Raw genomic sequence first — 72089 nt, 5'->3', positions numbered from 1 at the left:
GAACATTATATATGATAAGCTGATATTTTGAAAAGTCAAGCACACTTGCTGTTTTGATTAGCAACATTGTGTGCTAAACTTGTGACCTGTGTGCTTAGTTCAGTGTTCCATGACCTGTTTCTATGGTAACAGGCAGAAGGCAGATTGGGGGTAGGGTTCAAATGTATGTCATTTGGAAATGGTTGAAATGCTTAACCAATAGAAATGTGTTAGATTTTGAATTACTGTGGGAAGGAATGTGATTTGATGTTTACATGTATATGTGTGGAAAATGAGAGGGAAACTTTGCCATTCTTTGGTTTTGCTGACAGGTGCACAGTGCAGAGATTCTGTATAAGAAAATCTGGTGTGTGACTGATATACTTATTGATCTACAAAACAACTTCAAAGGTGAGTTATTTAATTGTGAGGGGATGTATGTGGTCTATTTTGATTTTACTCTTTTAATTATCCATCTGGCACTCCTGTGAACTATGTTTATCCAAAGGAGGAGGAGCCCTAGTAGTGATGAACACAGAATTTTATATGGAAAGCGTATGCACACATTTACAGGATGCCAATACGTATCGCAAATTGGAGCAAGACCCCACTGATGTTTTCGCAGAAACATTGAAAACAATCTTGGGAAAAGCACTTGAGATGAAATGGATAACGGAAAAGACATATCAATTTCTAAATACCAAGTACCCAAGAAGACCTCAATTTTACATGCTCCCGAAAATACATAAACATGCCACTAAACCACCGTTTAGACCTATAGTGTCTGCCTGTGGATCAATTTCAGAACCTTTAGGACAATACTTAGATTGGTTCATGCAACCCTTGGTTCAAAATTGGAGCACCTACATCAAGGACACTACTTCTTTTTTAAACTTATTGAATAACGTTATAATTCCAATGAATGAGGAAATATGGTTGTGTTCTATTGATGTAACAGCTTTGTACACTTCTATCCCTCACAATGAGGGACTAGAAGCCATGGAATGGAGTTTACTAAAAAACGAGGTCACAGGAACAGACAAGACATTTTTGCTGGAAATACTACACTTTGCACTATTCCATAGTTATTTGTAATGGAATAATGATTTTTATGAACAATGCAGTGGAACTTCTATGGGTTTTGCGGGGGCACCATCCTACGCTAATACCTTTATGGCGAAGTTTGAAAACGATCATATACTGAACAATCCACAATGGATAAGTGGCATCATGATATTTAAAAGATATATGGATGACATTTTTATACTTTGGAAAGGAGCAAAAGAACAATTAATTGAGAATATCCATGTCTTGAATCAGGTGCATGAAAGGATTAAGTTCACTCATCAAATGGACAAAAATGAATTGGCATTTCTGGATGTTAAAATAACTATAAAGGATGGTCAAATAACTACTAATGTTTACATTAAAGACACAGATAGGAATAGCGGTTTGCACTATGAAAGCTTTCATCATTATTCATTGAAGACACATTTACCTTTGTCTCAATTCATTCGTTACAAAAGAATTACATCAGACCCAAATGATTTGTCCTCCACCATCGATATGCAGATCCAAAAATATATGAAACACGGATATCTAAAAAATTTACTCCAGGAGACAAAAAATAAAGTTTTATCTATGAACAGAGAATCTTTACTCAACAAAAAAGAAAAAACAGATAAAAAACTTACTGTGTGTGTTTTGAAATACTCAGTGCAATCGGTTCAGATTACAACAATCATGAAAAAACATTGGTCTCTTATCACAGAGGAACCGGATTTGCAATCACTGGTCGCCAATCAAATCACTTTTGCATATAAAAGATCAAAAAATCTGAAAGAATTAATTAAGAAACAAATAATTCAGAGTGAGAAGATCACATACAAAGGAATGAAAAGATGTGAAAACTGCACACACTGCAATAATGTGATAATTGGTCAATATTTCACGCATCCCATGACCGGGAAAAGAATTCCTCTATTACACTCAAGCACTTGCGACACAAGAGGAGTAATCTATGGAATAAGATGTCCTTGTGGAAAATTGTACATAGGACAAACAGAACGCAAGATAAAAGTAAGAATCACTGAACATAAAAGTAACATCAGAAATAAGAACCAGAAGTCTACATTGGCTACTCATTGGATAGAAGCAGGTCATAACATCTCACAGTTACGATTCACTGTATTGGAAGTAATTAAACCACATCCAGCCATGGATGCCCACAAACAAAGACTTAGAGCAGAATATTTCTGGATCAGAAAAATGGGCAGTATGCAACCGACAGGAATTAATGACAGGATAGAATTATCCAGCTTTCTTTAAACAGTAAATGAGGAAAATGTTACTGTACTCCTGCAAGAACATAACATTACCATCCCAATCCAAAATGGCTGAACTTGCAAGATCATTTTATTATAAATTGATTTCATTGGATTTGCTTAATAATATTGTTTATGGTATATAACCACAGTATATCAGTATGTTAGACATACGTAAATTGTATTTTTATGTTTTTATCATGAGAGAACCCTTAAACCTCTGAGCGTTTTATTCGATGTTATATTTCATTTGAAAAGTAAAATATTGTGTTTACTAAAACATTTAGGAAGTTTAACAGTGTGTAATTCCAGTTCATATATCTTTTTTGCTCTGATCGGGATCAACCGCGTCTCGTCAGCGCGTTCTGAACCAATCAGGAAGCAAATAAATAGTGAAGGCATACGGAGGTTTACAAACTCAACTCTGATTGGCACACGCATACGCGGGAGATTTTTATACGGAAGTAAGTGTAGAAGGCGACACGCTATTAGAGCACTGTTATGATACTTAATGATACAGTAGACTGAAAAGTTTAGAACCATCAGAATAGACTCACAAGTTGGTCCCTTTTTGTGCAAGTAAACGCATATAGAAAGACAGTTTAAAATACGAAGGAGTCGAGTATACTGCTTTTATGTAACACAGCATGAGTATTACATCACCAATCTGGGGTATTTAACATCGTTATAGAAAACATGAATAATAGAATTTGGTTGCTTTTGATGAAAACTGTCATATCGCAGGTGGTTGTCATACCTTGATTTTCGCTTGTTAGCGACACAGTTACGATTTAATTTTGATTCAGATAGTTCAGCATTTTATTATGATGGGAACTGAGGGATATGAGGAATGTGTGATTATTTCAATCATTGAAACACAGTTTATTCAATAGACAGTTTATGTATTTATAACAAAGTTGAAATTTTTTTGAAGAAATGGCTAAGTAGCTCAATATATTTTCTTTGTCTTTTTCATTTATAGACCCCTGAGGAAGGGTCGTCTTGTTGACCCGAAATGCATTGGGTTTTTGTAAAAATGTAAAGTAAAAATGCTTCAGCAAAGAAGTAACTTGTGATAAACAAAGAATGGAAACATAAATGGAATAAAATACTATGATTTTCAAATCAGATTGAAATTTTGAATGAATCGCTTTATTGAAAGTATGAATTGGAAGTAGACCTTGATTGGTCCAAGTATATTTGTGCGCGCCTCCAACTTGGAAGTGGAAATCCCACTTTCTCCTAATTCACTATTTTGATTTTAATCAGACTAATGTATTTCTCCTGCTAAAGTGCAGGGAGTACTTTTTTTGTCTACAATCTTATTGACAGTGTGTGTGCATGTAGAAACCATTCTGTGATAAGCATTTGTGTTTTTCCTGTGTTTGCAGACAGATAACTGTGCTGTTTTTATATTATGGTAGAGTTACAAACCAGTCATTGTTTATGAATTTGCAAAATGAGTCCTGTTTCTACACTAAAATGTAGTACTCGTAGATTAAGAAATGTGTTTTGGTAAACTCCTAGGGATAGTGTTGCTTGTCTAGAATCACACTGTGAGACTGTGTGCATTTGGGTAACCATTGAGAAGCATTTGGTAACATCATGTATTTGCTGACAGATAACTGTTTTAAATACGGTCATGTTGTCAAGTTTTAGTAGCATTAGAAGCCAGTCTTTGCTTATGCATTGATAAAACGAGTCAGGCTTTGACACTAAAGTGCAGTACTGAAATATGTAGATGGTGTGCAGTCCCCTTACACAGTAGTGAATGAGTTTTGGTAAACTCCTAGGGATAGTGTTGCTTGTCTAGAATCACACTGTGAGTCTGTGTGCATTTGGGTAACCATTGTGAGAGAAGCATTTGGTAACATCGTGTATTTGTTGACAGATAACTGTTTTAAAACCTGTCATGTTGTCAAGTTTTAGTGGCATTAGAAGCCAGTCTTTGCTTATGCATTGATAAAATGAGTCAGGCTTTGACACTAAAGTGCAGTACTGAAATATGTAGATTGTGTGCAGTCCCCTTACCCCTTACACAGTAGTGAATGAGTTTTGGTAAACTCCTAGGGATAGTGTTGCTTGTCTAGAATCACACTGTGAGTCTGTGTGCATTTGGGTAAGGATTGTGAGCGAAGCATTTGGTAACATCATGTATTTTCTGACAGATAACTGTTTTAAAACCTGTCATGTTGTTAAGTTTTAGTAGCATTCAAAGCCAGTCTTTGCTTATGCATTGATAAAATGAGCCAGGCTTTGACACTAAAGTGCAGTACTGAAATATGTAGATTGTTTTCAGTACCCTTACCCCTTCCAGAGTAGTGAATGAGTTCTGGTACACTCCTAGGGATAGTGTTGCTTGTCTAGAATCACACCGTGAGTCTGTGTGCATTTGGGAACCACTGTGAGAGAAGCATTTGGGTACTTCATATCTTTACATACACATAACTGCTTTGAAACCTGTCATGTTCTCAAGTTTTGGTAGAATTAAAAGGCAGTCATTGCTTATGTATTCACCCAGGAACTGTCCTTGCAATACTGTAAACATTCAGTTAATATCCAAGTAGTAACGGAGTGAGGCAGGCCTTAGCACATGCATTGATTCAAACGCTTATCAACTATGCATGCAGCCCTCTAACCATCTACATAGTTCTCTTTTACACCTTCAATTCCCCAGTCAGTATCCATACACTTCCAGCAAACACCGTTACTCCCCTTGCACTCCTCTAGTGACCCATTCAGCACCATGTACTAATTCATTACTGCGCCAAAACCCACCCACTTATAAATTCACCCTGGCACTCTCCTTGCAGTACTCTAATCATTTAGTCAGTACCCAAGTACTCATACAATGAGTCAGGCCTTAGCCCATGGACTGCTTCAAACGCCTATTCACTATGCATGTAGTCCTCTAACCACCTACACACTTGTCTTTCACACCTTCAATCCCCCAGTCAATATCCATACACTTCCAGGAAACACCCTGTCACTGCCTTTGTACTACTCTACTGATCGATTCAGCACCATGTACTAATCCTTTCACTGTGCCAAAAACCAAACACTTATAAATTCACCCAGGCAGTGTCCTTGCAGTACTCTAATCATTCAGTCAGTACCCAAGTGCTCATTCAGTGACCAGGCCTTAGCACATGGACTGCTTCAAACGTCTGTCCAGTATGCATGCAGTCCTCTAACCATCTACACACTTGTCTTTCATACCTGCGATTCACCAGTCATTATCCAGACACTTCCAGCAAACATCCTGTCACTCCCCTTGCTCTCCTCTAGTGACTCATTCAGCAGCATTTACTAATCTATTCACTGCACCAAAACCCAAACACTTAAAAGATTTATCCAGGCACTCTCCTTGCAGTACTCTAATGATTCAGTCAGTACCCAGGTACTCATGCAGTGACCCACACCTTAGCGCATGGAGTGCTTCAAACGTCTGTCCAGTATGCATGCAGGCCTCTAGTCACCTACACATTTGTCTTTCACTTTTTCAATTAACTAGTCAGTATCTAGAAACTCCAGTAAACACTCTTTCAGTCCACTTCCACACCTCTACTGACTCATCTGGCACTATGTAGTAATCTATTTACTACACAAAACACAAAAACTTGAGAAGATTAACCCAGGCACTCTCCTTGCAAAAGTATAATGATTCAGTCAGTACCCAGGTAATCATGCAGTGTCTGAGGTCTTAGCTCATGGACTGTTTAAACGTCTATCCAGTATGCATGCAGGCCTCTGGTCACCTACACACTTGTCTTTTACTTCTTTAATTAACTAGTCAGTATCTATATACTTCAATAAACACCCTGTCACTCATCTTGCACTCCTCCAGTGACTGATCCAGTACCATGTACTAATCTATTTACTGCACCAAAACTGAAAAACTTAAAAGTTTTACCCAGGCACTCTCCTAGCAGTAGTCTAATGATTCAGTCAGTTCCCAGGTACACATGTAGTGAACCATGCATTACCACATGGACTGCTTCAAATGTCTATGCAGTATGCATGCGGTCTTCTAACATACTATACACTTGTCTTTAACCGCTTGAATTCCCCAGTCAGTATCCATATACTTCCAGCAAACACACTGTCACTCCCCTTGCACTCTTCCAGTGACTTATTCAGCACCATGTAGTAATGCATTCACTGCGCCAAAACTGAAACACTTATAAATTCACCCAGGCACGCTTCTTGCAATAGTTTAATCATTCAGTCAATACCTAAGTACTAATGGAGTGAGGCCTTAGCACATGGATTGATTCAAACATGTTTCCACTGCATGGAGTTCTCTAAGTACCAACACAATTGTCTTTAAGACCTTCAATTTCCCAGTCAGTATCTATAAACTCAAATAAACACTCTGTCACTTCAATTGCACACCTCCGCTGACTCATTACTAATCTATTCACTGCACCAGAACCCAAAAACTTAAAAAGATTCACCCAGTCACTCTGTTTGTAGTACTCTAATGATTCAGTCAGTACTCAGGTAGTTTTGCAGTGATCCAAGTGTTTCTCTATGGACTGTTTCAAATGTCTATCCACTATGCATGTAGGTCTGTAGCCACCTACACACTTGTCTTTCACACCTTCAATATCCCAGACAGTATTCATACAGTTCCCGCAAACACCCTGTCATTCCCTTTATACTTCTCCAGTGACTTATTCAGCACCATGTGTACTAATGTATTTACTGCACCAAAATACAAATACTTATAAATTCACTCAGGCACTCTCCTTGCAATACTCAAAACATTCAGTCAGTATCCAAGTACTATTGAACTGAGACAGGCCTTAACATATGGATGGATTCAAACACGTATCCACTATGCATGTAGGTCTCTAATCACCTACACACTTGTCTTTCACACCATCAATATCCCGGTCAGTATCCATACACTTCTAGCAAACACCCTGTCACTCACCCAGTGTCTCTCCTTATAGTACTGTAATCATTCAGTCAGTTAGCTTGCAGTTTTTTTAGTGAGGCAGGGTTTCGGGCAGGAACTGCTTCAAAGTAATATGCACTATGCATGTAGTGTTTTAACCATCGTCACACTTGTACTTCAGGGCTATTGTTTCTTAGTCAGTATTTATATAAAATGTGCTTGTATAGTAATAGAATAGTATAAATTTGAAAGTTATTAATATACATTTATTTGTGAATATTTGTGAACAGAGACTGGAGAATTACTTGAAGAAACATCAACCACAAGTATTGAATGATGGCTAAAAAGAAAAAATCTTCTGGTAAGATCACAAAGCAATGTATTAAAAATGTTTGTAGGACCAATCAGAATGTACAGAATGCTGAAACCTCTGAGAATGCTTCAACTAGAAAAAAAATTCAGAATAGGAGGAAAAGCAAAAAAGCAAATGGACAGTCAAAGGAGACAAAGTATGGTAAAAGAAGGCAAAATCAGTATAAGGAAATACGCAAAAAAATATTTTACAAGAGAGTAGTACATAATTTGCTGAAAGATGTGAAGAAATATAAAAAGAGAGCTCTATTTTATTAAAAAGAAGAAGCATATTGAAACCATTGTTGAAAAGGCTTTTGAAGTAAAAAGGAAACTATTCATTTTAGTATTAAACAGAATTCGATCACTAGATAAACCAATCCATTTAATGAAGGCCAAAAGTAGGAGGAAAAGAGTAATTAATAGAAAAAACAAATTGCAATTTATTTGGGGAGAATGGAAACACAGTTCTAGTTCAGATCCTTTCTTTAATGAAGAGAGTTATTTACAGAGCAATAAATGATTGCATGCGGTTGACACCAGTGGTCGAGGTTATGAGGTTAGAGATGGTTGTCCAATTGACAAAGAGAAAATGGTTGAAAGAAATGCAGAAGAAGTGATAGCTGATGATATTCTAGGGAGACGTTGTAAACACCCTGTGTACACTTGGGATTGCAGTAGTATTTGTAGTGTACGACAAGAATCTATTGATAAATTATGTCGTTTTTTACGAGCATATAGTAAAAAAAGTGTTAAACAAAAGATTAAGGTGTTGCAAGGACTAGACCCTTGCAGAGTGAGAAAAAATACTGGTTTGCAAGGTCATTCTCTGGCTTGTCTTTCTAGGAAAGTTTGTCAAAGTGTTTTTCACCATTTCAGGATGTTGGGAGTACATCATACTGAAATGTGGAAGTTGGTGAGAAGATTGTATTATGCAAAAAGTCCAGCACTAAAGTTAAATGAGTTGAACAGTGCTCTTTTGCGTGGGTCAGTATCAGATGTGAAGAAGGTTTGTGATGATATTGAGTTTTGTTACTTTGGTCCTCAGCAAGAGAGTGCAGAAATTGACACATTAGTAGAACAAAATGTTGAAGACAATGTAGAACCCGTGATTACAAAATATTTTGAGGATGAAATCACAAAGTTTAAGGTAATTTCAGGTGAAAGACCAAATGTTTCTTGTATTTGTTGTCAGCGAAGTCACTATAAAAATCAGACTAGGGGTGTCAATCTGTATTTAAAAAGTGAAATAGAAGATAATGATAAGTGGAAGGAATTTGCTACTTATTTGTTGGTAGAGGATTGTTTTGATTTGGGATCTGAGCAGCCTATTTGCAAATATTGTTATAACAAATTAGATGAGAATAAAATGCCTGCTAGAGCTGTTCATAGAGCTGTTCATAATAATCTAGAGTTGGTTGCTATACTCCAGAGCAAATAGATTTAAATACCTATGAGTCTATTCTCATTCAATGTGTGCACCCGTTTCAGGCTATTGTTCGTATGGAGCATAAAACAGGTAAATTACCTCCATCAGAGTTACATAGAGGATTGAAAGGAAGAGTTGTGTATTTACCGTTAGATTTAAGGAAAAATATTGAAACTATTGGTGTAGACCATGCAGAAAATGAACCACTAGTCATTCTAGTTAATGGTGTTCCTACTAAGAAAAAGAAAATCTGGCAAGAGTTAGTGGATGTTAGAAAAGTGCAAAAGGCATCATTGTATCTGATAAAAAATAATGAGTACTATAGAAATGTGTTTGTAGGAGAAGAAGAAATAGATTTAGCAGAAGATACTGAAATATTAAGTGGACAAATTGAAAAAGTGGACATGTCCAGATGTGAAGAAATCTATGAACATTACAGTGTACATCCACTTCATTCCAAAGAGGTGATGGGGAATACGATTGAGTTGTTCCAAATGAAAAAAGCAAGAGGAAGTCCCATGAGTGTATGGGAAGAGAGTTTGGAAGCTCGTTGTTTCCCGCAGTTGTTTCCAACAGGAAAAGGCGGACAATATGATGAACGTCCTGTGCAGATTTCTGCATCTAAATATCGGACAACAAGATTATATGTAGAAGATCCAAGATTTCGACAATGTATCACTCATATGTTTCATCTTCTGTTTGAAAGTGACTTGTCTGGAGTTTCATATGCAGTAAATCACATTTTAAAAACTGGAATGCATCTGCAAAATGTAACTACAAAGGATTTTATGGATAAAGTGCATCAGAGAGAGGATCATTTAGAATCTCAGTTGATTAATCTGATGACATGTCAGCGTGGGACTAATGAATATTGGTACCGTCGTCATGGAGAACTGAAATGTATGCTATGGAACTTGGGAACTCCTACATGGTTTGTTACACTAAGCTGTGCTGAGTATGCTTGGGATGATTTACTTGAATTTCTTCGAGAGGCAAATTCCAATATAAAAAATATTGAATACAAGACACCTGGAGAATTGTGCTCTTTGGATCCTGTTAATGTATGCAGATATTTCAATCATAGATTTGAAGCTATGATGTCTTTCATCTGCAATAAAAAGGATCCTCCTCTTGGAGAAGTTGTGGATTTCTTTTGGAGACAGGAGTATCAAGCACGAGGTGCTCCTCATATACATATGTTGTTATGGATCAAGGACGCCCCCAAATTTGGAACAGATTCAGATGAAACTGTTTTGTCTTTCATTGAAGATTATGCCACATGTGCTGTACCAAATAGCAGAGAAGATAAAAACTTAAAACAACAAGTCTTACGATTCCAAAGCATAGGTGTGGAAAATACTGTCGACCAAAAGTCAAAGGATAAGTTCTATACCAAATGTCGTTTTGGATTTCCACGTCCTGTACTATCCAAAGGAAGAGTGAACAGTTTTATGAAGAAGAAGCGAAGAATCAAAATACATAAATACCTACAATCCAGTTATTTTATCCATGTGGAACGCTAACATGGATATTCAGTATGTTGCGGACAATTCCATTGAGTGCTCGATATGTAACGTCCTACATTACTAAATCATAAAAGACGGAATTGAAAGAAATGTTGGAAGAGATTTCTCACGAGAAGACTCAAAGTAAGAAATTATACAGTTTCAGTTTGAAGATGTTATCGCATCGTGAAATTGGAACATATGAATGCTCAGATCGGTTATCATCTGCAGGTCTATATTCCAAAAGTAGAAGAATCATTTGGGTGAGTCTAGGTCTTACAGCAATGCGAAATCGGGTACTGAAATCTGTTCAAGAAATTGAATATTTAGCAGAAAAAGAACCAGAAAGTACAGATATTTTGAAAACGAATAAGTTGGACACATAATACCCAAACAGAAGTCATCATCTTGAGAACATGTGTCTCTATGAAGTGCTGCAAAACTACACTTTTAAACGGAATACTACAGAGAACATCAATGATGGAAAATATGCAGTGATTGGTTCTGAAGGATGTCTGGTGAAACAAAGGAAAGGAAATTTAATTTATCACCGGAAACTGAGTTATGGCACTGCTGACAAAAGGGAATTTTACTAATTAGCCCTTTTGCAAATGTTCAAACCGTGGCGTTCAGAACTGGAATTACTTGGAGATTTCCAGAGCTATGAAGGTTCATTTAATGCTTGTAAAGATAGCATACAATGCAGTGCTTTTGCAAATTATGTGAAAATTTTGAATGATGAAATTGATCAATAAGCTACAATTGCAGCTGAGATTGCTAGAGACAGTTCTCAAGAGAGCCAAAGTTCTGCTGCACTGAGTCAAGACCCACTTGGAGAACCAATTGTTGAAAATGAAGCAGCGATTGCCATGAATGAGGTGGAAACAGCAATGTATCAAGCTCAAGCAGATGTAATACAGTTAGGAAACTTGGAAGAACAACTAAATGTTGAACAGAAACAAATATATCAACAAGTGAAAGTGCAGATTGACCATGGATTACTTCATGAAAAGAAAGGGTGCTCATGTACATCATTTCAACCTATCCGAATGTATGTGAGTGGTCAAGCTGGAACAGAAAAAAGTTTCTTAATTAAAGTAATTACAAGTTATGTGCAGACAACAACTGAGTCGCATTTGTCTTGTGTTGTCACTGCTCCAACTGGGTTGGCAGCACATAACATTAAAGGAATTACTTTACATTGTTTACTAATGCTACCAGTAGAGCATGAGAACAAATTGGAATACCACAAGCTATCTGGAGAAGCTTGTTGTGGAGTTTCAAGAGTCTTGAAGAAAATGAAACTTCTCATTATTGATGAGGTAAGCATGGTCTCAAACTTGATGCTTGCCTTTGTGCATTTAGGAATGCAGCACATTCTTAAAACATGACGTGTTATTTGGAGGAAAACACGTCATAGTTTTTGGAGATCTACTGCAACTGACTCCGGTAAAAGGACAACCGGTATTTAAAACACTTGCACATGAAGATACCAGAAAGTCTCTTGGTAGTGTTGGTAATGTGAACATTTGGACTTATTTTGAATACAAAGAACTGACAACAAATATGCGACAGGCAAATGATGCTGAATATGGAAGTATTCTTCATGATATAAGAATTGGAATTCTGACAGAACATGGCAAACAAGCTTTGGAGAGTCGATTACTTTACAATTTGTTTCCAAATGAAAATGTAGTTCCTGAGAAAGTGTACATGAAAATTGCAGAAAATAAATCAGTGATCTGCTTAATGCCAACACTGCGCAAGTGTTCTATGTTCAACGAAGAACTATTGAAACTGGAAAATGAAGAAATTATAAAAATGGAAGCCATCGATAAAATAGAGCATGAAGGAATAACTATTATTTTGACGGGAAAGTTGAAAACAAAACTGGATTCTTTAGAAAACAAAATATCTAAAACAGCTGGTTTAGAAAAGACACTATATGCATGTGTAAACTGTCGGGTAATTTTAAGGCGTAATTTGGATGTAGAAAAAGGTTTAGTTAATGGAGCAATAGGTAAAGTGGTGGATTTTGTTAATTATCAGAAAAAAGAAGGAATTTAATTTTTAAAAATTAAATTTGATCAGATTGAAGAAGTTAAAGAAATTGGTCGTTGTTCAGTTCGTTTTTTGCTTGTTAAAGATTTATATGTCCGTAGGAAACAATTTCCATTTTCCCTGGCATATGTAGTGACTATTCATAAATCTCAAGGATTAAGTGTAGACAGTGCATTGGTGAACATTGGATCTACCGTATTTAAAGAGGGTATGGCGTATGTTGCTTTGTCTTGAGTCAGAACATTATCTGGTTTGTTTCTGATTGATTTTGATGAGACAAAAAGAGTATAATAGGTTAAGAAGGTGTATGCTCCCAATTTAGGTCAATATCCTGTATTTGAAAAGCGTGTGGTTGGTCGAAAAAGAAGGGTTGAGAATATTTGTACTGAAGGTGCAGAGAAGGGAAAAGAACAATATAATGTTTTGATTGCAAGTAAAAAGAAAAAGGACACTATTGATGAGATTGTTGGTTATCAGTTTGAAAATAGTTCAGGTGTCAACTGCTATGCTAATGTAGTGGTCAATGTTGTTTTTTATCTTGAAGGTTTGCAAGAACAAATTATGCAGAATCGGCAAAAAAGATTTTGTTCTCTGTTGCATTCTGTTTATGAAAAATTGACAACAGATACAAGTAAAATACAATCTGTTTCAGATGTTCGTAATCTTTTGGATATGTGTTCTGGTTCTACGAAATTTACACAAACTATCCAACAAGATGCTCAGGAATTTTTCATGTATATGCTTAACATTTTTGAAAATGAAGGTGTAGAAGTAGAAAAGATTTTTGGCCTTTCAATAAATTAGTTAAAGGTGCAAATCAAAACATGGAGTGTAGCCAATGTAAATCAGAAATGTTATCCACATTATTTTTAACAAAATATGGACAATACATAATTTTAATGATGCAACGTTGTACAGCTGATGGAAGAAGATTGGATACTTTAATAAAGCAATTTGTAGCAACACAACTATCAATATCAGAAGGACTTTTGTAGCAATTGCAATAATTTTCCATGATGGTCCTTCCACAACATCTGGACATTACACTGCCTATCTAAAATGTGAAAAAGGCTGGACACTTTGTAATGATTCCCAGTTGGTTTTCAAACAACATTTGCCTAGGGAATTACCAAATTCCTACCTAATATTTTAAAAGTCAAAGTTTTAGGAAGATAATTCACTCTCTGAGGAATTTATTATTATAATTTAATAGGATTATCATTGGACAATTTACATCAAAAGGAGTGCAAAAATACCATTTGGCCTCAAGGAAAGGTATATGTTTGAATTATGGACTTTTTCGTGCTCATTGACTTGGTGAATATTTTAAAGCGACAACATTTACCGTTTTTCTAGGTTAAAGTTATAACATTTTGTTAGCCATAAGCATTTCATATATGTGTGATTTGTATTTTCTGGTATTTTACTGAGAATAGCATGTTGTTTTTTTTTAAATAATCTTTTTGATTGTTTTTTTTGTGCCCGCTGTTAAGTGATGAGTACGATGATGGAAATCACTATTTCTAGTGAAATTCAATATATTCTGAGAACAGCAAAAAGGCAAACAAATTACTTTGTTTAAATTATGCTGTGTTGTAAAAAATGTATCATTACATGTTATAACTATTTTTTCTTTTCTTTCACAGATCCTAATTCTAAAATAAGCAATTTACCCCAATTTACATTACAAAAAAAAATCTGAAAAAAATGTGTACCATTTATAATTTCTATTACTGTGAAGGTACGTTTAACTAAGTATTAATTTGCAGAATGGATAGATCTGCAAGAAGCTACAAAGTTTGAACACGTTTTTAAAAACACTCTGTTTATACCTATGTAGTTTTGAAATCTCTCTGTTGTCGGATATCATGTGACCTCCAAAAAAACATATTTGAGTGGTTCATAATATTTCCCATTGTACCTATTGAAGGACCGCAATCATTTCAATCATTCTTCTTTGAGCATCTTTGCAGACAAAACTCTGTGCTTACCTTCTATCATTCGCAAGCAATTTTAAAAACTGAAATATGTCACTTTTTGTAACATAGTTATTGCGCAAGACACTCTTTCATATTTACAAAGAGTGGAAAAGGCACTGTGTGTACTTTTTCTACTCCATGTAAATACAACCTCATCATACACACCACTTTGCATTGAAAGGGTGTTCTTTAAGTGTTGTTGTGCATGATTGCACTGAATACTCATAGAACAAGACACAGCTCCAGATTTATCAGAAATCATAAATCTTGATATGTGTGTGAATGCTGCACCATTCTCTAATTGGTGTAGGAAAGCACAACAAGGAGAATTGTTTTCATTCTTCAATGCATGCTAAAATGTTCAGCATACGTTGAAGGAGAAAAATGCGTTTTCTGATTGTTTTTATGCAGGAAGGTGTGTCTTCCTGCACAAAACAAACACCACATGACACAGATATCCTTGCACCATGGTGCAAGGGTGCCTGTGTCACCACATGGCTGCAGTTTAAGCAGCCGTGCAGAGAAAAGCATAGATTTGCAACATATTTATGTACATATGTTGCATCCCTGTGCTTCGGAAGTACTACAGCACACTGCAGTTAAAGAGGTTACTGTGTGATGCTGCAGCACTTCCTCATAGTTCTGCACTTATTCATTCACCATATGCTACTAATGCATTAATTCAGTCAATTACATACTACACATACATTCATCTAAACTTTCACACACTAACAAACAAATATAGCTCTTTTTTTAAACCAGGAAAGATAATTCTGAGAAGAACTTTTTTTTTCTTCTTTTTTCTTTTATATTTTTTTTGGGGGGGGGGTTTGCACAATTTTTAATTTTGGGGGGTTTTTCTTGGAAAAAAAGGAAAAAACAGAACTGGAGGAACAAAACAAGGAACTTCAGGGGAAACAAAAAAAACTAGCAATGATGACTCTCTTGCTTTCGGCAGATAAGATCAATTGACTGCTCTCCATAGCATAATACAGCATTGCATTTTATGCAGAGCACTCTTAGGGCTTGAAACTGTGGACGGATGTCCAAATTTTGCACAGAAAGATCTACCCTTGAAGTGCTTGGCTGCGATGGATCTGATGGAGCAGAAACAACTCTCATTCTGCGGCATTCCTCCCGAGCAAGGTTCACCGGATGGAGGGTCCTCAGAGGCTTCATCATACTTGCTGTTCTGCAGGAATTTTTTTTGTTCGGATCCCCACGGGACAGCAATCTCTGGCAGATCTTGCAGGTTACTAAGGAGCCATTGGTTTTCGTTTGCCCCTCAGGAAAGGTGAAAAATGTCGACACCACAGATGAATATCTTGGTGGGCGTGGTGGTTCTTCCAAAAAATCATCCTCAGATGAATGAGGAGATCCTGGAGATGCCTGCTGCCCTGAAGCCATTGTTTTAAAAAAAAAAGTTACAGCTAAGTGTAAACTTAGTCCAAAAAAGGTTCTTCTCTGCAAAGAGATGCTCCTCCAAAGAAGGTCAAAGAAGAATGATTGAAATGGGTGGGGTCTTTCAAAAGTTAGAATAGAAAGTGTAATGAACCACTCAAATCTCTTTTTTTCAGGTCACATGGGATCCGCGCACCGTGCGCATAGGCAGCACGCACCGAGCGCGCATCCGCGAAATTGAATTTAAAAGGAATATAGGATTAGAAGTAAAAATATATCACTTTTATGAGTAGTTTAGAGTTTGTCTTCAATTAATATTCACATGAAATACATATATATATGTTTTTATAAATGTAAAATATTTCACGGGATTCGCGTACCCACCGCGTCATACACGCACATGACGTATCGCGTAAGCATGCAAGCGTTGCGTAACGTGCATCGTACGTGTCGTGTATAGGCTTGGAGTCGCGTACTGGTCGCATTCCAATCGGGCACTGAAATACGTACCCAACGCATACCATACGCGAATGCTTTCACGCAGGGATCGAGAAAGGTGTGCATAGGGTGCGCGAATCCCCCAAAAAATGAGAATTGTTTTTAATAAAGTATTGGAAATATAGTTAAAAAATATTTTTACAAATATATTTAAATATTTTTACCAAATTTACAATAAAAAAAACATTAAAAACAAATTATATTTTTTAATTTTAAAAGGATTAATTGTAAAAATAAGTTTAAAAAATGGTGATAAAAAAATATTTAAAAAAAACATAATTAAAGGAATTGACACACTGAAATAGAAAAATTTAGAAATCCAATGAAAATCATCAAATATCATAGCTTTAGAGATAAGTTATAGATAGGAATTAGCATTTAAAAAAAACTTTGAAAATCACTGAAAAAACCATAGGTTTCATGCACGTTATAGTTAGGAATTGGCATTTAAAAAACCTTAGAAATTCACTGAAAAAACCATAGGTTTCAGGGGTGTTATAGTTAGCTGAACATTTCCCTCGTACAAACCCTAGAATTCCCCTGATATAGTTAGTTCAGCTAACTATAACTCGCGCCCCCGCAATGCACTGCAGATGACGTCACATAATACATCACTCATGACATGGTCAGTGACATCACTGATGACATCACTGATGACATCTCAAATGACATCACTGATGATGTCCTTCATGTGATCATTTGATGCTTCTTGTCACACCCTAATATAACCTTTCATACACCCACTCTAAATTACACACTGCCACTCTCAAAACCATAGACAATCCAACACCAATAAGTACATACCCCATCACTGACTCTTAGGTCTAAACACACATCCACTCACTCATCTGTACAGTCACTCATACTTATGGTCATTCAGTACAGGACTATCATATGCACTCATACACCTATATACACACTCCCACAACGCTATTCATCCATAGAGTTACTCACATATATACTCAGTCATCCCAAGTAATTAATTACACTGCCATTTACTCACCTATACAATTAAACACGCATAAGTTCAAATACTCATACAAATACTACCACATTTTTATGGTCATATACAATCAATGATACAAACATACACTCATCCATACAGCCACTCACACTATCACCCACTCTCAGTTATAGTTATTTTTGTACTCCAACATACATATATACTGCCGTTCACATATGTAGTAAATTTAATTACACATGTACTACTGAAATATATAGTCACTCACTAACACAACCATACATACACTCACCCACCCATACAGTCCATCACAATTGCACTCTTAAAACCATGCACCCACTGAATCACCCACTCACACATCTATGCACAGAGTCACACACACTCCCCCCATTCAAACACTCAGGCACCTATACAGATACTTAGGCAACCAATCAATAACCCAACAACCCATGTAGACACTCATGTAGCTGTTCACAAACCCATGCAGCTGCTTACACACCAACAGACAGACAGATAGACATTCACAGAGTTTAGTCACTAGTCTGCTGTTACATAGATTTAATCACTCACTTATAGAGTCAGTCACGCATCTACTAAATCATCCATTCACACACTTGTACACCCACTCATTCTTCCATAGGACTTTCCCCATATATATAAAACATATTTAAACTTTACAGAAACACACAGTCACTGGGTGATGTCATCAGTGATGTCATCAGTGATGTCACTGACCATGTCATGAGTGATGTAAAATGTGACGCAATCAGCAGTGCATGGCGGGGGCACGAGTTATAGTTAGCTGAACTAACTATAACGGGGGAATTTCTAGGGTTTTGTACGAGGGAAATGTCCAGCTAACTATAACACCCCTGAAACCTATAGTTTTTTGCAGTGAATTTCTAAGGTTTTTTAAATGCCAATTCCTAACTATAACGTGCATGAAACCTATGGTTTTTTTCAGTGAATATATATATATATATTTATATAAAACCTATTTCATCTTTTTAGAAACACTCAGTCACTGGATGATGTCATTTGAGATGTCATCAGTAATATCATCAGAGATGTCACTGACCATGTCATGAGTGATGTAATATGTGATATCATCAGCAGTGCATTGCGGGGGCGCGAGTTATAGTTAGCTCAACTAACTATAACGGCCGAATTTCTCTGGTTTTGTACGAGTGAAATGTCAGCCTTACTATGACGTCCCTGAACCTGTGTTTTTTTCGGTGATATATATTTATGTATATGCCAAGAGGTTCTAAGTGTCATCAAATAGAGTTGAGTTGTCTATGATGTCACGAAGAACCCAGAGGTGAACAACATCCCTGTAATTCACTTTTTGCCCAGCTATAATTTTATGCTGTATATGACCACCAAAATCATCTACCCAATGTCCAACTGCTGCACAAGGGCAAATGAGAAATGTGGGCGCTACAAAGTCAGGGCCAGGCATAATATAGGAACACAATGCATTCTGTGTTTTGCTCTTAATTTTTTCCATACGGAAAGTAGTTTGTTATTTTGTTTCTATACCTTTCTTCTGAGCATCATCCTGACTAGGAGAAGCATTAAAGCACATTTTATATCTATAAGCAAAACAGAGGAGGTTGTCAGAGTGTAGGTTCTTGGACCAGGCTGCTTGACAAGTAAAACAAAACAGAGTTGGAACTTACTGTGGCTGGAATTGATAATTATTTACTGGTGATCTTTTTCACCCTGATTCATAGTACTCCTATCACAGTCCTTACAAATGGCGGTGCCTCATCCCTCCTGAGACATTATATGTTGAAATCTTTCGTTTATTTTCACCAAGGAAAATCCACTTTTATTGACATACATGAACTCCTCTCCTGCTACCACTTCCTGTTGTATCTAAGACACGTAGTGCAAAAGAAAAATAAAATAGGAGGGATGAAGGGTCTGTACAACTGTGAAGAGGAAAACTATGGATCAGGTACTGAACATTACCCTAAGAAACTACATCATTACCCCTCTTCACCTGTCCTAACAGAGAACAGTAGAAAAAGGAATTGAATGTCTAAAGATTTTCAATAATCCCACATTGATCCAAGCTCTGAAAGATCTCCCCATTTGAAACCCCTAATAGCAGCCCATTGTACTTATAAAATGGATGGAGCTGATCCTTTTTTGTAATCTTTCCCTTAGGACATCTAGAATTGCAAACCAGTCACAAGAAACATGTCCTAAGTTGTCTGAGCACAGCTTTCCATCATTTTCCACCGCTTACTATAGGAAGAAAGAGTAGTTGGCTTTCTAAATCACTGAACGGAAACTGCCCCATCTCACATGTAGACCTGCCTTCTCAATTTATAAGCCATTAAATGAAGCATCTTTAGAGATTTGTAGTACAACTGAGGGGTCTTTAAAGGAGAGGGAAAAAAGATAGGTGGAGATATTGCTGTGCTGCCATCAGTATCAACATTGGAAAGCACACTAACTGAGATGGCTAGAATCACTGATACTGTCTCTTTCTGAATATTAGGATGTATTCTCAGGAGGGGATAGTGGCATGGAATCAAGACCTATTAACTAGTGAATTAATAGTGCAGTAATTGCCCAAGCCTCTTAGCTTCATAACCTTTGAACAAAAATAAGGATTGGATACTGATGCAAACAGATTTAGTTGAACGTTACTAATATATGTGGGCATGCCTCCTTCCCCAGATGGTTATTGACTAATGATGCAAATTTCCATTCACGGAAACTTCATGAAAGTTGCATTTCTCCTGAAAGTAAACTGCTTTCAGGTAGAAGAGGTGAGCTCAATATATATAGCTTCTGGTGACATGACTGCTGAGAGTTCTCCCTAATAGGAGGCATGGAGAGACTATATTTAAGACCAGGTTCATTGAACTTCTTTTCCCTCCAGGGTGTCTCCCCAAACCCCTGTCTCGCATCTGCATTTGAAACTAGAGGAACATGGGAAAACAAGGAAACACCTTTCTGTGGAATTAGCCACCACTGTGGATCTTGAAAAAAACAATTCTGATGTTGAAAAAGCAGCTTCATAATCTTGGTGGTCTGTGCCCAGTGTGACAGTAGGCAACAAACCAAAGGCTTCAAGTGATTGTGGGCCCAATAAGCTACTGCTGTTGATGCAGTGAGGAGAACTTGTTTTTCAGGAAAAGATTGACAGCAGCTTAATAAAGAGATAGAAGATTGCAAACACTGTTCTGTACAGTTATTCTCATGTTTTCTAGGGGAAATATGGTGACCTGCTCTGTATTGAATATAGCTCCTATGAATTGTCTCTCTTGGGCTGTATTGTGAGAAAGTGCCCTCTTTCTACATGGTTGCCCCCAGTTTTTGCTGAACTGCTGATGTGCTATGACTGAGACCAAACCCAATTGGCACTCTCTGGCCACCTCAGTCCCTGGTAAATGATAACACAGGTACCCAGGGCCCTGTTCCCAGGGAAGGCCTCTAAGGACTGCAGCACTTATTGTGCCACCCTTAGAGGCCCTGTACCTTTACACTCACACACTGCATTTGCAGGCTGCGTGTTTTGGTGTAGAACAAGTGAAGAGTTGACATGGCACACATCCCTGTGTGTCATGCCTGCAACCCACTGCCCTGGCATAGATCAGTCACCCCTCTAGATGGGTGCACTATACCAGTGGTGAGAGCACAGGTGCATGAGCCCTGTACCCCTACAGTGTCTAAGTCAATCCTTAGACATTGTAAGTGCAGTGCTGCCATTAAGAGTATATGGTGCTGGGAGTTTGTCATTACGAACTCCACAGTACCATAATGGCTGCACTGAAAACTGAGAAGTTTGGTATCAAACTTCTGAGCACATTAAACCCGCACTGATGCCAGTGTGGGATTTATTGTAATACACACAGAGGGCATCTTAGAGATGCCCCCTGAAAAACGACCTACCACTAGTGTCCAGGCTGAGTGGCTGCTTTCAGCTGCCACCACCAGATATGTTTCTGGACCCTTGAATTGAGAGCCTCCTGCTTTCAGGGGTCTGAAACAGTGCATTTCCTGGGATGAGGTGCCAAGCCTCTTACCCCAGGATGGGCAGGGCCCACGAAGGGGAAGCTTCAAAGGCTTGCTGCCTTTGTGAGCTTCCCCAGGCCTTTTGCTGCTGCCAGCATCTGGTCACCACCAGTTTTGACCCCCACTTTGGGTGGGAGCCTGCAGATGGGGGACCCAGCCAACCAGGGTGAGGCATATGTTCCCCTCCCACTGGTGGGTGGCATATTTGGGGGTGTACCCACCCCAGCGAAGGGACTCATTGGTCCAAACCTTTTACTTACCTGAAAAGCCCCTAAATCTAGTATTTAGGGACACCCCTGAACCTTGCTTCCTCAGACAAGAAACTACAAATGGAGAAGAAGAAGGACCAAACAGCCGTGTTGAAGCAAAGAAGAGGATGACGCTCACTGACTTGGTCCCCAGCCCTACCGGCCAGCCCCTACCTCAAACCTGCAGATGCGAAACACTGGTGTGTCCTGCAGCCAGCAGTCTCAAGAACTCAGAGGACCTGCCCTGCCTTCAAAATAAAAGATTCTGTCTCCCGTGAACACTGGATTTGTTCACCAAAATACTCCACGTCCGGCAAAGTCTGCACCACTCTCCACTCTGCACTCTACGCCCACGGCCCAAGTTCAAGTGGCCCAACACGATGAGGAGGTCTCACCGGTGATCCTGACCTGAGATCCATTGACCCATGACCTGCCTCAAGCCTCCAGCCAATGCCTGCAGCCTCAAACCATAAGGTCCCCCAACCGCGACCAGGAGCTGGTAAGAAGATCCAACCCTAAAAGGCACCCCGGCACCCGACGCCCCATGGCCTTGGGTGGCTAAACCGACGGTGCCTAATCAACCCCCAGGATCTCAAATTACCTCTCCAAGTGGTGGTCACACCCAGAAGACCGAGCCTGCAGTGTGTTTGCAAACCGGAGACTCTGGAAGCCACAGGGCGCCTGATGCCAAAACAGCACTCCGCACCCGGCCGCCCCATTGCCTCTGAGGGTGCTCGGAAGCAGCCACCAACCAGAGGCCCCCTATTCTGTATTAGATGAAATTGGGCCTCAGCACTCTCAATCAAACAATCAATCAATCAGAGTACTTGTAAAGCGCGCTACTTACCCGTGAGGGTCTCAAGGCGCTGGGGGTGGTGCCGCTATTGCACGAAGAGCCAGGTCTTTTGGAGTCTTCTGAAGGTGAGTAGGTCTTGGGTTTGTCATAGGTGGGTAGGGAGGGTGTTCCAGGTTTTGGCGGTGAGGTAGGAGGAGGATCTGCCGCCGGAGGTTGTACGTTGGATGCGGGGGACAGCAGCAAGGGCGAGGCTGGCGGAGCGGAGCTGGCGGGTGGGGGTGTAGAAGCTGAGTCTGGTGTTCAGGTAGGCTGGTCCGGTATTGTGGAGTGCTTTGTGTGTGTGGGTGAGGAGCTTGAAGGTGATCCTCTTGTTGACGGGGAGCCAGTGTAGGTCTCTCAGGTGGGGTGTGATGTGGCTGCGGCGGGGGACATTGACGATTAGTCGGGCTGAGGAATTTTGGATGCGTTGTAGTCGTCGTAGGTGTTTGGCTGGGATTTCTGCGTAGAGTCCGTTGCCGTAGTCCAGTCTGCTGCTGACGAGGGCCTGTGTCACCATTCTTCTGCACCCGGTTGCCCTGGTGCTGCTGAGGGTGTAAAGAGAGTGCATCCTTTACCCTGGAGGACCCCTGAGTCTACCCCCAGATTACCAACTCCCTCAACCGAATACTTACCCTTGAACCGATAAGTCTATTTTCCTCCATAGGATAACATTGACTGTTTTTTTGTGAAAAGTGAGGCGTTGGAAAATTGATAAAAGTCTTTACAATTGTAAACAAATAACAAAAATTATTTTACTTACCTGTTTAATGTCCCAGTGCAGTATCCAGTATCCAGGCATACTGCACTGTGTAAGAAAAGTAATCTGTAAAGTAATCTACTTGACATTCTACTAAAAAGCCAATACAAAGTATATGTACAATCTTTCAAAGCATTACATTAATAGTAATCCTACTGTAATCAAATCAAAAGTATATTTACAACTGCAATACAAACTGTTTACAAATTGTATAATTACTGCAAAGTACTTCTCACTTACCTGTGCCAGACTTGCTTAGTTCTAGAAGAAAAAAAATGAATATTTTTATACAAAACCAATTCGTCCGAGTTCAATTTTTGAGTGTGTAACAATCATGATTCAGTGTGTACAACAAATGCTTAACACTACCCTCTGATAAAGCCTTACTGCTCTCCTACACTATCACAAATAGAGAGTATGGTGCTATCTACCTTTACCTCTGCCTACCTTTGGGGTTCCACTGGACTCTGTGCACACTATACCTCACTATTATATAGTATATACAGTCCCAGCGTCCTATGTGGACATTTTATTTTTTATAATTCAAGAGGAGTCCAGGCTTTAAAGATATTCACAAACCCTCTCAACATCAATCAGTCCCTTAAATTAATAAGGAGCAGAAAATGACCAGTCCTCCAAGTGGGTGCAGAGAATTTCTTCTAAATTTATACATTTTTCACTGCAGCCAATACCTTTGTAAACACTCATGTTACTGAGAAAATACAGAAGGGAAGAGCTTTCAACTACAGGAGTTAGAGGGTCTTCATTGAAGCCGAAGCCCCTAATCGACAAAAGTCAATACAAATACTGGAGAGTGAAGATATGACTGGCTCTTCCAATGGATGGGGATTAAAAGTATGCATCCTGATTTTCTAATGTCATGGGAAAAATCTCCTTAGCAATCAGCATAATCGGCTGGATTGAAGTCATTTTGAAAGTCAAGTTTCATTAACTGATTTACAGGCTTGAGATCCAACAGTGATCGATATGCTCCATTTGGTTTCAGTACCAGTAATAGGACTGAATAAGTCCATTTGTGTTTTTGGGTTAACTTTGTTTTATTGGTTTGCAAGCATTGAACAGAACATTACACATTATGAACATTTTCCATTTCTCGTCTGCAGAGATGCCCCCTCTTCCTCCTGTCCAGCAAGCCCCCCAAACGTTTGTGAGCTCTAGTGAGTCAATCAATGGCCATCCAGGAGGAGAGGACTGTTATAGGCAAAGCAGGGAACTATCCAGGATAAGCATTGTAAAAGATCTCTAAAAACCACCTCCAACCGTCCCTCCCGTCCCAAACTCCCCCCTCCCCCCGAACCGATGTGCTGAGTGAGTGTTTCCTTAAAGCCCAATGTGTGGGTCGTCAATTATTGGGTAGAAGGAGCGGATGCGGTCGGGCTGGCGTTTCGGTGAGCCAACGGAGGCGAAGGTATTTTGGGCATGTCACCTCATTCATTTTTAACGCCAGTAGGGACAATAAAGGGCGCCAAGTGGTTCTAAATGAGTCAGCTGAGTTCGTTAGAGTGGCCTGAATGCATTCCATGCCTTCCATGTACCACAACTTATGAAGCCATCCTGTGTGAGTCGGCGGGGTTTGCGAGCCCCACAGTGAGAGAATGTGTTGGACAGCTGCTCCCAGTGGAAGACCATCTGTCTCTCCCGTGGTGATTTCAGTGTGTATGTGATCGGGTTGGGTAGTCCTAACAGTGTGTAGGCAGGAAATCGGGGGATTTTAGTCTCAAATTGCCTGTCAACGTCGTCCAGGACAGAGCTCCAGTATCCCGTAAGTTTCCTACAGTCCCAGAGTAAATGAGTCAGTGTGCCCTCTGCATCACAACCCCGCCAGCACGTCGGGCTACAGTCCGGGTTCCCTTTATGTAGTCTGGCTGAAGTCAAGTACCAGTATGTGGCAACTTTGACCACTGCTTCTCTGCTAGCCGTATTGCGGGCCGTGTGGTTGGCATGGAAGAAGATATCACGCCATTCCCTCTCTGTAGGATTTCTCCCTAATTCCCACGCCCAACGCCTCTGCTCCGCCGAGGGAGAGGGGGGAGCCGGCGGCTGGAGCATATTGGATAGCTCGGAGATCATCTTTTTATCGGACATTTTCGTCAGGAGCCAACGTTCGTATATTGTGAGCTTCCTGACGGCCAGCGGCCGCACCTCAGGGTGGGGGAGCCACTGGCAGAGCTGGAAGTATTGAAATCGGTTTGGCGCGACGATTGCGTAAGATTGTTGGACGTCGGTAAATGAGAGAAACCCCTCAAGATCGAAGAGATGTCCCACCGATTTGCACTCTGTGGCCTGCCATTGTGGAAACGCCCGGACTTCTAACCCCGGTGTAAACTCTGGGTTGTCGAATAAGGGTGTCAATGGGGAGGGAAAAGATGTGAGTCCTCGCTTGACAGCTACTGTGTCCCAGACTCGTAGAGTCTAATTGGTGACTGGGGAGTCCCTAAGTGTTGGCGGTCTGTCTTGCCTTTTCAGCAATGGCACCTTCCACAGAGAGAGGTTTGTTAGCGCCCGGTCCTGAAACAGCCACAGTTTTTCCGATTCTGGTCTACTCTACTCTACCAGGTATCGGAGCTGGGACGCTCGGAAGTAGTCTAAAAAGTTTGGGAGACCCAGCCCCCCTTCATCAGGAGGTCTGTGGGAGAGTTCTCTGTGCATACGAGGGCACGCCCCTGCCCAGATGAAGTGCTGGACCGCCTGCTGTAGTTTGCAGAGGTTCCATGGTGGAGGCCAGGCCGGCATGGTCTGGAAAATGTAGAGGACTTTGGGTAAGATTCTCATTTTTACCGCAGCAACCCTGCCGAGAAGCGATAGGGAGTGCTTCTGCCACTGCCAAAGGTCTTTCTGGTTTGGGAGAGAAGGGTATTATAATTCTGTGTGACTGTTCGTGTGATAGAAGGGACCAGGTCTATCCCTAGGTAGGTGATTATGTCGCAGGACCGGAGGTCCCAGTACTGGGGAAGCCCCGTCACGGGAGATTCAACATTGCAGCCCAGGGATAAGACCATGGCCTTCCCCACATTCATCTAGAAGCCGGAGACCAGGCCAAAGGCGGTCAGCTCCCGAAGAAAAGCTGGCACCGATTGTTCGGGAGACTCCAGGGTCACCAAGATGTCGTCGGCGTATAAGCTCACCGTATGTCGTTCACCTCCAAACGGAATCCCTAGAATATCAGGGTTATCCTAAGGGCTCGACATAGAGTGCGAAGAGAAGGGGTGACAGCGGGCACCCCTGCCTCGTACCTCTCTGGATTTCAAAAGGTTGGGAGGCTGTGCCGTTTACGTTGACTGTGGCCCCTGGCCTATCGTAGCAGCTCGCTACCCATGCCCTGAAGCGGTCTCCCAGGCCAAAATGAGCCAGAGTACCATCCAGAAAATCCCAGTCGACTCTGTTGAAGGCCTTTTTGGCATTGACCGATAATAGCAGGGCATCCATCTTGGTTCGGTGGGCTTTATCTCTTAGGTGCATTATGTGTTTGGTGTTGTCGCTACCCTGGCAATTGTAGATGAAACCGGATTGGTCTGGTTCGATGATACCGGGTAAACGTGGACCTAACCTAGCCGCCAGGTCCCCAGTGAACAGTTTTAAATCAAGATTAAGAATGGAAATTGGGCGGTATGAGCTACAATGAGTTGTGTCTTTTCCTGGTTTCGAAATGACTACAATATCAACATGTCAAAGGGAATAGTCCCGGGGCCCTGGAAGGAGTTGAAAAGCCGCGTTAAAATTGGGGCAAGAAGTGGGCATAAAGTTTTATGAAATCCCTCTGAAAAGCCATCAGATCCTGGCGATTTCAATGGTTTGAGGCAGGAAATGGCACCGATCACTTCTTCAATCCTAATGGGTGCATCTAAGGTGTCTGCCTCCCCCTCAGTCAGCGCCATCGTGGCGACTCCTTGGAGATAGGCCTCCCTGTCACCGTTTGTGGGTGGGGTCCTGATATACAGCGTAGAATAGTATTCCCGGAAGACGTCTGCGATCTCGTCATCTCGGCCCACCAGCTCCCCTGTGGTGTTCCAGATGGCTGAGATCTTCGCGCGTTGGGCACGGGCTCTGAGTTTGCTGGCGAGGAGACGTCCTGTTTTGTCTCCCCTATATAGTAAGAGTGCCGGAGTCAGAGGGCCGCGTATTCGGCCCTATCGAGGTCCAGAGTTGCTAACTGCGCTCTCGCCGCTTTCAATTGGCGCCCATACCCTAGGGGCGCAAGTGCGGCTATGTATTCTTTCTAGTTCTGTCACTCGGGCTGTGAGGAGTTCTCTCTTTTCTGTACGTTCCTTGGCCTCAGTGGCAGAGATGGCTATCAACTCCCCCCACGGCTTAAAGAGCCCCCCAAAGACCCTCGAGAGATATGTCCGGGGTATCGTTCCTGGCAAGGTAGTCAGTGATGCATTTGCAGAGTTGCTGGGATACTTCTGTTCATTGAAGCAGGTTTTCCCGGAGTCGCCACCTCCCAGGTGATCCTGTGATCAGGGGCACAGAGAGTGACACAGTCACTACGTCGTGGTCTGAAATTGCCACTGGGACTATGGCTACAGTTTCCACTAGAGGTGTCAGTTCTGTGGAGCCTATGAAGTGGTCCAGTCTGGCGTATGTGTGGTGTGCAGCAGAGTAAAAGGAGAACTGTGTTGTTTGTAGGTGAGCCACTGTCCACATGTCTACCAAGCCAGGCCCTCCCGGAGTGAGAAAGAGCCCCTGTTTGTCCATATCGCTGACCCGCTCGGTCCTTCTCTGCATCCATGACCAGATTTAGGTCGCCCCCCAATATTATTCTTTTGTCGTGAGAGCAGAGGGCTTCCGTCAGTGCTACTTTGAGAAATTGTTCCTGCCCCGAGTTGGGAGCGTATAGGGCGCCCACTACCAAGGGAGTACCTCCCACCCAGAGTTTGAGTGCCAGTAGGCGGCCCTTCACTTCTGCTATCTTATCTCCCACTGTGCCCTGGAATGTCTTGGCTCTCAGTATGGCCACCCCTGCCTTCTTGTCCGATGTGGAGGAATAAAATTGTTGGGGAAATGCTCGGGTCCTCATCCGGTGCCAATCCCTGGAGAGGAGATGAGTCTCCTGCAATAGACACACCGACGCCCCTGAGTTCTCCAAATAGGAGAGGATGGCTCTCCTCTTAATGGGATTGTTCAGCCCCTTCACATTAAGGGTGAGTATCTGTAGTGTGGAGTTCGTCATAGTGTATGACCAGAGAACCACCGCAGAATGTGTCGGTAAGTGGTGACTCTGCCCCTCCGCCGACTCCCTTGAGCCCTGATTTCCTGCAAGTGTGGGTCGCATTTGTGTGTGGACCCAATGTGGGACAGCACATCAGTTCCCTTCGCCCTCACCCACCCTAACCCCAACTGTTCCCCTCTCCCATACGTGAAAGCACTCCCTCCTCCCCCAGGTCCATCCCCCTACCTCCCACCCACGCCCCCCAACCCTAACCAGCAAACCCCTAGGTTCTAACTATGTCCCTTGCCCATCATATAGGGATGTGGGCATGTGGAGAACAGAAATCGGGTGTGTGTTTGTAGACCAAGTGGCTCAGGCCCCCCGCCCCCACCCAGCCAATGCGTTGCCAGCGTGAAAGGACCCCCGAGAGAGCCACGGGCGAGACTATGAGGCAGTGTCTCTCAAGACCGCGTCCAGGGCCGCTCGTCTCTCGTGTGCCATGGTATTGGGGTCTGATCGCAGGTCTATGCTGGGGAAACATCTGTGTCCAACTCTCTGTCAGCCGTCGCCCGTGGACCTCTGCGTGAGGCTTGGCGACTCCTCCAGTTGTCCCGGCTCCAGGCCCAGTAGCTTGCAAGTGTCTTGGAGGGACCGAAAATGGTGAAGTTTGCCATTCCATTTAAATATAAGGCGAAAAGGCTGGCCCCAGGAGTACGCTACTCCCTTTGCCCTCAGGTGAGCGGTCACTTCCTTAAACGCTTTACGTCTTTGTAGGGTGATGGCGGCTAAATCTTGGTAGAGAGCCACGGAGTGTCCCTGGTATGTAAGAGGCTGTTTTGATCGGGCCTCCCGTAGAATACGTTCCTTAAGAGGTAAGTCCGGGAGGAAAGCGAGAATGTCTGGGGGGGCTGGAGCGCGTCTTGGAAGGCCCACCCGGTGTGCCCGGTCGATGCGAATTTCAAAGTCCTGGGATTCACCGAGAATGTCTCGAAACAGGCCCTGAAGGTAGTGGGTTACGTCTGACCCTTCCGCTTTCGATGGAATCCCCCTGACGCGGATGTTGTTGCATCTGGAGCGGTTTTCAAGGTCCTCCGCATGGGTTTGGAGATCTAGGTGTTGATCTCGCAGGCGGAGCACCTCTTGCTGAAGTTGTCCAATTTCTTCACCTTTGGTTTGCTCTCGGTCTCCAAGCGCCGCCACCCTCTCCCCCACTGCGTCCACATCTCGACGGATCTTCTTTACTTCGCCCGCCACTTCGCTTTTGAGCACCTGGAAGTCTTCGGAAAGGACATTGAAAAGTGATTCAAGGAAGGAGCCGATGATCACCCTCTTCTGGGTCGACATGGGCTTTTGAGGTTGGGGACGCCCTACTCCCTTGGTCGTGTGCTAGGGGTCCCTTGGTGAGCATCTCCTTCAAGGACCTCTCTCCTTTCTTCTTCATTGAAGACATCGTTTGGTCTCTTGTCAGGTGTAGATTGTCCCTGGAAGCCGCCGCAGTATTGGATCGCATGGATATCGAAGCTTTCGGCGAGGGTGGGTGAGGCGGGACTTTCGTTGGCCAGAGGCTTGTGTTTCTCGCTAGGCCCCTCTGCACCCAGGCCCCAGTGTTCTATCCTGGCTACCCACAAGGGACCCTCCTTCTGCTGCTGTACACTGGAGCCCACACCCCCAGGGCACAGCGCCTCGGTAACCCGGACGCTCTCTGCGGTGTGCCCAGCCCGGGTGTAGGCTATCTGAGACCTCTCCACTCTGCCACACAAGGCTCTGGGCCGACTGCACCTGGCTCTTGTCACAGGGGCTGTCTTCAACTTGCCGCACCCTGGTGCCTGCTAGTTCCCTCTCCACCGGAGGTCGCTCCTTCAGTATCGTCACGGAGGGCCCCCACGCTAGGCCCCACCCCGCCTCGTGCCTTAGCCGGCTATGACCGCAAGACCGCAGGTATCCGTGGCTGCACCTCAGGCCCCAATGATAGCTCTCTTCATGCGTCCTGCTGTGGGCTCCTGGCTTTATCCGCTAGCGGTCCCGCGCCGCCACCAGGCGAGGGCCCCGGCCGGGCACCCGCCCCTCTTCTGCGCTGTCGCGCTAGGCCCTCCTCATGCTGCCTCACCTCTCGGTCTTGCCTCTCATCTCAGAACCTACACAGCAGACCCCTCAGTTTAGGCCCCACGCTCTCTTCACTGCCGCGGGTGGAGGTGAGGGAGTCTCTGCTTCCAGATGAAGCATTGGGTTGTGGCGCTATACAGCCCCGGCAGTCCAGGCGCCCTCGGGGTCTCTCTCAGTGTCCACCGTCCCCCCTGTTACAGCTTTGTGGGCAACCGGGGCCTTCAGATCGCAACTACCCCAATTGTGCACGTCTTTCTGCTCTCTCCGGCCGGTGCCCTGCTGTGGCGATTCTTAGCGCCGATCCGCGTTGCGACTAGGAGGTCTGCCAGACGCCCGCCTCAGGCATGTGTTACTCGGGCCTAGGCTGACCCGTGCCGTGCTGCGACGAGGGTGCTAGGACCGCGCCCGGCGGGGCATGCGACCCACGCCCCCAGGTGGTGGAGCGCCGGCTCCCCTGGGCACGATCTCCTATTCCTGCACCTCCGCTGTGGCAAAGGCGCCGTGGGCCCCCACCCGATGCGGCCCGGGGCCGCGACGAGGCCTGCTGGTTTCCAGGCATCCAAGGGGCTCCGCTGCCTCTGCTCAGTCCGCCATTTAACTTTGCCCCTGGCCTGGACGCCATTTTCCGCTGCAGACCGCCTCTCAGCAGATCATGGAGAGCGGCGCCCAGGAGAGTATCTCAGCCCCAACCACTCCCGGAGGAGCTGTCACACATCCACTCTCCCTCTCCACTCTCGGCGGGGTGTCAAAGGTGAGTTGAGGCTAATATTTGTCCGGACTAAGGGGCCAAGAGCGAGGAGCCTCCGAGTAACATGTCCGATCAGGTCGCCATCTTGGCCACGCCCCCCCCATTTGTGTTTTAGAAGCAAGCGGGGTTCTGTGATAGCTCCATTTTCCAGAATATCTGTGATTCCTTTCAGCAGGGATATTTTTCTTCACCTCTGAACTAGGTAGATTTGTTTCTGGAACAACACCCTGATCTGGAGGCATTTGCATCTACAAAATACTCACTCCAAGCTATGTACAGGACCCAAGTTGCTTAAAAGAGTTATTTAGAAATGCCTTTCCGATTGCCCTTTCCAAATAGTCAGGTTTTTGAGGGATGCTGCTGAGGTTGCTGAGAGCTGGATTTTCTGCTGGTGCATAGATGTGGCTGGGAAAGGGTTTGGCCCCTCTGGTACTCTCTGCATAGATCTTTTTTTAATAAATGACTTTTAAATGAGGTCTTCAAAGGGCTGCATCATCTTTTTGTGTCTGCAGTTTTTTGGACCAGAATGTTCAATTCTGATATGATTTTTTTTCCAGAAAAGGAATTCAATTATCTCTATTGCGCATCTAGCTTCCAAAGTTTATGCTATCAATGTTGTCTTACAGCTAATGCCCCTCCAGCAGAAGTTGCCAATGACCATAACGCATAAAACGTAGTGTTGGACAAACATTTTACAGGAGTTCCGTTTTAGCCAGAATGATTATTGGATTAGATTCCTCTTGGAGACATTCAAAAAGTGACTGAATATTTTATAAAATATTCTGAGATACATAAGCGACATATGGCATTATGATATCTACAGATTATGCAAGTTTCAGGAAACCTTTGACCTCCTTATGATTTGGACTTTATAGCAAGGTTTCTTCTGAAGCTAAGGACAGTACTTGTTAATATTGTATTTACTTTGGCACGTGAGGAAAGGATTCTTCAAAGTCTTGTAAGGGATATCTTTTATTCAGAAATCTTGGAAAAGATGACCTGTCAATAAATATCCTTCAATTCCTTTGATGAAATATTTTTCAGGACATAATGGAAAGAAAGATTATCCTCTTGTTGATTACTGTATTGAGAGTAAATATATTCCTCAGAGTGGTGAGGCATAGGAAAGAACGCCAACCCCTCTCTAATATGTTAAGGCATCACTTTAAATTGTGCAGCTTGCGCATATTTTTATTTGGGCAAAGTATCTTTCTTTTCTTCTGTGCACTTCATAATTTTTCTCAGTGTCTTAGGTATCTTTAACCCTTTCCATGCGCACGATGGCTGGGAGCCGTCGTGCGCAATGGTGCTCATGTGTGCAGGACGGCTCCTGGCCATCCTTGCACATGGCACCGGAAATCCCTCTGGTGCAGGCACCAGAGGAGTTTCTTTTTCTTCCCCAAAGCCTCGGGGGTTGGGGAAGAGCTTCCCCAGCTTCCGAGGCCCCCCCATGGTTTCTATTAAATGACGATCAGCGCGCACGTCTCGCTGACGTCATTTCATAACAACCGAAACTGAAATGAGCCTTTAGGCTCATTTCAGTTTCACTTTCTATGGGCTCAGTGGGCTGTCTCAGCCCCCTGAGCACGTAGAAAGACGGGAGAGGTATCATTGGAAAGGGGAGAATCCAGTGGATCTATGCTTGTGGATCACCCCAGGAGGGCGATCCCCAAGCAGGGATCCCCCACTAGACACCAGAGAGGGTGGAGTGGCCCCTTGGGCAAGGGCCTTTGCTCCCCCCAAAAAATATTGGCCTAATTCAGTCTTTCTGCCCCCCCCCCGGGGGGCAGAAAACCCACTGGACGCCAGGGATTTTTTTTGGGGCAGTTTCAATGAGGGTGGGGGCTGCCCAAAATGGGCAAGCCAATGCCCCCACCCCCGCAACAATTACAGTCTTTCTGCCCCCCTGGGGGGCAATTGGGGCAGTAGCCCCCATTATGCATGGGGCGGGGGCTGCCCAGAATGGGCATACCAATGCCCTCACCCCCCAAAAAATAGCCACAGTCTTTCTGCCCCCCTTGGGGACATATCGGGGCAAATGCCCCCCCCCCCCCTCTATTCCCCCAGGGCGGCAGAAAGCCCACTAGGCACAGACTTTTTTTTAGCAATGTGCCTACCTGTGGATTTTGGGCCCTAGCACATCTGGCACATAGGGAAACTTATCAAACCTGTTCATTTTTAAAAACTAAGCACCAAGGGGAATCCAGGATGGGGTGACTTTTCTGGCTCTCACCAGGTTCTGTTACCGAGAATCACTTGCAAACCTCAAACTTTGTCAAAAAGAATACATTTTTCCCACATTTATGTGGTGGGAAGTTCTGGAATCTGTGTGGATACACAAAATTCCACCCAGCCTGCATTCCCCAAAGTCTTCTGAGAAAAATGGTACCTCACTTATGTGGGTGGGTCAAGTACCCGCGACAGACAAGGGCCCACAACCTATTGAGACGACTTCAAAATTGCCTATCACAAAACAACCTAGTTTTGCAAGGGGGGTCCCATGAGTTTTTGGCCCCAGGCTCGGCGGCCACCTAGGGAAACCTACCAAACCCACACATTTTTTAAAACTAGACACCACGGGGAGTTCAGCAAGATATGGCTTGTGTGGGTCCCCCAACATTTCCCTACCCAAAATCCCCTGTAAACCTCAACTTGTTGAGAAAATCTATTTTTTCTCACATTTCTGTGTGGGAAAGTTGTAGGATCACCAGGCTGACACAAATTTCCTACCACCCAGCGTTCCCCCAGGTCTTCCGATAAAAATTGTACCTCACTTGTGTGGGTAGGCATAGTGGCTGCAACAGGAAATGGCCCCAATTGTACTGTGGAGACTTCAAAATTACTTAAAACAAAACTACCTGGTTTTGGGGGGAGCACCTGGGGTTTTAGCCCCAGGTTCGCCGCGGTCTAGGGAAACCTACCAAACCCATACATTTCTGAAAACTAAACACCCTGGGGAGTCCAATGAGGTATGGCTTGTGTGAATCCCCGAATGTTTCTCTACCCAGAATCCCCTGCAAACCTCAAATGTAGCTGAAAAGAACACATTTTCCACATATTTTTGTGTGGAATAACCGTGGCGGCACAAATGTCCTACCCCACAGCGTTCTCCTTAGTGTCTCGAGTAAAATGATACCTCACTAGAGAAATGAGAGGAAAAAGTGGTTTATTTTACAAATCTTTAGGTTTGCAAGGGATTCTGGGTGACAGAACCTGGTACATGTGGTATGTCCATGTTGCGTATTTGGCCATTTCCTGTCATGGGCACTAGGCCTACCCACACAAGTGAGGTACCATTTTCCTCAAAAGGCTTTGGGGAACGCGGGGTGGTTGGAATTTTGTGGATCCACGCAGATTCCAGAATTGTTCACCAGAGAAATGTGAGGAAAAAGTGGTTTCTTTTGCAAATCTTTAGGTTTGCAAGGGATTCTGGGTAACAGAACCTGGTGAGAGCCTGTCAAGTCACCCCATCCTGGATTCCCCTGAGTGTCTAGTGTTCAAAAATTTATAGGTTTGCTAGGTTTCCCTAGGTGGCGGCAGAGCTAGGGTTAAAAAACTACAGCTAGGCACTTTGCAAAAAAAGGGTCATTTTTCATTGTGAAAATGTGGTGTGTCCACATTTCGCTTTGAGCCATTTCCTGTCGTGGGCACTAGGCCTACCCACACAAGTGAGGTACCATTTTTATAGGAAGACTTGGGGTAACACAGAATTGTAGAGCAACTGTTAGTACCTATTGACTTTCAATGCATTTCTGCCTTCCAAATGAAATAAAATGTGTAAAAAAGAAGTAATTTTGAAAAATGACCTTTAATTCTCATAATAGTATGTATACTCCCAATTTTGGAAATGTGCAAATATCTACTGTTTCTAAACTCTATATTTTGTTCCCATTTCAGAAATACATAGGTGTCTTTCATACCGTTTTTTCTATGGATACATTTTCCCAAAGTAATTGCTATATACCCGGTACATAATAAAAAACATTGCAAGATGCTGCTCATTTATTGGGTCTGGGTTCGTCGGGTTCTTGGTGAACCTACAAGTCCTATATATACCCACAGCCAGAAAGGTCCAGCGGATGTAACGGTATATTGCTTTCAAACAGCTGTCATAATTAGATTACAGGTGAAAACGTTGACACAAATGGCTGTTTTTTTCAACTAATTTTCAATTTTTCCTATATTTACTGTTAGTTTCTATAAAGAAACCTTGAAGGATCTACACAAATGACCCCTTGCTGAATTCAGAATTTTGTCTACTTTTCTAAAATGTATAGCTTTCCAGGATCAATTATTGCTTTTATACCCATTTCTACCATTAACTGGAAGGAGGTTGAAAGCACAAAAATATGCAAAAATAGGCTATGTCGCAGAAAAATGTCAAAACTGTGTAAAACATTTTGGTTTTCTGACAAAAGTCTGCTTGTCCCTGAAAGCTGGGAAGATGGTGATTTCAGCACCACATCTCTTTTTTGATACCATTTGCAGGGAAAAAACCAGACGCTTTCATCTGTAGCCCTTTTTTCCCCAAAAAACCCAAACTTTAGCTGTATTTTGGCTAATTTCTGAGTTCCCTCCAGGGAAATCCACAAACCATGGGTACCTCTAGAATTCCCATGATGTTGGAAAAAAAGGACGTAAATTTGGCGTGGATACCTTATGTGGTCAAAAAGTTACAGGGGCCAAAGCGCGAACTACCCCAAATAGCCAAAAAAAGGCTTAGCACAGGGGAAAAAAGACCTAGCAGCGAAGGGGTTAAGGCAGAAGAGCCAGACTTGGCAATCATTGCTTGCAGGTACATTCACAATAAAGAAATAATTTCCCCAACTTTCTCTTGTCCAGGGTGGTCACTCTTCTCAATAACTTTCCCAGCCATAACAATGACAGGCAAGACTGTGCTGAAACAGTAGTTCCTGTACAGAAAATGGTTTATATAGTAATGAGATCTCATCTTGAAAGATCATGCTAGTATAGAAACTTCCTTGGTACAATATCATTACCTTTCACTTCCGTGCTCGAAAAAGTTGTGGAGAGAAATGTGATCTGCCCTTTTAAATGGGACCTCAACTTGTTAGGTGAAAGGGTAATGTGGGAGTCAATAGGTACAAAATTAATTTATGTATAGACAATAAGATTAGGTCTTAGATATTTACTGCTATGCCATGAACAGTGACTAACCACAAAACAACATCCCATTTTACATATGGAAAGTAGGAGCTTCCATTACCATCAGCAATATGAATGCTGTCTTTACCCAGGTATATCATCACTTACTAGTTATCCAAATGAACAGGTAAGATACTGCAATTCTCTATCACCTTTTACGGCCATTCAAAGGCCCCCATTTTCGCGGGGGGGCTAGTAAGGAAATGGAGCTCATTAAATAACCAAGACTTTCTGTCCACCTTGGCTAATTCCATCCCGGCATCTTCCCCAGACATTAATATTATGGATAAAGATCTCACGGAATGGCTCTTGGCTGCCTGCAACGAGCACGTTCCACTAACTAAGTTCTCACGTGCTCGCCGCATGGACGCCCATAGGTGGTTTACCGCAGACCTAAAAAAACAAAAACTAGAAGTGCGCCAATTGGAGAGAAAATGGAGACACGGGTACTCTGACGAAGATAGATCATCATATACATCTGCCCGTAGGAAGTATAAGAACTCCATCCTATCTGCTAAGGCAGTTTTCTTCTCCGAAAAAATCTCCAATGCTCAAAACAAATCCAGAGAAATCTTTAGGGTCGTAAATGACCTATGTAATGATGTTAGAACCTCCCCCTCTCAACCCCCCACTCAAATGATGTGCAATCAGCTTAATGATTTTTTTAAGGATAAAATCGCCATTATAAAAGAAAGTATCCAGATAAGCTCTACCACGGCGGACAGAGTGGATATCCACAGAAACCCCTACGAACTTGAGGCTATCCCTCCCATAGACCAATCCAGGCTAGCTGAGTTGATGAAACGCATAAAGTCCGGGTCTCCCAATGACCCCTGTCCCCCGCATGTACTAAAGGAAGTTTACTCTACACTCCCCGAGGAATACTCCCCCTCCTGAACGAGTCCCTACTGCAGGGTATAGTCCCCATCTCGTTTAAATACGCTACACTGGTCCCATTAATTAAAAAAACAGGTGCCGACTCATCTAATCTATCGAACTACCAGCCCATATCCCTCCTCCCTTTTGGTGCAAAGATTCTAGAAGCCCATGTAGCCAGTTGTATCTCTAGTTTTATAGAGACATCGACTACCTGGAGCCTAACCAAGCCGGCTTTCGCAAGGCGCATTCTATCGAGGCGGTGATCCTCGCTGTCCTGGACACAATGAGGTCTAATGCCGATAAGGGCATACATCAGGCCTTGGTGCTCCTGGACCTGTCGGCAGCATTCGACATGGTGGATCATACCATCTTATTACACCGTGTCGAACAAGCCGGCCTATGAGGCGCGGCCTTCGGCTGGGTCAAGTCCTTTCTGAATGACCGATTCCAGGCGGTCAAGTTTGGGAACTTCACGGCGCCCAAACTTTCCACCACCTGCGGCGTTCGGCAGGGCTCATCATTGTCCCCCCTCCTGTTTAATCTGTACCTCAAACCCCTATTGCACTCTTTAAAAAACAGGAAGGTTACAATATATAATTATGCGGACGACCTGCAGCTTATATTCCCACTAAACTCAACTGACTCCGTCGAGGAATTTCAGGCCACTATGCTGCACATTCAAGGGTGGATGGAGGTGAACCACCTAAAACTCAACCCTGGAAAGACCGAGCTGGTACTCCCGGGTAGAAGTGCAAACAGCTAGGGCCCTCACTTCTGGCCGTCATCAATGGGATCTCCTACGTCTCCATCTATTTTGGTGAAAAGCCTCGGGATCACCCTCAACTCCGATCTCTCACTGAAAAGTCAGGTGGGAACGGTGATCTCATCTAGTTTCTTCCAGCTACGGAAGATTAAGAAAATTGCTCATCTGCTCACGCACTCTTCCCTCATTCAGGTGGTAATCGCCTTGGTCCTCTCCCGCTTAGATTTTTCCAATTCCATTTATTTAGGCCTCCCCCTGACTCTGTCTAAACGCCTGCAAATCGTGCAAAATCAGGCGGCCAGACTAATCTTTAAAAGCAACGGCAGGAGCTCGGCGAAACCATTGCTGGCCACTCTTCATTGGCTACCTATAGCCCAACGGGTAACTTTTAAAGTAGGCTGCTTGGCCTTTAGGGCTCTCCATGGAAAAAGCCCTAAGTATATTAACCATCTCATAAACAAACATGTACCAACTCGTAATCTCCGCTCTGCCCACCTGTCCCTCTTCACCTTGCACTCCTTTAAAAAGAAACGTCTTGGCGGATGCCGATTTGCTTATTTGGCCCCAAAGATCTGGAACTCTTTTCCCTTGTCACTCCGGAGATGCACTAATCTGACGGAATTCAGGGGCGTACTGAAGACCTGGTTATTCAAGCAAGCGCACGGTTAGGTTACTGTTTACCATCCTTTCTCACCATCAGCGCCATGAAACCTCTGGGTGTTCGTGCGCTTAATAAATCTCGAATAACATAACATAACATACAATAGGTTTAACAAATTCAGCAAAAATCAAGAGAACTCCTCAGTGATATTACTGGCATCTGGGGAAACTACACTTACTAATTGTGTGTGCCTCCAGGAATGTGCCAGTGAGAATGCAGAAGTGGCAATTTCACTTTCTGTCTTCCGTCTGTCTGCAAGCAGACATTACAAGAGGCCTGTCATTGTGTGGTATCAGGAAAACCTATACTGGAACAGTACCTAAACATTGGGTGATATCTAGTAGAATCAAAATATAATTGCAGGGTCACATATCTACATAGCACCCACCAACCAATGCTGTATCAGCATTGGTTGCAGGTAATCTCAAGCACATACATTGCATTTAAAAATTCAAAACGTTGGGGCTCAGTGTACCAAACGATTTTGTGGTTGCAAAGCCTGTGATTTGCAAAATAACAGGCTTTGTGACCAGACATTATGTACACAGGTAGTTTGTAAGTTGGTAATATACGCAGTGCGGTTGAGTGAGTTTTGGCAGGTAAGGGGTGTAAAGGACCATTCACTTCCTCTCTCCAAATCACAATAGAATATGTCAATGATTTGCAACCTCAACTGCAGTCATAAAGCAATGATCAGATTCAGGCAGTATTGATTCACAAAAAGGTAGCTGTTTGAGATAGACAGCTTTTACTTTGAGAAAGACAGCTGCAAGTCATCAAAAGCAATCAAGAAGTAGACCCTACAAAACGAGGAAACTTCCTTAGGGTTATTCCCTTTCAGATGTTTTTTAACTATTGGAAGAGGTTATCTTCACTCATGAGGTTTGGAAGACCATTAAATTGATTCCAAACCATAAATCTTCTGGATCAGATGGCTTCATGGCCTAATTTCATAAAGCCTGTAACACGATACTATCACACCCTCTTGCAAAGGGTATTTCACTTTCACATTTTACTCACTTAAAAAATAGTCAACAAATTCATACTCACCTCTGATCTGTTACTCCTACAAAAAACAGGCAAGAACCGATTACTTTGCAACTTCTATCATCCCATTCCTTAATTGAATTATGATGTAAATCCTCAACCTTGGTCCAAGGACTCCATTCCGTATGCCTGAAGTTGATTTTGAAGCAAAAATATTGCTTTGTGCAGAATAGACAAGTGACAATACAAGACTAGCAGTTGCGCTAATGGAAGTGCCTGAATGCAGTGGCCAGTAGATGGTCCTTCTTTCGCTTGGCGTGAAAAAGGCCTTCAATAGGGTCAAGTGGCCATATTTACAAATGGTTTGGAGAGAACACAAATTGACTCATAGATTGAATCTTTTATTCAATATAAAACTCCATCTACTAAATTTAAAGTAAATGGAGAATTCTCAGAAGCTATCCCAATATCACAAGGTATAAGACAGGGCTGCCCCCTCTCATCCTTAATGTTTGGGCTCTCCATAGAACCCTTCGAAGGAAAAATTCTAAAGAACTTGAACAACAATTGCCTAAAATTAGGCCTCAAACACAAAATATCATTATTTGCTGATGATATTCTTTGTTTTATAACCAATCCTTGGAAATCACTGCGAGCTGTGCAAACGGAGGTAGATCTTTTCTCTAAGGGATCAGGGTTCAAGAACAATTATGCCAAACACAGATCTGCATTGCAGATCCACATCAAACAGGGCAAGATCCATTGGACCATTGTAGATTTACTTAAAGTGGGTCTCTCATTAAATATCTAGGTATACCACTCCCCACCCAAATCAAAGGGCAAATATGATTGCAATATCCCCTTTCTTCTCCACACACTATATAAGGACATTTACCGCTTGGGTAAATTAGAACTTTCATGGTTGTAGAGGATAGCGAGCCGCAAAATGAACTTCATGCCTCGACTCCAATATGTGGCCAAAGTTCTGTCCCTTATTTTTTTCTGAAGCAGCCTTATCCTGAATAAGTAAGTATTAGACTTTGTCATTAGAGACAGTTCACCCAGGGTCACAAGAACAACAGTATACCATTGTGCAGCAGAGGGAAGTCTAGGTTTTTCAATGTTGAGACATACATCAATGCAGAACAAATACGTTTGGCTCCGGACTCGAACAATGATCCAGATAACAAACCCTGGGTGCATGTAGAACAGAAATTAGCCAGAATCTGCCTTAATTGAAGTCTGCGGTTCCCTCCTGGTGAAAGGTCTGATCCAGGTGAAATCTTCAGAACTACTTCAACCCTGTTAGTTTATTGGCAGCAGGTGAGTTGAAAATATGGCTACTTTACTAATCCTTCCCCAATGTACCCCATTGTTTTTAACCAAGCTTTTCCTAAGTCTTTCTGATTCAAGGTTCTGTAGATGGAATTACAACACCCCTCTTTGTTAGGAGATTTATTTGACAATGGGAACTTTTCCCTTCAAGAGATGAAGAAGATGCTCATGGATTTCCCCAAGCATAATTGAATTACAGCAATAACAAATGAAGGTTAATCTGCTGTAATGTCATTATATTATTACTTGTCAATCCAGTGTCCTTTCTTTTTCTTGCCCTTCCTCGTCCACCCGCTACCCTCATCTGGTCTTGTAATACTGCACCATAATGACACATGTGTAAAACTATGCCTCAGTACTATGTCCTAAATATACATTGTACCATACCCTTTACAAAATCCGTCCAGAATATTTTTTTAAGTTGTTAAATAAGAACATGCATGAAATGTTTTTATAGAATGATGTACAGGAGTCCTCTTAACGTGTGCCGTAGGATTTCAAACCTCTATGAACACTTTTCAACATTAACTTATTAAATGATACTCTAATTTATTTGGTTTAAATAATCTGTAGGTTCTTTTACATTTGAGTAATGCCATCAGAAGAATAAATGTAACATTTAAACAGTATAGTATTGTATGGCAGAGGTAGCAAGGGATTAATCATCAAAATATACAAGCATTTCAATTACCTTCACTTTTTTGGACGGGGACGGCAGCAGTAGCTTCTGGCACATCCCGCTCAGGTAATGGCAAACTTGCATAGTTCGAGTAGTGGTTCTGTTGAATGTCAACGCAGTCGTTAGCTGCTCTCTTGAAATTGCAAACCATTGACTGCTATTTGGCGGAGCACCCAGTGCGGAAAACTTTTCCATCCTTTTGCTTTGCATAATGTAGGTCACTGGAAGCCTTGTGGTGTTAATGTATCACAAGCATTGACCTTTAGCGTCTATAACATGTATTTCCCAATGCTAATAACCACACTTAAAGCACCTGTGACCTTTGCACGAATCCACAAAGAATGCCACACACTGGAATGCAATCACTAGGTGAAGAAACTAATACTAATTTTTTGTTGGTTGAAATCACTGCAAAACCTTTGAAGACATACAGTTCGGTCAGACACGTTGAGTTTTGAAGCAGGTGATGTTTGATTCTGAAGTTTCTGGGTTTTGCACCTTCTTGTGACATTGTCAGAATTAGCTAAGTCAGCTGAGTAATCTTGAAGCTGAAAAACAAAATGGCATATTATAAGATATGTCTCCAAAGAAGAAGGACCGGGAGCTGTATTTAAACAGGTCCTGCACACTAGCTCCAAGGGAGAACTGTGATACAAAAGGGTGTACAGTTCCTAAAAGAAGGTGCGGGGAAAGGGAGATCTTTCTTTGTGATGCCCTCACACACCCGAGGGATGTCATGCTTCATCATTGGGCTGTGCTCCTCGCACCTTCTTTTAGGAACTGTACACCATTTTGTATCACATATTATAAGATATGCCAGCCACCGATGGCTTTTTATTCAGGCTGACAAACACACAACTCACCATTACCCAAACCTAAATGTGTCAAGTTAAGATCAGTGAGAATGCCAGTTTACAGTTACTTGGGAGTACACCACGGGGCAGTGGTGAATTTAGTTAAAGGAGTCTTCAGGGTTTGGCGGATGGTATACTAAGTAAAACCCTGAATGATAGCCCTTCTGTTGTATTACAAGTGCCATTGGATATAATGAATTTGCAATAAGGCTGACGTGCCATTGCATCATTTGCAATGGAGTAACCTGCCCTCAAACTCTAAATAAGGTCCAAAGTCATCAAATGTTGACAAGGCTTGATGCCAGGTCTCACTCTGACCCTTTCCTGGGGGTGGGTACTCTCAGGAAGTGTTTTTTCTGGTTGGAATTAGAGGGCCTGCAGTGATGATGACGCCTGTAATGAGCAAGAGTCGCAACTTAAATGTTGCCTCTATTTGACAATTTTGCTATTAGAAATCTCATCCTTGGTAATTGATGCCAAGTCACAAAATTATGTTTAAGCTTATGTATTTTTGATAGGATATAGGTTGTAAGTTACATGGAGAATAAATGTTGCATTCCTTTTTGGGTGTGTAGTTTCTGCCTTTTTACTACTCTAGAGGAATATAAGTTTTCTATTGAAATGTCCTGGAAAAGAATATTTTGACACACCACATTTACTGTGTCTCATGTTTTTGCAATGGAATGGATGCCTGATCACTCATCATTATGCAAAGAGGTGGCTGCTTATAGTGGTGTGCAGCACTTTCCAAAAAACCCTAAATAAAATAAATGAATAAATGAGTAACAGTGGCTGTACAAGGGTTTAAACACTTATATTTGGCTTGCTAATTTGAAAAGCATATCGTGTACACAATTATCACACACAATTTTCATTCCTTTGGTGGTCTTTTGGTTTCAATGAGATACATTGCAGTAACATGTGAAGCCAGTATGTAACATTTACAATGGCATGTTTATCATGGTAGATGTTACAACACAAACCTTTACAATGCAGGTAACACAACTTGGCCCCTTTTTAAGCACTTTATGATGCAGAACTTTACAACTCAGGTAAGTATATATATTTTTTAATTACATACAATGTATATCTCTCAAAAAAGAGGTGGGGTATTAAGGGTTCATGTGTGGGTATAGGTAAAGAGAGTTTGGGGATTTTAGTCCTCATGGTTGGACAGATGTAAAGGGAGATGAGGTTTATCTAGGGCTCAGGGGCAGGTACACATAAAGTGAGGTAAGAGTTTTTAGGGTTTCAGGTGCAGGTACAAGTAAAAGGGTGGAAAGGATTTCAGAGTTCAGGGGTGGGTGGACATAAAGAGAGGTATGTAGAAAGAATGTTTAATGAACTTTGGCCCGTTTGACGAATGTTCATGAAACTTAAAAAAAAAAAAATAGTTCATCCGCCTCAGCTTCTTCCTTGAAAGTTTTGGGGTGATTTTTCAGGTGGCGTCGAGAAAAAAGGGGGGTCCCAAAACATAAAATCCCCATGCATTTTCCATAGACTTCCGGCAGGGCTACAGCAAAAACTGATGAACGGATTTAAACCAAATTCGACAGGAAGATAGATCTTTGTCCGCAGATTGTGCTGTTTTGTGATTTGATGTATATCTGTTCTGTAGGTTTTGAGAAATTAAGGGTGAAAATAATTGTATATTTTGGCAGTTTTGCTTGCGAGAGTCCCGCATGTGGCCTGCTAGAGCGCAAAATTAAAAATGGAGCCCTGTGATTAGTCGAGAGGTCAGCTTTTCCTGTTAGCCTTTAGGCTGTTGTGGGGGTGAGAGGATCCTGTGAGAATGAGGGCTTTGATTGGCTGGCTGTTGGAATCTTAGAAATGAAATGGTCACCATTTCTGTTTTCTGTGAAAAATTGGAGATGTTGTGGGGATGAAGTAAAAAAGCTAAATAAGGGGACAGCAGAAAGGAGGTGTCTATGGGATAACTACTGTGAAGATAATAAATGTATATTGTTATTATCCAATTTTTGTGATCTCACAAGACTCTCACGGAATCAGGAATAGTAATTCAGAGTAGATGAGTTCTCAATATACTCTATTAAAAGGAATGCCTATTGTGGTCTTTGTTTTTGAGAGAAATGTGTAAGAGATAAGTACTGTGATGAATAAATAGTTAATTCTTATTTTCAAAAAATGTTACAATCCTGTGAGACTCTTGCTGGATTGTGAAAAGTAGGAAGAAGTAGGTGATGTTTGAATACACTCTGCTATGCACACTTGTTACTGTAGGAAGGAGTCTTACTGGAGATGGTGTTTATCAAAGTCTACGGTTTATGCGCATTGGCTTGGGAAGAGCTGTGAGTAGAGGTAAGGCTCAACCACACACCCTACTATGTACACCTGTCATCCGAGAGAGTGGCATAAAAGGAGAGGCCAGTCCCTTTCCACACCCAGCTATTCACACCCATCATTACAGAGAGAGTTCTCAGCAGAGAGACCAGTCTTTCCACACACCCTACTACCCACACCTGTCATCTGGGAGAGGGGTTTGAAAGGAGAAGCTAGTCCTTCCCCACACCCTACTATGCAAGCAAATCATGTGAGAGAGGGATCTAAAAGGGGTAGGTAGTCCCTCCCACACAGTACTATGCACACCCGACATCCTGGAAAGAGGTCTGAGCAGACAAGCCAGTCCCTCTCCACACCCTACAATGCACACCTTTCATATAACAGAGAAGTTTAAAAGAAGAAGCTAGTCCCTACCTGTACCCTACTAAACACACCAGTCACCTGAGAAAGAAGTCTGAAAGGAGAGGCTAGTCCCTCCCCATACACTACTAGGCACACCTGTCATCAAAGAGACAGGTCTGAGCAGATACGCCAGTCCCACTCCGCACCCTAAATGCACAGCCATCACCTGAGAGAGGGGTCTGAATGGAGAGCCCAGTACCTTCCCACTGATAGAATTGAAATGTAGTTTTATCTCTTACTCTTATTTTACTCCATATTATGTTAGCATTTATGTAGCTAAATACACTATATTTACGTACTGTGTGCAAGACATAAGGAATTGATACAAATGTCGCGCCAGTTAGGTTGACATCTGTGCCGCCATTTTACTTATATGTACACCATGCTCTGATGCAATCGAAAATGTTTCTTGCATACTCGAAACTCTTTCGCTCATTTACGAGAAATGGTTCTCGGTAAGTTTTGTTTCCTCAATGTCCAAGGTAGCTCGTTAATGCATACCTTTATTCTGAGATCGAGGCCTTCTCCCACTTATCTAGAGGGGTGAATCGACTAGATAACCTTGAAATGTGAATAGCTTGTACCAGGCTGCAGAATTGAGACTTATGTTCTGTACCCCCATTGTATTACGACACCTACCAGTATTTTTCCATGGTAGGCAGGTCTTTGTGGGCTTTGCAACATACATAATGTAACCTTATGCTAGTAACTCTCAGTCCCCTCGTCAGCCATCATAGGAGGTTGGTCTGATTGGACTCCACTGCAGTGAATAAACAAGATTGCTTGAATTCTCTACTGCGTCAGTGACTCTTCATTCTTGGAAGGCGAGAGGAGGGCGAGGTTGGTCCGGGTGGCCCTAATCGGGTCACTTCCTTCAGTCGGTGCCCGAACAGGGACCCCACACGGGTGATCCATCTCACCCGTAGTAGCGTTGTAGAGGACGGGGGTTGAGTCTGGTCAGATGGGCGGATCGGGGATCCCCACATGATCGGGCCTGGTTCTCACAGCTGCCCCGCCTGTCTGATCAGGTGGCTTTTCGTCTAGTGGTTGCCTTGACTGGGGTCCTGAGAAGGTGAAGCCCTTGGATCTGACCGTTGGTCTGAAGTGTCGGCAGTGGAGAATAGTCTTGTTTGACCTGTGTGCACTGGGTGAGTTTGTTTTGAATTCTTGGTAAGTGCGGCGCTTTCTGTGTTAATCTGGTAGGTCTGCGGACCTTTGTGATAAAGAGCGTTGTTGAACGTTCTGCCAGACCAGTCGTTGAATTTAGCTAGTTCTTGCTTGAAAAGGTCTGGGGCTAGAGCCTATCTTGTTTTCGTGCAGTCTGAGGACTGACTGGTTTTGACACAGTTTGTGGACTGTTCTTGAGAGTTCTTTGTTTATGCGTGTTTCATTGTGTGTGTGTTGATTGAGTGAATACGTGGATGTGTCTGATGTCAGGCTGCCTTGCTGGAGTAAAGTGTGGTGTTTGGGGTCCCGAAGCTGCTCTGCAGAACACCGCTTGGAGGAGCAGCAGCCTGCACCCCCGGAAGGCACTCCGAATTTTGATATGTATGTGAAACATGGTATTGGCCCTATCATGTCTTGTACATTGTGGCACAAGTATACGAGGGACAATACTGAGTTTCAGTGGCCACAGGATGGTACTTTTGATGAACAAAAATTGAATTACTTACAGGATAAATCATTTGCTAGAAGTCTGCAGTCGATGTTTGTTTTGTTACAGGTATGGCAGAGGGAAGCTACGTATACGTGCTGAAAATGAGTCTAGGAAGAAAGCAAGGCAAACAGTGGTGCAGAAAGCAGTCGCTTATGATAAAGAAAGAACAGAGCAAGGTATTGAGTGTGCAGATAGGAAGTTTTTACTACAGTGTGACAGGTCCTATATTGTTCAAGAGGAAGAGGATCTTTTTGTCGAGGATTTGTTGGAAACTTGCCCCCCACCTCCTTATTCCTGCAAAGAATATATCCTGTTGTTTCGTTGTCTCGGTCTGCCGCTGTTCCCTCATCTTCCCCTGACCCCTCCACAGCCTCGGTTCTGGCCGTATCTGTTATTTCTCCGGTTTTGCAAATCACGAGTACAGTGACTGCGGGCACTCCCGTAGTGTCAGTTGCTTCTGTTTCTGTTTCTCCTCCTTCTCTTACACATACCACACAGCCATCGTTGACACTGTCACCTGCATCGGCATCTGTTGCGTCTCCCCTGATTATTTCACCCATGGTATTGAGTAGTGTTGGGACTCCAGTGTGAGGGTCGGATAGAGGGAATTGGTCAGAGGCGCAGGAGCGATTCGAGTGGGCAATGATTCGATCTGATGTGGGGGAGGAAGAGAAAAGGATGGTTGCAATTCAGACAGCAGAGTGGGCTCAAAATGTGACTTATGGTTTGTAGGATATATGGAGTGTGATGAAGGATTTTGATCAGTTTGCGCAATAACATGCTCTTCAGCATATTTCGAATACATTGATTGGATTGTGGGAACAGTGTATCGGAGATAAAGTTCCACAAATTGTTATTATATTTGGGATCGCGTATATTCTGGTGGTATGGCTTCTGCAGAAGTACATAGTAACATTGGGACATTACTTAGTTATCGGGCAAAATTGTATCATAGCACTCCAATTTCATCATCTCAGTTCCCACTGAGGGAAGTACACCCCATTTACCATCCTGAAGTTCCAGAGCAGCGTAATGCAGCAAATGTCGTTACTCAGCAGAGATTAGAAGCTCGCTTCCAGGAGCAGTGGGTTTATACCCCGTGGAAAAGAAGTGAGGTACTTGCTCTTAACCTACTCTGTGCCACGGGCCGATCTGATCGGCCTGCTGCTGTAACTGAAAGTGCTTGGGCTGATCTGATCGGCCCAGAACTCCGCCCCCTAGTGGGAGACTTTTTTTTGGCTTTCAACACATTCCTTGCTTTCTCCCTGAACTATTAATTTATAAACAACATGCTAATGTATCTGTAAAAGAATTCTACAGAAAAACGAGTAAGTAAGGCTGGATAGCTTTACTAAAAACACCTACTGTGTTTAGGTCATCTGCGTAAGGTCCATTCTCTCTGTCTGCATCTTGAATGAGGGAACTGCATCGGTAGAGAACTGCATTCTCGGCGATACATGGGAGTCCGAGCCATCATGGCTGTGCATAGCATTGACCTGAAAATATATGAGGTTTGAGGGCTGCTGTGCCCTTTCTTACCAAAAGTAATGCAAATCCAATCTTCTCCTTGGACGGCCACTTCAGCTCAGAAGGCAGTCCAGGAATTGTTCGGGGGCTGAGAAAAACTACTGTACCACGTGTGCACACATAAACGTCTCTTCTTTTGAGCTTGCAAAAAAGCACACAAATGCAGCAAGTGTACAGTTATTTGCACACATTTTCTAAACGGAAAATAAAAAAGCATTTTTTCAAATTTACTGCAATGTCTGTTAGCTGACTAGTTTTTGCCACGTGACATTTTACGTAAGGCGAGCTCAGACGCTTGAGCTGTGGTGATTCCAAAGATTGCTACTTTTCCCCCCACCTTCAGTCTTCTAGCAAATGCCGACTCTACTTCAGGTGCATGCAGTGAAGTGAAAGGTGGTAGCAATGGAGAATCTAATACGTGGCACAAGAAGGGAACAAAAGCGTCCTCAGGAAGTACATATTAAAGAGATAAGTACCTGCCAAGTGTCACTTTACAGGTGTCATACTACCCTAACTAAGTGCTTTTGTCCATATTCCCGTGGTGAATACGAATGTAATGTAAAGTAATAATATTCACAGCTCATCAGAACTGAGAAACAATTATTCGCCTTTATAACATGTGTAAAGTTATGTCAGCGCATATCTGAGGGCACTTGAACTGTTTTAGTGTTCACAGTAGCTGCTGCGGCTGGCGCCCACGCTCATGGAGAGGTGATTTTCACTGGTCATGGTGAAGGTCCTTGTGACTGCTTTGGTCACTCAGTTTCAACCTCTCTTCCGTGTGCTATTTCGGAAGAGAGGATGTCTCTTTTCTGTTTGCTTGCTACAGGCAGCATGGAGATCAGGCTGAAACTGGCATGGGGATCTGTAGCTCAGAGTTTTATTTTGCACCTCTCCTAGCAGCGGACACGCAGAGAAGAGGTGCCTTGTGGGGCCTGGAATGACCCAGGAGCTCCAAGGAGCAGATCACAGAAAAAGAACATTTATGCAGCAATATTGCAGACTTATTTTGAAAATAACTGTGAATGTCATTCTCCTTTACATGACAGGTCAAAATTTGGCAGCACCAGTGAAAGAATATATTCCTCACAGACGTGTTACAGCATAACAGCAGCAAAGTAAACTTTCCTTTTTCACAAAGACAGCTGCGATGCAAGATTTCTTTTGTTCATGACTACATCTCACATATTTAATTTTTCAAATTCCCCTGGATATTTAAAATGTTAGTTGGTTTATCCAGTAAGTGTTTAGCTTCAGAAGCCTTCTCAAATTCTAGAAAATCAGTACTTTCTAATCAGGAATTTTATATTCGCTAAGCATTTTACTGACAAGACTGTAGAGACAATTATTTATTATGCTCAGAATTGTTTTTGTTAGCTCAATGAGTCATACAAAACTATACACAACCGACTACGATTGCCAACATGGATAATATCTGCTCATTAATTTCCATGCATTTGGTAGGTTTGTTAGTGCCCACGTTGCGTTGGATTTACAGGAAAAGGCATATCAATATTCCACATGTCCTCTTGATGAGATTCAAATGATATTTATATTTTCAGTACTATATTAGGAGGTTATCGCCCATAGCTTTCTATAGATGTTATCACTGATTAGGTTAACCTCACATATTTGTGAGTCATTCTACCAACAATGGGTCAAAAAAGTCCAGCAACTGAGAAAGGAAGAACTCCAAAGCAGTGTATAACTCAAGGAGGACTAGGTGCCTTCTCCTCCTCTATCGGAGGTCCCCTTCTCCCAGAGATGTCCTTCACTTAGTTGTAAATTCAAAAGGTTGAATCAAGTCTGTGACTAATCTGTCTTCTGTGTTGGCTTGCGTGTGTGTGTCTCCAATTCCCGGTGTAGGAGTCAGTGACATTCTGTCTAGTGTTTACCGGTCACCTACTTCCCTGTGTGTGTGTCAGTCAGATGTGCAGTACATTCTGCTGTTAATGTGAGGTACATTTTTGCAGGGCATTTCATTTATTAATACCGAGTATGTCGGTGAATGGGGTCTGCTTAGAGAAAGTTTGCTTTATTTACACCCAGATCACTAAGTTGCACCACCCAGGTCCTTCTACTTCTCCCTTATCCGTGTCTCCCCATGGTCATATCTCCCTTTGGTGCTGTTTCCCAGTGGGTGTGTGTCTCTCTTCAGTGTATGTGTCTCCTCGTGTTCACTGTACCATGTTTCTCTAATCCATTGTCTCCCTACCTAGAACTATATGTTTATGTGTGTGCTATAGTTTTAAATAACAGTGTGGTCTGTGGTACTGTTTATGAGGTGCCCAGTGACCACATTGCCCACCGGGCAAAACATTGTCCACGCTGCTGCATTGCTGTTTGTGGCTCGAGCTGTCATCGTAATTGAGGCTGTGAGTATGGATCATCGCCGCCGTCCCGAGCCGCAATGCGCTAAAGGATTTCTTGAAGATAAGGTCGCTGAAAGGTGAAAGGGATTGTGATCGTTGTTCGCAAAGAGGAATCTGCCCAATATCGTCAACGAAAGAGAAGGCAGCGCCATAACCCGTCCGGCTACAGCGTCACCTAGTAATGGAGCTGCAACGTCATCAGGACCACCCAGCAGGACGTCCGATGAGCGAGGAGAGAGAGAGAGTGAGGCAGCGCGCCCCCCAGGTAAGGCTTGGACTCCGATCGGTATCCGCAAGCATGTGTGGCCTGGGGAGGCGTGCAGGAGGAGTACAGGAGTGCTCCAATCTCTCTCCTGCTGCACCCCATTAGACGCGCTGACTCCCCGAGCAGCCCATACCTGCCCAGCAGTACCGGGCCGCCCCTTTAAATTTACGAGCGGTGTCTCTGTTGTTGGGGCCTAGTGGTGCCCGAGCTGATCGCGCAGTTTGGCTTATCACATTATTCCTTGCATTACGAACTGCATTATTCCTTAGAATTACGAACTGCCTTATTCTTGCATTAAGAACTGCCTTATTCTTGCATTAAGAACTGCCTTATTCTTTCATTAAGAACTTCCTTATTCTTGCATTAAGGACTGCCTTATTCTTGCACTAAGAACTGCATTATTCTTGCATTACGGACCGCATTATTCTTGCATTACGAACCGCATTATTCTTGCATTATGAATAACCCTGGGCTGACAACTACGCTTCACCCACGTAGTGTACGTAGCGCTGCCTGCTTCGCAGTTTTCGAAGTAGGCGAAGCAGGCAGCGCCTACGCACACGCCAGGGCGAAGCGTAGCTGCCTGCCGCCCGCCTCCCGCCCGCCCTCCTTTTAAAAGATAACATTAATTTATAATAAAGAAAATTAAAAGCCACTTACCTGAAGCGCGGCGTCTCCGGGGCTCCCTCTTCCTGGTTTCCAACTTTTCTGACAAATGCGCATGCACGGACGCCCGCGCATGCGCATTTCTCGCAAGACCTCACGTACTCATGACATGTTCTATGACATCATTGATAACATCACCCATGACATTATCCAAACTTCCCTTTCAGACATTTTGCTTTATAAATTAGTATGACATTAAAGGCCTAACAGTAAGTACAAAATAGCTGCGGAGAAAATCACCCAGCACTACTGCCACCACACAAGCAATTTACTTAAATGTTGAAAACAAACATTATGAGCAATATTGAGCTTATAGCATACACTTTACAGGTAACATAGATCAAATAGCAATTGACCACAGATACATGACAAACACTCAACTGCAGTGTTCAATATCTATGCAATTGTTGACAAAAAGCAAAAACAGTGAAAGCCAGTTCAAAAACAAATTCCCTACTATGGACAGCTTTTATCTGTTTCAAACCCTTGAAACCAACCTAACCCAGATTGAGAAATATAGTTGATATGAGCAAAAGGTAGGTACTGTAAACTGTTTTTTCTCTATGGAGTATCACACGGTTTGCAGACAGTGAAACTCTCATTAGAAATGGACCACAGTGTATTAAAATGTATCTACTAAGAACAGTGTACACTCTATGCAACAATCAGAGAAAAAAACACTATTTGCTAAAAAATATCCACAATCTAAAGATGCTAAAGAACAAACTACCTGCCTCCTTCACACTGTGGTGAAAGCTTTACAGATAGCTCATCTATTCTACCAAACTAGCACAAATGCATTTCTTAGTTCCTGGTATACACAGTTTTTGTGTTTACTATAAATTATCATGCTGACAAGATTCTCTCTAATACCTCAAAGCATCTCACAAAACGTAGGGTCATATTTATGCCAAAGTCATGGAGTACAGTGCAGCAAGTCACCTTGCTGCACTAAACTGCATGACAGGGAAAGAGCAGGAATTCACCATATTTAAAAGAATATGGTGCATTCCTGCCTTTGTCCCTGTGCCCCTTCCTGCACAAAAACTATCCCCTAAGGCATTTTCCTCTTACCAAGTGTACCGCAGAATGCAGTACACACAGAAAGGGGATGTAACAAGGAGAAATAAAGATATTTCCCCTTGTTACGCCTCACCTGGGAACGTGTACCATTTTGGCACATTCCCAGATCTACCACTTTTGGTAAATATGGAATTGCGTCAAAATCCATGGGCGATGCATGGGAACACCCATGCAACACCCATTGAAAGCGTCTCTGGGGCAGAGTAATGCAATGCAGTGATTTTCGCTACGTTGCATTACTACTAATTTATCAAGCCAAACAGGACCACGCAAAGAGGCATTGTGTGGCTTGACACCTCATATTTTGGGGTTGTGTTGCACAAGTACCACATTGAGTGGTAAAAACACAATGTAAACTTCTTCATAAATATTCCCCTTAGTATTTACTACAAAGAATTTTTTCTCCTTTAGGAAACTTTTTCTGTAGGACCAAAATATCTAAAGCATAATGAACGTAAGTCAGCTGTCACCTGCACACGGAGTTGCCCGTGAATAAAAACTAAGTATAACATCTTCAGTACCTCTACACAGCTATGGTGCCTTAGGAACACATACATTTTGTAAACACTTATATGCATTAGCCGAATCCAAGCTGTACAAAATTAGGTAGAAAAGTAATATGACAACTACCCGCCACCATGTAAACTATAAAACGAACTAGCACAGTCATTAGGTGATGCCATTAGTGAGGCCATAAATGATGTCATAGGACATTTCATAAGTGATGCCATATGTGAGGTCATAAGCAGTTCATGGCAGGATGCAAGGAATAGAACGTGCTGTTAACAATAACTTGAGAAGTACCGTTTTTTTTTGTTCAAATCATTTATGTTGTCACTGAGAAATTCACCTAACTATAACGTTACTTTAACTTTGGTTTGTCAGTGAAAATAGTGAAAAAACAAAATACACACACACACACACATATATATGTTTATTTTTTGCAGTTTGTTTGAAGATAATCGATGAAACGCAGGAGAGCTATTATATCTGATCACTACTGTACAGTAGGAGTGTTATTTTTCCTTCTTTATTATGAACATAAATGTGAAATAGTGATCAACGAATTAAAATTTTGTATATACTGTTAGAAATCTGGATATTATGTGGAAATATGCCCACTAGGGCAAAATCATGATGCAAGGAATATGATTGAAATATTTTGTGTATTATGTGAATATTAGGCCCATTAGGGCAGTATGAAGATTAATCGAATTTACCCCACAGGAATCATCGAGGGGTCATCATTTGTACTGCTTAGCTATTGTATCCATTTATAAAAATGTTTTACTCAGTTATGCCCAATGGAGCTGAATTGGATCGATAATTATTAATGTACTATCACAAATTTCATTCATTTATAATTGTAAAGCATTAAAGAACGCAACACAAAGTACTATTTGTCTCTCCGTGTTTGCGGGTCACGTTGACAAAATAGGTGACGTAGATAAAATTGAAAAAGATGTTTTCTATTTCTATTTTTGTGCACATATCACATGACTAGTTCTGTATAAAGAACCGGAAGGAAACTGTGAGCCTTACCGTGACCAAGGAGCGTCAATCTCCGAAACGCGTTGGGCTGTTGCTTACATGTATTAATTGAAATCACGCTGTTGAATTGGAGCTACGGCACTGTGTTTAATGACTGGGGAGATCGGACATCGGTCATTGCTTACAGGTGTGTTGTGGATTTAGGGGTTCGATACCCCGTCGCTGGCTCACCGGACTAAGAGGCTTGGGCTGAGCGAAACATAAAAGATGAAATATATATATGAAATGCGTAATGGTGACCATGCACCAATAAATCTTACATACCGTGGTCCGTATCCGTTTATTTGGATAATTTGGGTGAGACGGAGTCTTGTGGATACAATTGACAGACAAGTCTCTTTTTTGGCTACAACGGACCCCCTTTCTGCAACGGGACAATGTACAGGAAGAGACATTGGCCCCGGGGCAACCTGGAAGCTCAACGAAAATCCGGAAGGAATTGTGGCGTTTGACCCCCCTGAGCCAGGAAAGACCGTAAATGCCTGGATGTACATGAGGAGAACTGAGTCGGAGTACTCGGGCAAATTAGGCCATATTCAAGACAGGTGACATATGGCAGTGTGGGGTGGAAGGGAGTGCGAATCTTGAGACAACCAGGCTTGCTTAGTATAACTCCCCAACGGTTAACAACACAAATCTAGGTGCAATGTCGGCGGACATGGTACGCGATCGGGAGGTGGTGGCACTGGAAATGTTCAGTGACTGTCCCATGGTGACACAAAGTGCCAAAAGCAGCAACAGTTCAATAACAACTACTAATGACACAGTAAAGGAAAAATTCAGAAAACTAGAGAGAAAAAATGAAAGCCGAACAAAGTAAATGATGGGAGTTCCAATCATTGCAGCGTTATGACGAAGTGGGTAGAATACCTCGGGGCTTAAGGATTCTTATAGCACCAAGCTATGAAAATCCGAACCTGCACATGATGAGAGAGTGGGCCAAATATAATTTGGAATCCTCGAAGCGACTGGTTATAATATCAATTAAATATGCTGACATAGACAGAGCCACATTACTGGAAGAAATTGATAAGATTAATGATGAATTGGAAAATATGGGAGAGGATGATGAAAAAACAAAATTATGCAATGAAATGTTACTGCGTCTAAAAAAAGAAGACGACAAAATAAAGGAAAGAAAAATATATAAGTTTCACCGAGATAAAACTGACTACGACTTGGGGAAAAAGTTTCACTTTTGCAAAAAAATACGAAGCATTGAGATCAACAAAATTTGTTAATACGAGAGAACCCAAAGCAGACACCTCAAAGAATGGTGAACCGGTATCTGGTACTTTGCAATCCGAATTGAGCTCTGCTACCGATAGCGAGTCAAATAGGGAACCAAGCAACACCAATAGAAACCAAGTCTCTCTAAATCTGTCATTAGAGCAAGAACTTGGTTTTTTATTGCCATGACAGGAGACAAACTCTCCGGCCAAGGTTGCAAAGAACAAAACTATGCACTAACAGGAACTTCAGGTGAAGGCAAAGGATGAAAGCCTGCAAGAAACATATCCAATCAGAAAAGATCAAATATGGGTTGGAGAAAAAGGAAGTAACAAATAACTCTAACAAAAATCAAACCATTATGAATTTTGCAAATATAGACCTAACGGACCGTGACAATGAAGTTTTAAGCTTGGGATTGTCCTACTGTTCAGCAAGAAATTTTAATTATTCAAAAACTAGACTGGAAGTTTACAAGAGTGTCAGAAAAGTAAAACTGAAGAAATGTCATATTCTGAACAAAAAGGATGGGGTTCTGCCAAATGAAAATACAAACGAACCGAGAGCAGCAGAACCAACTATCAACCTCACCCAATGAGACACAGTACTCATCATCGAAATACAAGATAGATCTATGGGATGCCAGTGCAACCAACAACAACAGGGCTAATGTTGGAATGGGCGAACAAGATGCAATATCAATTATGAATGTTAGAGGAACAAGTGTAAATTTAACATCAATTGAACCAACACCTTTTAAACAAAAGTCCACATTCAACCCTATTCTACTTAGAGATTTTATTGACATTTTTCATGAACAGGTGGTAGACCAGATCAAACAATTGAACCACAAAACATCAAACATAAGTGTAACTGGCAAAGTAACAAGTACCAGGAACTCATGAAGAAATTGCAAAGTAATGATGGCATTGTGATCAAACTCTGATAAAGGCAGCACTATTGTTATTATGTCTAAAGAGGATTATATGAAGGAAGCCTATTCTCAACTTAACGATAGATCATGCTATCTGAGAAGTATTGTCTCCAGTATGAAGACAATGTACACAACATATTACAATAAATTACTGACCTGGAAAACAAAGGGACTGATCACTGCACAAGAACATAGTTTTTAAAAAAATGAAAATCCTGTAATACCAACTATTTACTTTATCCCTAAAGTGCATAAAGACTCTAAGAAACCTCCTGGCAGACTGATTATCTCGGCTAGAAATAGTTTATTAGAACATACCTCACAGTGTGTCGATTACTTTCTACATGACCAGGTCAAAGTATTGCCATCTTACATACGTGACACAAGTGACTTTCTAAGAAAATGTATGAATTTTACATGGAGAAAAGATTACTTTCTTCTAGCACTCAATGTCAGTTCTTTATAAACGAGTATAAGACATCCAGATGGACCACGTGTTTTGGAATAATATTTAAACAAAAGGCGAGTAAATGTAACCAACCATAATGCAATGTTGATTGAAATGGTGGCTTTCTGTTTAACCAATAATGTATTCAAGTTCAACAACATTTTGTATCAACAGACTAGAGGGGTGGCGATGGGGGCCAGCTTCTCCCCCAGCTATGCATGTCTTCACATGGGCTGGTGGGAGGAGCTGGTCTTCGGGACTAAGCATGTGCAGTATACCTCAATCAGTATCAAATTATGGTTACGCTTTATAGATTACATTGCTGTGGTGTGGGACGGAACATTGGATGAGGCAAATGAGTTTGTGAATACCATCAATGTCAATGAGTTAAATCTGCATTTCACAGCCACAATCAGTAACATACAGGTCAGCTTTTTAGACACTCAGGTATATATAGATAATGACAAAATCCAGACTAAGTAGTTTATTAAAGAGACTGCAGGGAATTCTACCCTGCACGCAAGCAGTTCTCATCCAAAACACTTAATCAATAGCATTCCCTATGGGGAAATGCTACGCCTGAGACGGATTCACAGTAACCACAATGATCTGGTAGTTGCACAAATTGCCAGTAAGGACAGGTTCTTGGAGCAGAGTTATCCCTACAAAACCATTAATTGTGCCATTTTAAAACCCATGAAACATGATAGACATTCACTACTGGAGGCCAAACAGGTCAACCCTGCTGGCAACACACAGCAGACAGGCGACAAAGGGTACAACCAATGTGTTTAGAATCATTTTGGAGTACAGCAAACAACAGAAACAAATTCATTCGATCATTAATCGGAATTGGCCATTGATTCTCAAAGACCCTGTCAATGGCCCAACTCTACCACTGAGATCTTCTATTACATACAGTAGAGGACCATCCATGCGGGATGGCCTAGTTAAGACCAGTCCAGAGGTACTAGAGGGCTCAAGCTGGCTGCAAACACACAAAGGCTTTTATAAGTGCAAATCGTGCAAAGCCTGCCAGCAGGGCATCAACATGATTTCATATCAAACTCCTTTCAGTTCTAAACACCACAGAATTTCTAAATTATTGACCTGCAAAACTGAATACGCCGTTTATGTACTTTCCTGTCCCTGTAATTTACAATATGTGGGGAGCACCAAACTACAGGTGCATAAAAGGGTGCTCCAACATATGAGGGCAATCAACAACCAGGACAATACTTACCCAGTAGCACGACATTTCAAAGATAAGCACAATTCCAACAGCCAATACCTCCGTTATTATATAATTGATTCATTGCCTCCAAGCAGGAGAGAAGGGAATAGGGAGACCAGACTAAGACAACTTGAAACTCTGTACATTATCGAACTGTACTCTAACCATCCTGGAGGCCTGAACATATCAAAGGATCTATATACATGTCTGAAAAATTGCACAAAAAAGTAAAAACAATATATATATCAGGAGGTTTTTAACATTATTTTATCCAATGTTTAAATATTTGACATTTTACATATTTATTCTTATATTTCTATATTTTATGTATTTATATATATATGTATATATATCTATGTGGTATTCATTCATTTGAGACATGATTGCAACCTTTGCACATATGTATTTTTATCTCATGATTGAGATATATGCGGGTCTATGACAATTAGAGCCCACAGTCTGATAAAGCCACCAATTGGTATTCATACCAAAAGGCAAAAGGGAAACTGCTTTACAAACCTGTATAAATGAATGTCATTAAACACCCTTAAACTAATTTCAGAGAAAAGTGATGTGAACCTCATTTGGCAACCCAACAAATCCAGTTTAAAAATGGATTGGCTGCCTGAGCTTTGTCTCAATGGTTTGATCCTTGTGAACGAGGTTATGTTACTGGGTTTATAGATTGATATTAATCTATCAATTAAAATACTATCTATCATCACCCAACTTACTATAATACAATTAGTAGACAAGTAAGTTTAGAAGTGTCTGTTAACTAAGACTTGCAAACCAAAACCTTCAAAACTAGTAAACTGCCAAAAACATTTTCTCTGACGCACCCCCCTCCTTCTTGAGCTCTCTGCAAGATTATCTGAGTTTCATAAAATGACCATCTTCAGTTCAAATAAGGACTTAAAACTTGTTTAAAATTTACTTGGACTAACCTCCATAACTTACTTTGGTTTTTATCTCTATTCCTTCAGCTCCCCCACAACCTCTGGAGTCCACTGACTTTTTTCTTTCTGAATTAAACTTTATCTTTGCTACTCACCACTTTCTATAATCAGTTAACTTAAATACCAAATGTAGTCTCACATTTCCTCATACTCAACCTCTAATGTGTCTTATTAGGCTCCTCTTTTCTTGCTTTTCATAATCTTTCCATTTTTATATCCTGTGCTCCCTATCCCCATTAGTTTTATTTGAAAGTTAGCTACCTTTTATTGTCTCTTGTCTCTTCTATGTATTGCCATCATTTTCCAATACATTATTTGCAACTTATTCCCCTGCCTCTTTCCACTTTCTCCATTTTTCCTCAAATCACCTCTCACTTCCCTCTTCTCCCCCTTCTCTTTCGATATATCTTTATCTCTAGAGCTCTTTAGATCTGTCCTAATAGTTTTCTCATTTGTTCCACCTTGAAGATCAGCAGTTAGAGTATTATTCTATGAACTATACCAATTTTATTTCTGCAGAGACTGGTGTTAAATCATTAATGATATTTTATGTTCACCTGCTTACAAGGATTTATTGGTGGTTCTTTCGAAAAGGTTGCTGTGAGATCCTATTTTGTTATAATGTCCAGTTCTGAGACCTCAATGGTTGAGTTGTTTTAAAAAATTTCAAAAATGAAAATGACTTGGTAATCTCCTCATGAGTACCTAGGGTACATAGACACATTTCTTAAACAATTAAACTTTTTTCAATCTTTTCCTAAATAGGCCTACATTTTTTTAATGTAAATGATGCTTTTTCCATGCATAAATCAGACTTACGTCTGGAAAGTTATTGGTGAATGTGTGCAGGATGCACATCTGTGCATACAATATATACACTTTTTGCAGCCAATACTGTATATAACAAAAATACCAACCAGGGGGTTGAACTGAGACCTGACACCTTAATTACCACTGTGGCCCAAATTAATACTACTGCTGTATTTTTTCGTAACAGCAGGTTCTGAGAAAGACTACTTTCAAGGCATAGAAGATGTGGGAGATACTCCTAATGCAAATCAATCCACTCTAGGGGAAGCTAATCTTGACATGAACAATACCTTAGACAACCCTGAATTGATTACAGAATTGGATGCAATTACCCAAGAGAGTAGTTACACAGAGTCAACAGAAAACCTTAATTTCACAATTTAAGCACCCGCTCTCAAGATCAACCTATACAATGGGTAAATAATGACACATCATCATCTCTTCTTATTCTAACGGCAATGGCAGACACTTCATTTACCCAATCTGCCTTACTTTCAAAACAAGTATCATTGTTAAACCCTATCTCCTCTGCTATAAGCTGTATGGAAGATGTCTCAAAAAAGGTGCCTTCTTTTAATGATCGGTTGGGCTCCTTCACACTTAGCTTCTACTCCATGTCATAAATAGATGTTCTGAATACAATTACTTCCAACAAAACTGACAACCCAACCACAAATATATGGAAAAGCGAATACAAAAAGGAAGCACAACATACTGCATTGGCAAAGAATATTCCATTCATTAATCCTACCTTGACCTTAATGGACAACTGTACTCTGAGTAATCATACTTCTAAATCAGCTTCCTGTGCAAGCGGTAGCCAGGAGCTCACAACTGTTACACCAATGGAATCAAAACACCTTTCAGTGCTGATGACTTCTCTATGAAAGGGCCTTGTGCCCCTGGTCATAACAAACGTGATCCTCCTAAATATACTAAAGTCTCTCCCCGACAATGAGCAAGGTTCAATTATAACACCAAATAATGATGTAGGATTTAAACTATACATTAGATAAAGAAAATTAAGAAAAACATGGGCATACACAATGTGGAAATTAGGACTCAACAAGGTGCATCTAACAATCTAGAACTATTTCCAATGTTTAAAGACAAAGACACTCAAATAAAAATATTTAAAACACCCTGTTAACAGAGAAGAAATCAACTAAGACAACTGTAGGAAAATAAAGCAGACTGAAAATACTGGCTTCTTCACTGGATATTGGTGCTAGGGCTTGCAACATTCTCTGTAAATCATGGACTTTCGAATCAGTACCAGAGGATCTAAATGTGCACTCAACAGAAAATACAGTTGAAAGCTCTATTATACTTCATGGATGTATGGAACTGTACACATCATTGCAAATGAAATAGGGAATGAGGAGCAAATGTGTGACAAAATATTACAAGGTATTGCTGAGGGTGTCTCGAACTTAGCAAGAGCAATTAATGCTATGATATATAATACCCCTGTAGAATGAGGACAATCCTCAACAGCGCTCTGTCAGATGTGATTGCAGTGCACTGACTGGTGTGACCCCAGAAGTTCATTAAACTGTGCTCTACTTCTTTCTTAGGAGATGTCAGAATTTTTAGGAATTTACCCTTTTGAGGGAACACTACCCATCTATGTGGTAGCACCTTAAAGCTGGCGCAGCTGCCAGCTTCATGTTGTTAAGGTCAAGAGTTGACTGTTTTATACCCAGGACAAGTCATGGCAGATTATAAAATACTAAGTGGGAATGGAGGGAGGTCTTCATCGGCTACTGATCAGAAACAAGGGATACACTGCCGCCAGTCCTTGAGAATGAGCTCACTGTATGGATACACATAACCTTTGTTAGGCATCTGTTCTTTTTAATACCTATTTCACAATCATAATGAGTGTTAGATCAGAAATGTTCACGTTTGCACATTGCCTTATGTAAGTTAGCATTCGCTGCACCACTTGCTTTGCAGGCGCCATTTTAGGCTGTTCAAAACTGATTTAGTTTTATTCCGAGAAATGCTCCACTATAAGTTTTGTTTCATCCATGTTAGACGTGTTCCCGTAGTGAGTACACTGTTCCTATTAGTGCATACCTTTCTCACTAGACAGAGGCCCTCTCCAACTAGTCTGGTGATAGGCCCATATGGCCATCCTTGAAATTGAGATAGTTTGTAAATGATAGAACCGCTAAAACCGTTTTTTTTATATCTCACTGTTTAGCTGCACCTGCCTGGAAAATTCCCCTGTGGGTGTGTTTTAGCCCAGTTATGGAAATGTACATATTGTATGTCTATGCTTGTTGATTTCAGTCCTCTCTGCAGCACTCCTAGTTACTGGGCAGACCGGGCTCCACTCTGAGTGTTTATGAATAAACAGTTATTGGTTTGTATTCTCTACTGTCTGTCCGACTCTTCATTTGGTATGGAAGGCTGAGAGCTGGTCATTAGTGACCCGGGCGATCCTAAACGGGCCACTTCCTCCATGAGTATGTATATTCTACTCATTTTACAGCGAGTGTATGCATCTTTATTGATGTTTATTATTGTTTGCTGTAACCTGTGTGGGTATGCCTCTCAAGAAAGACTGTGCTAATTTCTGAAATATTTTCCCTCAAAAGTCCTGCCCTGGTCCGTGTTTAACCAAAATATCAACGTTTTAATATCTACCTGAATTTATATAGCCTCAATATTATTGACTACTAATATATTATCAAAGTAGATACCCATGAATCCAAACCTCCTACTATATGTGCCAGAAACTAACACACTGTAAAGGGTATAACCACTACACATAGAAAAGGACACATGGCAGAGGTGAACATGGCAGGTAACATTACCTTACCTTTTGGTAGCAGATAGCACAACAGGATACCATGTAAGGCTTGTAAACTTGGCAGTGTTTGCTTCTTGTACCAACATGGAGGACAGCCTTTTGGATAGCTTATGTTACAAATAGGTTTCCTTCCCATTTCCTTTTCCCCTGGAATTCTCTTAAAGATTTGTTGTGACAAGGAACTGCAAAGATTTTGGTGGTTGAGATGGAGTTTCATTTACCTCCACTACGTTTCTGCAAAAGTTCTTAAGATTTGGCAATATGGTTACCCTAATGTATTGATGAATGATATTGGAATCCCATGTATGTGCATGTCACTTTTGGCCACGATATTGTGACAAAGAACACAATTGAGCATAAATCCCTCAGGAGTAGAATGTGGGCTTCATAGCTAGAACAATGTACTCCACACCAAAAGAAGTGAATCATTTTTGTAACTAACTTTCCCAAGGCGTCTATGTAATATTCAAAAGAGCTGTATTTACTCAACTTCAAAAACATGGTAAAGGGGATGGTATTTGTGTTTGATGCTATAACACATTGATAGAGCCCACAATTATGTTCAAATATAAAATGAAGATGCTTGTACTTGAATACCAGTTTTTAAAAGCTTCCTGAAGTTATACTAGATATAGAGAAACCACTTGATATTATTGATTTGTGTTATGACTACAATTAAGAATCACAAACATTTAATTTCGTAATATATGTGTAACATCAGATTGAAAGTCATTAGCAACAACTTTAAGAGATTAAATAACTTTCCAAACATTAAACAAAAAGTGCTATACTGCATCAAAAGCTAAGTGAAAAAGACCCCTTGTTTGAATATTTATTTTCAAAAGTTCAGAAAAAGACTATTTTTGATTCAGTCATCCACTTACAGCTAAGAGCTGGTGAGAAAATTCGATTTTCGATCGTGATCGAATCGACCCGCCATTTTGTGCTCCGCCGCCATTTTGTGTTGCCCTCACTCAGGCAGCACGGCGAACAAAGTCTTTTCTGCTTTCCCTGCAGCATCGTGTTGAAATAAGCCCTTCTGCCTCTATTTACAAAGATGGTGTTAGGACTGGCCGAGTACACTAATCTCTGTCTGGTTTTTCTAATCCCCGTCTCAACTATCTGTTGGTTCACACTATTCTCTTCTGACTTTTATCTTATCGTCTGGCCTTCGCTGTCCTCTGCTAGCATTCTCTCGTTTCACAACTGTCCTCCAAAACACACAAACGTATCTCGCCACCTGCGAGTCGGTTACAAACCTGTTAATGAATTAGTTCGTGGGGAGGGGTGACAAACACAGTCGGAGGTGAGGTTTCTTCGAGTTACCTGATACTTTATTTTCAAACCTTTCCTATTGGTTCTGTTCTGTTTTCCAACCTTTCCTATTGGCTCTTTCTTGTATGTTTTAGGTGTGTTTTTGGTTAATGTATATTTCACATATGTACTATATAAGATTGTGCGCCACGGAGTAAAGTGGCAGTCTCCTGAGAACCTACCTCGTGTACTTCTGGGATAACTGTACTAGCTGCAGCTAATAAATCCGATCTTTTAAACGCCTAACAGAGTGTCCCGTGTCTCTGTGTAGCTGAGCAGGTGAACCCCGGAGATTAAGGCGTACCCTGTGCCACCAGGTCCATAAGGTTCTGGTTCTTCACTGGAGGGACTGGAAAATTAATGGGTTTGTGGAACAAGTGATGAAAACTGACAGACCTTCCATTAGTGTATGGCTAAAACAGACTCTGAATTTTCAGTATATCATACGAAAGTCATAAATGGTGTCTTATCGAAATAATGACAGTTTGAAGATTGACTTGAAGCAATGTATAGAAATATGCGCATGCACGCTTATATCGCCATAAACAACTACTATACTTTCATTGCAAACATGACATAATTAAGCTCTGATTTCCATTTAATAACCAATATTGCCTTTGCCATACCAAGGGAACAAAATCGCAACAACAAAAAACAAAACAGTTGTGGTTTAGGGCAGAGATTGGAACGAGCTATATACATCCATATGAACTTATCCAGAAAAGTGCCCCACAAGCTATGCATCACATGTCTGGCTGTGAAGGACTATTGATCTTCAGAGAAATCTTTAAGTAGCTGATCAATGGAAATAATTATACCCATATATACATATAAATACAATGTGCACCCTCGGCCATGAGGAGGGGGCGAGGGCTGGCTGTAAAGATGTGATGTCATGGTGTTTTTTCAAGCTTAATACATTTGGTTATGAAAAAAATATATAATAAAAACCCTCCGCAAGACTACCTCATGAGCTACCATTTGAATGTATTTGTTTTAAAAGCACCTTTGCAATGAAGACCAACACAGTTAAATTGAGGTAAAATGGAACATTTATAAATGTACAGCAAGTTCTCAATAATCTATACCACCTTAGCTTCACTTGAGGAACGCTAAAACCCCAAGTGCTTTATAAAATGCAAATTTTTACACTTTCAAGCGCATGGACTGCAAAGAATTCGGCTCTGCTTCACCTCACGAGTACATTTAATCAATTATCTGCTAACAGTTTCCCATCCACTCTATATTTGCAGATAACACTCTACAAGGATTTTTGGAAAACAATGAACTTCACAATTAAAATGGGTATCTACATTTCTCTGTCATTCATGGCTAGAAATGAATTCGGCTTGTATCTGCGTTCATCATGAAGCTGCCTGCTTGAGCTGCAAATAATTGTTCCATTTAATGCCTCCAGAAAATGGAATGCCAGAGGAGAGATTTACTAAGGATTTGATGAAGCAAAAGTGCTTACTGAAGAATTTAAAGATGTGTTTTCTAATTCCTAAAACCAAACACTGCAAAAGTTTGCTTATGTGAGCCATGACAGTACGCCTAGCATGGGGCACCAGTGACACCTGCCCAATATATATCATTCTGAATACCATGTGCATAAACACACAGGCACGCATACATGGTGCACACGCACACACACACGCACACACACACACACGCATACACGCACACTCACACACACACACACGCGTTACTAGTCTTGTGGGGACTATGTGTGAATTCCTGCCTTGTGGGGACTAACCTTTCCCAATGTTTTTAAACTACAATAATAACAGAAAAATGTTAAGAAAAAATTCATGAGACAGGATCCTGCTTCAAATTTGCAAATATATTGTTATTTTATCGTGCGCACAGCACCATCCTTGTGGGGACTTGAACACGTGCTACCATCCTTGTGGGGACCTAGTCTGTAACACTATTTGTAATGGAATACAGTCAAAGTCACATGGCTAAATGTTTATTTTATCAATAATATACACAAACATCATTATAATCTATTCATATATGAATTGATGCATATATACTAGAGGTATACATTAAAGACAGATTATGTTAATGTGCCAGAAAATATCATATCATGCTTAAAGAAAGACACTTAAAGCTGTATTTAACCTATTTATTAGTGCTTAAAATCTTAGGAGATAATGGAACTAATACATAAAGAAATTAACATATGGAACCGAGGAAAATGGTCAAGTGGAGTCCAGAGCTTGATTAGCTGATTACATTTTTGCCAAAATAGATGTTCAAGACCCCACAGAGATAGTGGGTGAATATCATTGTGCTTAAGTCTCCATAGAAATAGTGTGTACATTCAAAGCTTAAATCCCATTATAAAGAGTGTGAATCTAATGATGTTCAAGTCCACACAGAGGTTGTGTGTAATTATGGGAACGCTCAAGTCCCCAAAGGGATGGTATGTTATTATGGCGGTATTTAAGTCCCGAAAAAGATAGTGTGTTATCATAGAGATGTTCAAGTCCCCACAGAGATAGTGTGTTGTTATAGAGATGTTCAAGTCCCCACAGAGATGGTGTGTTATCTGAGAGATGTTCAAGTCCCCACAGAGATGGTGTGTTATTACAGTGTTGTTCAAGTCCCCACAAAGATAGTGTGTTATTATAGCGTTGTTTAAGTCCCCAGAGATAGTGCATGAAGGTGATTGTGTTTAAGTCCTCATTAAAATAAGGCGCGATTCACAAAGGTAAACTTAGACAAAAAGTCTAACTGCACTACTTTTCAGAATTCCCAAAGGTAAATTTAGACCAAAAGTCTAACTTTACTACTTTTCAATATTCACAAATCCCCATACAGAGAATGTGAAGCTGATGATATTCAAAGCAAACACAAGAAGATGATGGACGGAGTGCTGGAACTTTTAAGTCACTCACCCCCAGTCACAGATTTGGGTTGAATCCATCATTGTTCTTTAGCTCACTTCGCCACCCCAGTTCAGACTCAGTTATATGCAAATCAGTCTGGACCCTGTGCCTCGTGGCAACCCCTCGAGCTTCAAGTCGAAACAGAGCTTGTGTTTAATTACAGGAATGCTCAAGTCCCCACAGAGATGGTATGTTTTTATAGTAATGTTCAAATCCCCACAAAGATGGTGTTTTATTATATTTTTTTCAAGTCCCCACAAAGATATTGTGTTATTGTAGCAATGTTTAAGTCCCCACAGAGATAGTGCATGAAGATGATTGTGTTTAAGTCCTCATTAAAATAGGGCCCTATTCACAAAGGTAAACTTAGACAAAAAATCTAACTTTTCTACTTTTCAGTTTCACAAATATAAACTTAGACCAAAAGTCTAACTTTACTACTTTTCTGTATTCACATAGTCCCATACAGAGAATGCCAAGCTGATGATCCTCAAGCCAAAACCGAACTTGCATGTAATTAAAGGAATGCTCAAGTCTCCGAAGAGATGGTGTATGACTATAGTATCACCACGGTCGCCAAGAAGCATGTGTGTGATTATAGACATGCCCAGGACCCCACAGAGATAGTATGTGATTATAGATATGTCCAGGTCCCCACAGAGATAGTGTGTGATTATAGACATGCCCAGGTCCCCACAGAGATAGTGTGTGATTATAGAGATATTGAGGTCCCCACAGAGACGGTGTGTGACTATAGTATAACCACGGTTGCCAAAGAAAATGTGTGTGATTAAACTCATGCCGAGGTCCTCACAGATATAGTGTTTAATTATAGACATGCCCAGGTCCCCACAGAGAGGATTAATGGGATGTACGCGGATAGCACACAGTGATAGTGCATGATTAAAGTCATGTACATGTCCTCACATAGAGATTGTGCGATTACAGTGAGGTTTAAGTCCTCACAGTGATAATGTGTGATTACAGTCATATTCAAGTCAGGTCTCCACAGTGATGTGTGTATTGATAGGATTGTTGGAGAACACATACAGATCGTATTAATCTGGTGGCTTAAATGAATGAATCCACTTGATGGATGTGTTTGACCACTCTCTCACATGTTTGAATCCTAGTGCTACCACTCAGCCTTTATTCCTTCCAAACAAGGTGAAACATGGGAATCTTTCACAAAGTTGAAACCTCTATTTGTTTAGCCTTTTATATCTGGAGTGTAAAATAGAAATCTTTAAATAAGGCTCAAACATTCTCAAAAGTGTCCATGTCAGCTACAAGAGACTTTCTCAGTGTTGATGGTTTTGTTATTTGAAGGGCAAATCTTACACAATAGTCTTACAAATCGTATTCCTAAACTGAGCTTGTATGATCATAATGTAAGAGTTGAGAAAGTCACCTTGGCTGACATGCAGCTGTCTTTTTCATGGGAATAAAAACCTCAGAATGTGCCTACTTTAACTATAGAAATCTTTCACAATGTTAACAAAACTTTTTTGAGGAGTCCGCCCAAATGTTGTGCTCCGGTGTGTGTGGTGTATAAAACTAGGCTTCCTAAAAGGAGCCGGTGAATCATTTGTTCAGGAATAGAGTGGGACAATTTAATAGTCATGCACTTTTTTTTTTGTGAGAAAAGAAACCTTCCAAAATATCTTATATAAATATGTTGTCAAAAATATCACCACTGCAAAAATAAAGTGGAACAGAATATCAAAATATAGGGGCCAATTCCGATCCAGGTCGGAAGGGCACCGAACGTGATCTGGATGGAAAAACTACGCACCGTACGCGTGCTTTCCGCCCGACTCGTACAGCTGTACGAGCGAGCAAGTACGATGTGAGCTACATGAAATTCACCGACCGACTCGTTTCCGGGTCCGAACCGCTCCATACGTCTCGGTCGGAAGCTAAAGGTGGCGTGCAATGGATGCGATTCACGACCAAGCCAGGACGATGCACGCGTCGGACAGCCTGTGCGAGCTGAGTGTCCGGCTCGCAAATTGTCCGGGTGGTTGCCTTTGGGGGTCCCCGTCGGACCCCCTGACACCCGCAACCCTACGACTCGGACACAGGGGGAGACCTGTTGGTCTCCCCAACACAGGCATGTACGGTACAAATGGCACCGACACGTACTCACTGTAGGGGGCGCACTTGTCCGCAACGTACCCATTCAGTCAATGGGAGCCCATGTACGCATCGTACGACCAGCTCCTATTGACTTATATGGGAGTCTGACCGAACCGAGTCCGACAGCATACGGCCGCATCGTACTCACTCGGTCGGACTGCAGGACTCCGGCTAGGTCGGAAAACACTCCGGATCCGGCTCGGTCTTAGTGCTTTCCGACCCGGATCGGAATCGACCCCTAAGAATGCAGGTTTTATTGTCTACAATATGGTAATGAAGACAATTGTTGTAATTAATATTGGGTACTTTAGTATACTTGTAATAAACATTGTTTTTAATTAAATATATATATACTTATAATATTAGTAAAATTGTCTTTTTTAAATATAGTTTGCAATTTTAAATGTGTAATTGAATTTTCAATAGGTAATTAGATGGGTCTGGTGTCTCAGTACTATTGGGTAACAATAAACACCTGTTAGCGCCAAGATACCGAAGAGTTAATGTGCGATCTACAAATACCTATGTTAAGTAGTTTATAATTTAGTAGGGGGATATCGGGTTTTTAGGGGAATATGGTGGGAGGTTAATTACATTTTAACAATTTTTTTAATGTTAAGTAATGTATGGTAAAATCAATATATAAATGGTCAGTATGTAATGTTTTAATTGTTCTTTCATTTATTTGGGTTTAATTTCAGATTTTTTATTTAATATTTTTTATGGTATAATTAGTTATAGATAATTTAGCAGCATGTTCAGTTTGTAGGGGAATAGAGTGAGAAATTGTTTAAATGAAAATAATTTTCTTTATTAATTTTTTGTTATTTAAATATTTAATGTATAAATCATTATATAATTTTTCATTGAATCTTTAAAATGAAAGAATAGTTTTATTTAGACTATGCAAGAAATAATTAGTAATACATAGCAAGTGTATAATATATTTATATTTTTTATGTTTAATTTATTTTAATTTTATTATTGTTTTATTTATATTTTAATTTATCTTCTTGGTGTTTGTGGGTTTTTTCAGTATTAGTGAGAGAAGTGAATTCTACGTATGCTTATTTAAATATTTCATTTAATTATGCATTTATTTTGTATATTTATAATAAATTGTGGAAGGGACATAAATGGGCTTAAATTCACATACATTAACCACCTTCTTACAACAGGTGGTAGATTTTATGAGGGTTTTTATTTTCTTGGTCGCCGGGGGTAGAAGGGTAAACATCCTTACAGTGACTGCGTTACAACGCATATCATTACACCACATTTTTTACTCCGCAAAATCTTTTACACCGCAAACCATTACAACGCTCCGGTGGAGTTAGAATAGTAAATTGTGTTGTAAAGGACAATGCATTGTAATGGATTGCGTTGTAAAGCCCTGTGGTGTAAAAGATTTTGCAGAGTAAAAAATGCGGGGTAAAGTGTCATATTCGGTAGAAGGGGTCAGGAGTGGCTGGAAGGCACAGTTTCCTTAACTTCAGCTGGGAAAAGCATTTTCCTTTCCATGCTGAAGTATGAGTGTAAATTGTAAATTGATACTTGTATAGCGCACTACTCACCCGCAAGGGTCTCAAGGCGCTTGTACGAATACCGCTGTGGAACCCATCCTGGCTTTCCCTGTGAGGCGTCCACTCCTGGGCACCCCCAAGGTGGAGGCCAGGCATCCTTAGCCTTGTGGGGGCCGTTGTGGAGATTAAACAAGCTATTCCCCAGAGTTGCAGAGTGGGACTCCATGATTGGAATGGCACCGAGGCAAGAATTACCAGGTCCGTGGAATTTTTTGAGCCCAAGACCCGCCGAGGCGGGGAATTGAACCCTGGTCCCGGGCTAGACCTCTGCATCAGGGTCTGCCGCTCTAATCATTGAGCCACACTTCTCCAGTGTGGGCACAGCAGCCTCCCACAGCCCTGATGCTCCTAGGAAGTCTTCACATCCCGTGTCTCTTGGCTTAGCAAAATCAGTTCGGAAGTTTGAGGACCCGATATCTCAGGGCCCAGAAACTCCAAAAAACCTGTTGTTGCCCAGAGCAATATTCCGCCATGTATACCACTCCAGACAGCTCTAAATGAGGTTCTTAGTGATTTTTTTCCAGGGGGCAAATATGAATTTTTCTTCTCAGAATAAGAATAAGAAAGAATGTGTAGAATCTAGGTTATAACATTAGATTTCCACACATTTTTCCTCTTCATGACCAGTTTCCAAAATTTGGCAGGTACTACCTGGCAAAATTCAAGCATGGAAAAAGCTTTACTACACTCTCCGAAACTTTAATCCACTTAATGCTATACCATCACACAATGCCACTCCACTCCACTCTACTCCACCCTACTCTATGCCACGCCACTCTGCGCCATGCCACGCCACTCGACCCGCACCACGCAACACCATTCAATGCCACTGCATTCCATGCCACTCCACCCCACGCCACGCCATTCAATGCAGTGCATTCCACGCCACTCCCCTGCATTCCACGTCACTCCACTGCATTCCACGCCACGGCATTCCACTGCATTCCACGCCACTCCACCCCGCGCCATGCCATTCAATGCCACTGTATTCCACGCCCCCCAGCCTGCGTCATTCAATGCCACTCCATTTCATGCCACGCCAGGACATTCCATTCCACACCACTCCACGGCATTCCATTCCACACCACTCCACGTCATTCTATTCCATGCCACTCCATGCCATTCCACACCACGACATTCCATTCCACGCCACTCGCCATTCCATTCCACGCAATTCCATTCCACGCCACAACATTCCATTCCACTTCACGACATACCATTCCATGCCACGACATTCCATTCCACGCCACACCACGCCATTCCATGCCACGTCACTCCATGCCAT

This window comes from Triturus cristatus, chromosome 12, assembly GCF_964204655.1.
Source record: "Triturus cristatus chromosome 12, aTriCri1.1, whole genome shotgun sequence".
Taxonomy (NCBI): domain Eukaryota; kingdom Metazoa; phylum Chordata; class Amphibia; order Caudata; family Salamandridae; genus Triturus; species Triturus cristatus.
Note: the sequence above shows the minus strand (reverse complement) of the source record.